The sequence below is a fragment of the Seriola dumerili genome, unplaced genomic scaffold, assembly GCF_002260705.1.
Source record: "Seriola dumerili isolate Sdu_G_001 unplaced genomic scaffold, Sdu_1.0 BDQW01000003.1, whole genome shotgun sequence".
NCBI lineage: Eukaryota > Metazoa > Chordata > Actinopteri > Carangiformes > Carangidae > Seriola > Seriola dumerili.
Window position 1 is genome coordinate 8,651,590 of NW_019174258.1, and position 72,089 is coordinate 8,723,678.

General features: G+C 42.1%; 1 protein-coding gene across 1 annotated transcript; it reads right to left on the minus strand.

Annotated features, from left to right (window-relative positions):
- Window positions 1-40,897: 40,897 nt before the first annotated feature.
- Window positions 40,898-45,813, minus strand: irx5 (iroquois homeobox 5). The gene is made up of 3 exons (XM_022742739.1): window positions 45,161-45,813; window positions 43,727-44,132; window positions 40,898-43,011 (listed from the first exon to the last, which is right to left on the minus strand). Exons 1-3 carry the CDS (start codon window positions 45,401-45,403, stop codon window positions 42,302-42,304), a joined length of 1,359 nt encoding a protein of 452 aa, XP_022598460.1. The 5' UTR covers window positions 45,404-45,813; the 3' UTR covers window positions 40,898-42,301.
- Window positions 45,814-72,089: the final 26,276 nt, after the last annotated feature.

The window sequence follows — 72,089 nt, forward strand, 5'->3', positions numbered from 1 at the left end:
ACAGTAGCCCTTAATCCATACAAATCACTGTCATAGCCACTTCCACTTCACAATGCTCTGGTAAAAATTACAGTACACCTCACCTTTGTGTAAAATCCTGTCCCACTATAACTTTAGTTGTACTGTTACCGAGTAATGACTGAATTAATTTTTCTTTTACTTTACTAACTCTACTTGCTGCTGCAGTATAATCCCAATGACACCAAATTGCATTAAACACAATCAGTTTTGTATTACATAATTATATGCCAGACCTATATTATCCAATGAGCTTGATTCATCTGAAAAATAAACAGTTTTGCTACATGTGGTGACTGAATGTAAATATCACATTCCCAAGTATAGCTCTTCAAGTTCAGTGGCGGCACACGAGGGAGGCGGGGGCCCTCTTCAAACCGAGCCTGCCGAGCGCTGATGAAAGCGTCGCCTCGATGGCACAAGCTGTAACTTTCATTTGTTTAGCAAGAGCGCTGACAGTTCTATCAGTCATAAATATCCTGGATAGAGTGATGGAGGAAGGAGGAGAGTAGAAGAGATGAGGGAAAAACAGAGAGGGAGGAGAGTGAGTCCGTCCGACATTTATAGTTGTGTGTGTGTGTGTGTGTGTGTGTGTGTGTACTTTTCTCGTCATTAAAACAGCACCGCCACTTGTCAGTGCCTGAATCCATCATTGTTTCTCCAGTAGCTGTCAATGAGACGTGGCCTTACGAATGAGTTACACACCCACCCTCACTCATCAAGATTGTCACATAAGATTCATCTCTGCACATACATGTGAGAAAACCTCCCATACACACATAAGGACACAGATGTCCAGATGCCTTCTCCCCTTGCCACACTCCGATGCCAGCTACACCTAGCAGAGTGCTGTAATTTCAGTCGTACACAGCGTCCATAAATCATGCATGATGCTTCGCTCGTCTTGGGAGCAACATATTAATCAATGATGGAAACACAAAAACATTCTTTTGTGCTAATCACCAACACTGTCTGATCTACCTAGAGCTTTAATCTTTTCTTATGTGGACAGAACCGTCCCTGCAGTTGAGCACGAGGAGCATTGTTGTAGGGGCATCACAGCCCTCTTAGCTGTGGACAAGTTTACACTGATTGTTTCATGTATCTAGGCCTGGGCTCCTGACGCCTGCAATGCTTTTGAACCTGGCCTTTTGTGTCCTCCAACAGAGCTTTTGTTCTAGATGAAACAGACTATGTATGGTCAGCACTGAGCTCCTGTACAACCGAGTGTCAGCTCCACCACATGCACATGTACACACACACGCATTTGTGGAGATGAAGGCAAACAGCCTGTAGGCAAGTTGGCATGTAGACCCATATTTGTGTACAACAGCATGTAAAGCCATGCACACGCATATTTATGGAATGTGTGTGTGTCTGCCAGTGTGTGTGTGTGAGGGGGACAAGGGCATCTGTTTTTTCTCAGCAATACAGCATCCTACAAGAGCAATCTCAATTACAAGAGCAGAATTAAAGTTTCATCTTACTGTAACGCCCTGGCCTCTTCTAGGCACATCAGAGTATTGCTGTTTTCTTTTTAACAACAGCAGCATGTTTGCTCTCTCTGAAGGATTAAGTTTACTTTTATTTAAAAAGAAATTTAAAGTAGGGCAGAACTTGCCGAATATACAGTATTTGCAGTTGTCCACACAAACAGACCAGGTCTGTATGTAATGTTGATACTCAAACCCTCTGTTTGCAGAGATAGACAAAGAAAGCTACATTCCATTTTACATTGCAGGTATTTTACCGAGTCTCTCATCCAGAGCGACTTAAAATGAGTGCGACGGTAGACTGAGTTTTAATTTATATATGCAATAGTAAAGTGTGTTAGGGTCAATGCCACAGAACCCAAACGTCACAGTTGTGAGACAACAACATAAAAGCCAGAGAAAAACAAAAAGGAGTTTTTCTTCAGAGGAAAATGGGATATATGCTGTAAAAATTGACATTATGTGATTTTAGTATTGATAAAATTAATAAGTGCTTTAAAAGTAGTTTAAGAGAGTGTGTTATTGTGACACTGCCATGTTAGTGTGCCCCCCCACCATCATTACATACACAGAAGGTATAGTGGAGTGGAGTGGAGTGGAGTTTACTTTGAGATGCACATTTATGTCTAGTGAGCTTATTCTGTGTTTAAAATTTTGTAATATATTATACTTTTAACAACAAATTGAGTGCCTGATCAGAAGAAAATGTTGCTGCAATGATTCTGAAACATTTAATCCACCTGTTTTATACTTTTATACTTAATTTGCACTGAATCAAGAATCCTGAAAACAGAATCACAACTCAAACATTAGACACGGTTTCAAAATTAGCATACTTGTTGCCCTAAAAAATCTGTTTCTTAAAAGCTGCATGTATCACTATAACAATGCAGGCCTTTGGTTGTTTTCTCTTTAGATGTGGCAGAATCTTGGCCGCGCTTGATCTGATGGTAAAAGCTAATACCAGGACTCTTTGTGCTTGGATGCATTTGAAATAAAAGGAAAAAAGGGGGGCAACGAGAGTCTCTCCTCAAATACTAGGGGTGGTGCATGAAAAAGTAAATGAGCATCCTAATATCGGGGTCTCTTAATTTTTCAGCAGATGTGATGAAGTGAGTTTCGACTGATGTTTCCTGAAAGTGGCAACACGTGTCCCTCTTACCCGGCTGGTGCAGTCCTCTCGTCTACAGATGCGTCGCTTGATGTACCCATCGTATGGCACACTGCGACTTAATAAAATATCACTCCTGCTTTGACAGGGAAGCCTTAATTGAGTCCCTTGTCAGTTTTATCAAACTGTGTGTTATCGTCGTTTGAAACTTTTTTCCTCTCTTTCTCCCTCAGTCTATCTCTTGCTCTTATGGAATATGCTAGCAGTTGAATCCTCTGCAACCAAGAGAGAATGGTGGTGGGGGTGAGGAAAAAGAAAAAAGTGAAAGAGAACAACATGGGGATCGAAAGAGAAATAAAGAGCAAGAGTAAAAGTGAGGGAGCGTCAGAAAAGAGAAAGAGGAGGAGAAATAGCCAAGAGAGTTGGTGCGGAGAAAGAGCCTTCGGAGGCTATCTTGTCATTGGATTCATAATTCAGGTTCATGATTTTAATTTCCCTCTGTTCTTATCAAAGGCCGGTGGAGCAGCAGGGGGAAGGCTGGTAGTTAGCTGGATAACTGCATATGAGATGAGCTGCAGCACTCCCGTCACAATGCCTGGACGACATAATAGGGATGGAAATATGCCGAGAAGAACAGAGTATCCAGTCACTCACTGTGACTCCCTCTTTCAACCAGAAAAAAACCCACAAGCATGTGTTGTTTACAAAAACCCTTTTTGACATAATCTCTTTTTTTTCCTCAGAAGCCATAAGCAGTCCCTCGCCCCCCAAAGTGTATTCAATCACACACACAGAAAGACAATATGCTTGTGTAAAGCCTCATGAAAATACTGCAGATAAATAATAAATTCCAACTGTGTTTGGATGAAGTCTTTTGATTTGATAATATTTTCTTGGTTGTCAGTAATAAAAATGCTGTTCTATCAAAGTGGATGTGTTTACTGCAATGTAGGAACACGGTCACAAAATAATACAGCCACTGGGCCAGTACTTCAGGTTGGTCATAGCAGTTTGGGGGGTCCTTAAAGATATCAAACAGGTACTAACGCGACACCACCACTGCATTGTGCACACTAGGGGCTTCGTGCAAACTAGGGGAGTGGGGGTGGGGGGGCTGTAACTGTCCCCATAGAGATATAGAGATGCCTGTTCCCACTGCTCACCTTACTTTTAAGGCACATGCACTCTAAACACACACACCCAATTGAAGACTTTTTTTGTCGGTTTTGTCCTATTTTTTCTTCCTCTCTCATTTTCATATTTCCTACTCTTGTATTCTCCCTCTGATTTCCTTTTGTCTCCTAACCATACCTTCTCTCTATGCATCTCTTTCATTCTCTTTTTTTCTCTGTCTTTATTTCTCTATTTCTCTTTCCCTTTCTCTCTTTCTTTATTTCTTTTGCTTTGGTGCTTACAGGACTCAGTAGTGCCACTGTACTTCTGAGTGAGCTATTTGATCATTAATTTATCACAGTTCCAGCAGTTAGTTTGACAGGTGCGAGTGCTTTCATCTGACTAGCGCTAGGCATTGCTGAATAAACAAGCTAACCCAGACCTATATGTTCAGTAAGCAGGCGAGCTTGGAGTTGAACGCACCAGTAGTTTGAGCAAGTGGGCCAACATGGGCCTACTTGATAACTGGGAAAGTGATTTGGCCAGTAAACCAAGTTGGCAAAGGCCTGACCTGTCATGCAGCATGTTGAACCTAACAGCAGAGAGGGGCATCCTGCAAGTGCTGGTCCTCCACTCACTCCGTAGTAGACTCCTTTAGAACTTAAATGTTTCCAGTCCAGGTGCAGGCAGGATGTAGAAATCTTCTCCTATTGCTGTAGCATCTGCACTTCCAGGAAATACACTACTCAACAATCCCACGGCCCATTACAGCAGCCCCAAGTGGTGTGTGTACCATGTGTCACAGCACAGGTAGTACTGGTAAATTGATTTGTTATTAGGTCAAGTGGATTTTAATTACCACTAAGCCTTACGGCTGTACCAGCTACTATCAAGCCAAACATACTGTAGGATTATTGCCTTGATTGCCAACAAGAAGAAAGGATATGGGCCTTACCTGACTCCTGCTGAGTTGTACCTGCTTTCCACAGTCGCAGAGGAGGGTTATCAGTCATTGCCCATCTCAGTCTCAACCAAAAACTCCCTCCCTCATGTCGCTCTCTGACCTACTCATAATCAGTCCAGCTCTCTTCTTGACAGCTGGCAACCAATCAGAACATGAAAGACAACCTGTGTCTGTGACATATGGGACGGAAAGTAATGGTCCGTATTGTCTCTTCCCATGGGTCAAGTTGGTCGTTGCTACACCCTGATCGCCATGAACTTTACAAAGTGCCTGGAGTCATATGTATAGTGCTGGATTAAGGGAGAAGGGTCTACCGGCAGACCTTACATCTGGGGACCCCAGGTTTGCGAGCCAATGGGAATAGAGTCCTCAGACATTATGGTCTACAGGTAGACCCTCAGTGATCCCTCAGATTTGTTTTGTCTCATTCTTCCTCAGTCTCTCTCTGATTATGTCTTTCTGTCCTACTGTCTCTCTCTCTCTCTCTCCCTCTCCCTCTCCCTCTCTCTTCAGCTGCTCATTAAACAGACCCTCTCCTCTCCAGTATGCAGTATTTCTTCTGCTCTTAAACTCACCATCAATTCTATTATTAAATCTTTCTTTTCATTCAGGTGCTATGGATAAGATTGTTTATGTATTATACAGTAGATATGGTGCATAGTGGATGATCTGAAAGCCTTGGAAGTCAAGGGCCTCAGAGGAGACCAGTGTTGTGTCTCTTAAAAGGGCCTTTCACACCTTTCTTCTCCATTCAGTCATCCAGCGCCAAATCTGTCTTAATATCGTTAAGCAAAATTAGTTTTCTGTTCAGGATTTAGAAGTGTTGCTGGACTGGTTTTCAGTACACTACATTGTGAACAATCATACAAAACCTGTAAATTTTCCCCCTTTCGTTCTTTCCTAGTAATACTCTAGTTCTCCTGTGTTTTCTATCTTTCCCGTCTCTTTCTTTCTTTTCCCTCCCTCTATCCCCTGAATAAAGGTCTGCTGGGGCATTTTTAAGACAGAGGCTTCCTGGACTATTTTGGTATCAAAGCTTTGAGGCACCAAGAGGCATGCTCTCTGAAGTTGACATGTAAGGAGAGGAGGGCCTTCCTCTCTCACTGGTTTGTAGGGGGCATCGGGGCGGAGTGGGGGGGGGGGCACTCAGTAGCCCTGCCAGGAGCGAGTTCTACTGGGGATATGAGCCTCAAACACTCCCCTTCAAGCCCAGAGCCTCCCCAGCCATTGAGGAGGCTTACGCTTCATATGTTTGGCGCCCAGTTGACTGTATGTAGATATATGGTGTTAGGGTGGTTGTGGGTAAATTTATACATGTACGTGTTTGTGAATCTTTTTAATAGCATTAAGTACGGTTGTGGTGGTCCTTTGAGCATTGTACCGCAAAGCGATTGTTTCCCACATTTTACATTTCCGACTGAAATAAAGCTTCACAAAGTAACTTTATACATTAGTGGCTGCAAATGGCGGCAATATGTGACTTTTGGATTGTTTTTTTTTTACAAAATCAAGATGAACATTCATTGATGCTTCTGAATGTGATGGTGATGAAATACAGTCTAAACTACTTTGTTTTGATAGTAGATGATTGCACATGGTGTACATGTGTTTCTCTAGAGTTGTGCTTACCAACTAATAATCAGTACACTTCTGTATTTGAGTCCAGATTTTCCATTTATCACTTCTGTGTGTGAACAATATATTATTGGTGACCCTCCCTGACATTAGAAATTGTTTTGATCCAGTTTTAGGATGATTAGATGTTGTATTTTTAAATAAAAATCTCGTCTGCAGTTTTAATGTGAATCTAACCAGCTCCAGCCCAGTGAGGTAGACTGCTGTCCAGATGACCTCCCCTTTTTTTCTCTCCCATCTGAGGAAGTCCAGCCTAAAGAGGATCTGACTGTGAGTCGGTCTGACCTGGCTAGTCTCTCTACCAAACACACTGCTCCCTGATTCATCTCCTGCCAACCCCTTCAAGTTATTCATCTGGAAGAAATATGCATTCATCATTGTATTTTTAATCACACCAAATAGATAGACAAAGAGAATGCCTTAGGGAGAGGGGGAGCAATCTACAATTCCCAGAGCTCAGATGGTATTCCTGCCCTGCATCGCCAAACATTCCCCAAATTGACTCTGAATGAATTTATTTTTAATGTGTGGAAGATGCTCTACAGAGAATAGAGATGGTGTGTATATGAGTGTGTTTGTGCGCTTGCCTGTCTGCAGTGTAATAGCATGCTTCTGTTTGCATTTGCCAGTGAGCCTGTGTGTTTCTGTATGTGCATGTATCAGTAATGCAATTGCACATTGTGTACACATTTACCTGCATTCGTGTCTGGATGCACGGTGTGTGGTTTAGCCTTTATTTGTGTTTATGTGTACACAATTTTCAAGATTACAGAGGACAAAAGGAACTGGAGAGCAAGACAAGATTGTGACCTAAACAGAGCAATGAACATTTTTTACTTAATATTATATATTATGAAACGACACTCAAATTTCAAAATTGTTACTCTCATAAACCACCAGAAAGATATTAAAATATCCATCGCATTAATCCCTGTTCGACCCATCTCCTTCCCAATCAAAGCCCTGCTATGCAGTGGAACTGTTTGGCCTAGCCAACCCAGAACAAATGAGCGAGCTCATCCCTCTCCATTCTCCATTCCATTGTATTCATTAATAAATTAATTTATCATCTCGTCTTGGTTCCAGCCTAATTGAGTCCCATTGCAGCCTTCTAAGTAGGACACGTACGGATCCGACAAATGGAATGGTATCCGGCCCTTGGTCCTCTGGGCTATGTCTTGGCCCTGTACCCTGGAAAAGGCCCCACACTTTGTTAGCTGCTCCGTGCGTGTGTCTCTTTGTGTGTGTGTTTGAGTGAGGATAGATCTGATACCTCTTTCATCTGCTTTGAGCTATCTGTTGATTATCTCAGTGCAGTGCGGTCATATTATGTGCTAGCTGGGACAGATTGGAAGGTGGGGGGTTGCTCTGGGAAGATAGGAAGAGAGAGAGCGAGGAGCAAAGGGAGGAAGGAGGCTCCCTGTTACCCCATCAGAGATGAGCCCCCACTATATTTTGTCCCTGCATAAACACATACGCAAATGCACAAGTTCGTGCACACACGCACACACACTGCAAACAGATGTGGGCTCGCAGAAAAGGGAGGGTCTTCTATAGCTTAATGCCATTACATTAAATTTTAAATAATGTTATGCAAATCAGAAATGACAGGAGATTATCTCCTTGGGACCTTGAAAGGGATTCGTCAGTTCTTATTCCAATAGCCCTGGAAAATAGCCCAGACGTCCTGAGTGGAGAAGTATGGCAGGGCGTGACGGAGCCTGCCGCTGCTGAAAGAGGAGACCGTGAGAAAAGGCCCCAAGTGTTGGCTATTAAAATCAATTTACCCAGGATGTCAATGAAGAGAAATCCCTTAGTAAAGTCACCTCCCAGGACAGCTCAGGGGTCCTGGAAGAGGAGGATAGAGGGTGCGCATCGCTGCATGCCAAGGTGAAAGTAACACACACACCAGAGGAAGGAGGAAGAGATGGGGGGAGCCAGGGAGGGTGAGGACTGTCTTTCATGTTTTCCCCTCGTGCCTGTTTTATCTCCACAGCCCTGCCATATGTGCAAAATGGTTTTAAAGAGCTTGGCCTGGCGTGGATGCTTCCTGCCTGTAACGTTTCTGACGGTGATGGAGAAATTCTTTGTTGTAAGTGTTAGATGTGGAGGAGAAACAATGGGTTTACAGTCCTGTAAGGGAGTAATGGAGATCTTGTGGTTTGTTGTCCTTCTACCGAGTGCCAGTATGTACTGACATACTGAAAGCACATCATAGTGGGAGACGCAGAGGGAGTCCAGTGCTCATCACATGACTCCTCTATTGTCCTCCACCACCGTCAGCATCCCTCTCCCTCCCCTTTTCCACTCTTACTGCAGGCCAGGAGTGCCGCAGCCGTGCTTGCACAACACCCAGCCTCAATATTGTGTTAGGGACAGAGCCATCCATTACTGAGCAAACAAAGTCTTGTCTGTCTCCAGTGCTTTGGGCCAACAATTAAAGACATCCCACCAGCACAGGGGCACTGAAGGGGTGGGCTGCGGTGGGCTGGTGGGGGACCAGACCTTATCAGAGCCATTCCATCAAATATTGATGAACCTAATTGAGGTTTTTAGGCACTACAAAGCTTCCTGAGGAGTGTATCTGTTTTTGTTGCAAAGTACAGTTGTGGTCTACTGGAACAGACAGCGAGAAGAGTGCAGTCTTGTGTGTAAATTGCATGTTATGTAGACTAACTGCAGGCAATTGCATGTTATTGAGATGGAAGATGAGGTAGAAACTTGTACCAATGAAATTCTTCACCCACAGATGGAAAGTATGTCAACACCAAGTTATTGTAACAGACACTTTCTTATGTTGTATCTCAAAGAGAAATGTATGAGGAACATTTGAAATTATGATCATGTCATGATATTTTTATTCTTCTCTTCTCTTTGAATATTCTTTCCTATTCTGTTTAAAAACAGAAATAGCATCTGGGCTCCCTTTTGGTGTATATGTTTTCCCGTCTCTCTCTCTCTCTCTCTCTCTCTCTCTCTCCCCCTCTCTATCTCTTTCAGTCATTTTGAGATAATGTAGGATTACGTTTCAATCTTTTCTGCTTGAAATATAAAACTTTACTGCTGCAGTTCTTATCCCTCTCTGTCTCTCAGTGCTAGTCCCTGGTGACACCAGCCAGAGAATGGCAGCTTTAATTTGCAGGAAAACAAGTTGAGAATATTGATTTCAAAAAGTGCTCTCTTCTCCCCCTTGGAAAAAAGAAGAAAAAAACTGTCTGCTATGTGAAAATCTGTAGCCTTCAATTAAGTGGGGCTTGTAGGTGTGTGTGTTTTCATTTGGGCACGGTGTTCACTTGAAATGATACATTAAAGGCTGTGTTTTACTTCAATCAGACTGTGAAAATATACACACAGACCTAAGTGTCTCTTGAAGGGCTCCGATGTTGGCACACACACCCCGCCACCATCCAGCACCAGACAGATGGGCGGTATTTATCTTAGAATAAGAACCATGTTCTCCTGCTCCAAGAAGGGAAAACACTGCCTTTCCCACTTCTGAAGACGACACGTGTCCTGGAATTCATGTCAGTTGATGTTCACAGGTCTCAAGTCTCACTTCCCCTCCCTAAGACTTTTTGTAAAGCACAATAATCTTATGCAGCCTTTTTTTTTTTTTTTTTTTTTTTCTCGATGCGCAAAGCAGAAATCAGAGCTTTGCTCCTTGGCTTCATCCCCACGCTGGACTGTTGAACCACTGCGTTTCTATTTATTTCGACTCACAATAAAACCTGCAGCAATTCATTTGATCTCATTTGGTGAATAGTCAGTCCCTGTGGTAAGGCTTATCCCCTTTAATGCAAGGCCTATTTGGGGTTCTGATCTGGTGCTTAGGGCCAGGCAGAGTTGGGTATCAACGCAGGGACTGACTGGAGCTAGTGGTTGTAACACACCATCCCAGAGGCTTTGGAAGTCATCCTGCTAATACAGACATGACTAAAGCTCCCTATCATCCCCCACAGAATGACACGGCACGGCTCCAAGACTTAACTCTTACAAAGAGCTTAAATATCTTAGATGTGTAATGCATAATGGAGGTGTGTTCTGTACTTTGGGTGCAGAGTATTCCCATCGCTATACTAGGCTGTACCACAATAGCATGCTGACTTGTTCATTGTATCACACAGCGATGTCAACAGTGAGAAGTGCATGCGGATGGCTGAATAATGCTCGGATGAAGGCCATAGTGATTATAAAAAAAGATAAGGTGTGTTTCAAAGTATGTCCATGCCCTTTAAAAGAAAAAGAAAGAAAAAAGCGATTTTTGTTGACAGCAACCTCCTCCTGTTGAGTAACACATTCATTTTCCTGTTCTTTTTATTTCTCTTTTTGTCTCCACCAGTGTCCCAGCACATGTGTGTATATATATATATGTGTGTGTGTGTGTGTTCGTGTGTTCGTGTGTTCGTGTGTTCGTGTGTGTGTTCCTCTATGTTTGCATACACTGTACCCAAGTTTGCTGAAAAGGGGGTTGGAAGCTCCCCTAGTGGCTCCTCCAGAGAATTACCTTTGAGAGTACTGCTCTGCTCAGCAGCAAACACACTAATGGCAAGAAAAATAGCAAACACATTACTTTTTTGTCGACATATCAGCAGTCCAACTGTGTACCTTCTATTTTTGTTTGTTTACATATATATGTAGAGGGAAAGGCTTGTTTGTGAAACATAGTGTAAGCTCAAAAAGGGTGTAGGTATTTAGTGTTGGCAATTCAAGTACAATGTTCTCATCAGCTACTACTAAATAAAATAAAAGTGTTAAGGGAGAGAGTTGTTTATTTTCATATACATGATTTCCAACTTGCAAGATGATGTTTTTTTTGCCATCACTACTGCTATGATTCATCCTAATATATTCTGTTTAGTACTGAGGAAAGTAGGCTGCAGGATGGTGCCTTGGAGAGTAGCAAATAATAATATGATCTAGTCTTTTTTAACTTGGATATTAATGTTTCACTGTTTAGACAAAGTATTTTTGGGACGCAAACATACTTGCAGGCCAAACCGAGAAGCAGACACCTACAGACAAACTTAGTAGTTAAATCTTAATTAATGACTTTAGGCTGAAGTGCTGCAAACAGAGTCCCTAGTGGTGTGGGTCAGAAAACAATGAATTGGATTTCCACACATACCTGACAGTGCGTGTGTGTCTGCGTGTGTGCGTGCGTGCCTGTGTGCGTGCATGCGTGCGTGCCTGTGTGCCTGCGTGCCTGTGTGCCTGCATGTGAGTGATGGCAGTAGATAGCCTTCCATTGAGCCTGTAAGCAATCATGCCCTCTGATTAATGAAAAGTAAATGAGATACATGTAAACATACAGGAGGGTATATGCATGCCAGTGTGTGTTTGCATACACAAATGTGTGTACGAACATGATCCTATGGTTGTGTTATGCATCTTAATGGAGCTCTTGGCTAAACACTGAGTGGTCCATCATCTCTCGCATCCACCTCCTGCTATATTACGAGCTGAAAGAAGTGAACAGTCTCCCTTGGCAAGACAAGACTGATAAGGCTACAGTGACTTGTTATTTACACTTCACCTTTCATTTGTTTTAATCTGTAAGTGGACTTTACATCATATGTGTGTCAGTGTGTGAGACAAAGAGAGCAGTGAGGGAGGTGCTGTCCTGATGTGTTTGTTCTAAATTGATTACCTGCCTCCTATTTGTTTCATCATCTTGTTCTCCCCCTTTGCATGTGCTGTGCTGCTGGACAGCTGATTGTATCAGGAAGCGGTCAGCAGCACAGGATATTTCAATTTCATTGGATTTAAAGAGGACTGGGAGGAGGTGTGCACATTAGCGCCTCAATACAATCGCATTTGTCAGCATGATCCTTTTTAAGTGCATTTCAATTAAGCCGTGATTCTTTGATTTTATTATGTCCCGGCCTTGCTGGCAAAATGCTCACTGCTGGTTGAACAAGGCTCTGTCTAATGTACACAATTTAATTTTCTTAATTGAGCTAACGTGCTTTTCATATCGTAATTCCTAGAATAATCTTTGATTCCAGTATCCGCTGCGGCAGGCTTTTAATGAAAGAGGGCAGCCTAAAAACATCTGTTAGACCCATGATTAAATCATCCGCATAACATCTGCATTTATGAGGGTGTTAGCATGCTGCCTGGCCCTTTATCTATTTTGGGCAATTATCTTGTGTGACTGTAGTAATACAAGATATTAATATAGACGTGTTTGTGTGGTTATAACCTTCTCCTTTGCACTGATGACTGTCATCTGGCTTTGTTTCCACAGAGAACTCTGGCTATTGATACAATGTACCAGAAGTCTCCTTTAAACAAAAGGAGGGGGAGAAGCTTTGTTCTTTGTTTGAGCTGTGTGCATAAGCTATTTGTGTAGACTCCTTTTTCTGAAAGGTGGGAGGCATGTTGAGCAAATCCTGTTTCCTCTTTGGCAAGTGGTTAGGTAGTTGATTAAGCTGTTAAATACACACACAGAGACACACACACCATGCTCATGTGCATCCTCGATTGCACTAACACATGGATGTGTTACACAGTGCTTCCATACCTGCTAGCTTCACACAGTGTCGCTGGAGTACCAGTAGAGAGCCTTCTAACCCACTGCAGTGTAAGACAGAGTACCTCTTCTGTCTGTTCCTTTCTCCTCATTCCCTCCCTCAGCACCTTACATCAGGCCCATTCTTATCAAAAATCCCATGGAATAGGGTATCAAATAAAAGCCATTGCTCTATCTCCTTAACCCCATCTATCTTCTCCTTCTCTTCTTCTTCCCTCCCCCAGGTCTGTCCTCCTTCTCCTCCCGTGTCTTCCTGATGGCATGGTCATCTGTCCATTAAAGAGGGGGTGAGTCAGTCACCTGCCGGTTGGCCCCCTTATCGTATGACACACGGTGGCACAGCAAGGCTGTCATCACCTCCACCAAGCCTGGATCAGGTGACTAGATTATCTCCCCTTCGGCTTCCATTTCCCACATTCTCATGTGCTTCACTGAAAACAGATCACACACAATCAGGATAAAACCAACCAAATGACCAACCAGTCAGCCGCCTGCGATTTCCACGACATGTGTCAGAGAAATGCTCAGGTCAAATCTTGTTGACTCAAAGGTCTTGGCGTTAGGTTTAGAGTTTGATGGGCAATGTTCCAAAGTGAGTAATACTACTTGTCAAGCATACACCTCGCAGAAAACCATGTTGTTTGGGGTGTTAGCTTGGCCTGGTGGTTAAAGAGATTGTTGGGTATCTAGAAGAACACAGGTTCAGTCTCAGGCTGCAGCGACCACTGTGACCATCCTGTCCAATTGTCAGTTACCAAGCCACGACAAGCCACTTCTTATTTCATGCATGGTATTCCTGCTTTCTGCAGACCAAATTTTTAAAGCTCAACCTCTACCTTTTGCTCAGTAGGGTTAGGAAGAGGTAACTGAAATGATTCAGAGTTGTACTTGTGACATTGCCTCACAGTGTTGCTGAGTGTACTGTAAAGAGCGTTCTGAAAAAGTCCCTGGCTGACCTTGTAATGTATCATATAATTAATTTGCCAAAGCCTTGAAATGATATACACAAAGAAGCATGGAAGTTTGACACTTATGCAGTATTTATGGCTTTTTGATTGAACAAACTTTGGTGTTCAGCCAGAAAATTAGCAAGCTACTCCCTAGAGTTGGAAAAGCCTGAAAAGCCAACCAGGGTAAATTTGTCAATTTTAACATTCAAAAATGAACACTTGACAATGCATATCACATGAAATTATAATATTATAATCAAAAAGTTTGTTTATTTCAGTTTTGGTTGCACTGTGCTGTTGATTAAAGTCTGCTTTATGACCTATGAAAGGTCAAGAGGTCAACAAAGAGGAAGGGAGTTGTCTAAGTTCAGCCAGATGTTGTTTATTTTATTGTGTCAGAGCAATGCCATTCATTATACGCTTCTGTGGTCGTGGACAGATGAGTGTCTTCAGAGCGTAGCCACACCCAGGGATAAGGCTAATTGCTGTTGCACTGCCATTGTCTTTAAAACCCCATTTTGTGGCTGCCGTGCTAACTGTTGCAGCAACAAGGGACACATGGATGCACATGGGCAGTGACCTTGATGTGGTGGGCACTAGTTTTGTTTCTGATTATGGAACATGATTTTGTTTTTTCCTTCTCTCATCTTGTATTTTTCTTGCTGTCTCTCTTTGTGCCTGGTCTGTTTTAACTGCTTGGGTTTGGCTCTCCATGGGCGGTGCTGTGTCCCCAGTGGCGGCATGGAGGTTGTCTCTGCCTCGCTGGTGCCCACATTAGGGAAAAAAAAAAAAAAAAAAAAACTTTCCCAAACCGCTGAACCCACCCAGAACCTTTCTGCCTCTGACTCGTTTTCCCCTCAGTGACTGACTTTTATTCAGGGAGCGCAGAAAACTTGCAGCCAAATAATAATTGAGGTTGTGAGCTTGAAATTAAACTGTAAGAATAGTACAGCAATATCACCTCAAGGTAGGATGACTGACATGTTTAAACAACAATATATCACTCAAAAGAATTCTCATTAAATGTGCTTGGCTCTGTGTGGTTAGCATTGCAAAAGAAGAATTATCTGCTCCGTCTGGCTGTGTTTGATGGTGCATATTCCCCTAGGGCCAATCCTGTGAGAACTTCTTTTCTAGATACTCCTCACTTTAATGTGTAAATGTTTCTGGCAGATGCTCCAGTAAAAGTCCAGTGCCATCAACTCATTCTCCCTCTTGTGCTCTCCCCATAGACAAGTCTCTGAGCCAGTTTGTGTAGAGAGAGCTCAAATCCTTGACCTGCCCCCTTCCTGTGACCTCTCCTGGTGGAGTGCAGTAATCTGACCGGTGCACTCCTTGCAGACACTGTTGAGTCCCCTCTGTTGTGCTATTATCAGCTGAGTGTTATTACCCGTCTTTGCACAGGAAAATATGCCTTGATTTCCATCGACCCGTCCCTGAATCAATGCTTTTAAAAATCTTAGACACCTTTTACTTAAGAGCAAAAGCATGCATTTTATGTTTTGACATGGTCATATTGATTGGGGTGGTGGGGAGATGGGTGGAGTGGGATGGAAAGGGGGTGTGGTTGTTGGGGGTGGGGGGTGTTGACCTCTCTTTCTCTCTCTCGCTTGTTCTTTCTCTCTGTCCTCCAATCTTCGCGCTTCTCTGTTTTGCGCTCTCAGCCGCTGCCAGTGTCTGGTAACACTGCCGTCCTTAATGGCTTTCCTGTGCTCCATCTACGTCCCCCCCACCACCACCCCGCTCCCACCCCACTTCCCTGCTCAGCCATCTCTCTCTTGCATCCCCTCCACCTCCCCGCCCTTCCTCCCCGTTTCTTCTCTCTGGAGCCCCCCTTGCGCTGTGCACTTTTTTTTTTTTTTTTTTTTTCCCCCTACTAATCAATACTCTGTACTCTCCCCTGTCCACACCCAACGTCACTCACATTTGGCCCCTGATAAATTATGGATGGGGGCCTCTCACATCACATCTAAAATTTCTATTGTGTTTGTCAATGGATGATCGATACTTCACCTCGCCTCATCCTCAAAGCTCCTCATGCTTCTGCTCTCTGTCCACTTTCATCCCCTGTCTCGTCTACCATTTTTTGTTTGTTTATGATTTTGGTTTGCTGGAAGTGCTTCTAGTGTTTGGGTCTCTGGGGCTGTAACTAACAAAAAGGTAATCATCAAATAAATGCATCCGCCCCTGCACTCTCTCCACGCTTTCTCACTCTGCCACTTTCATCCCTTACCTTGCCTTTTCTCCCACTCTCCTTTTTTTTTTTCCAAAATGTCGTTAACATGTGTCAGCACCGGGTTCAGACGAAACACCAAAGTTTTGAAATCTGGGGCTTGATGCCAGTTTGTGGATGAGCACTTGTGTTTGACAAAACCACATAGGCCTCCATCTTCCATTCTCATTGGCAGCCTTTATCCACCCCCACACACTGAGAGTTGTGAAGGCAAATCAACACTTGGGTGGATGTTTGAAGTGAAAGAGAATTTGAAGAATGAGAGGGGCTATAAACAGACAAACATGCCCTAAGCTGTCGTTCCTGGCTGGACTTTATTTAGCTGTTAGTGTTTTCTCTTGAGTGTATATACAGTATATAGACCCTCATATAACCTTCACCATTAAAAGAAAAAAAAAGAACCCACGCACCCACACTCATTCACACGCACTCACTTACATCCACATGTTTCAGCTTTTGTTTCTCACACTTATACCCTCAACTCTCTCTCGCACACATACAAACCATGCAGGGTCAAAGTGGTGCTGGGGGTGTAATTTAAGTGGCATTGGGCTTATCACAGCCTAAGGTTCAGCTGTGATCTGTAGCCCTGAGCAGCACCTGCTCCTCACACCAGATCTCACCTCCCACCTGCTGACGAGAGAAACTATGCTGCCTAATAACTCCAGCGGCGGCTCTCTGCCTCCTTTTCCATGACCACTTAACCCCTGACACGGCCTTTTAAGTGAAGGTCTGGTATGCGTCTGCCAGCTTGGCAGCCGAGCCTTTGTGCCATTACCTTAAGTAACATGCAATCACCGGCCAGGCAAGAAACTACTTTAAACTACTACACTTGAGAGAAGTAGTTGGACATTTTCCACATTTTTGTCCCTGGTGATTTGATGGTATGGCTTAGTAATGGTCAATTTCATTTTCACATTTGATTTTCTGGCCTCTGCTTTTACTTATTTGGACATCAGGGAAGTTACAGCTTCAATGATGGCAAGCAATATGAGAAGAAAATGGAGTGATAGCCAAACGTGCAGCAGACAAATTCCATTCAGAAAAACTAGGTGAACCCTACCGTTGCTTTTCTTAGTTTGTTCGCGATTGCATAAAGATAGAAAAAAAACAAAGTTGCATATTATGATTTTAAATCTTTGACGGTTTATCCATATAATTATTTGTATTAGGTAGCTCAAGTTCATAGTAGCTCAGTGCTCACAGGGAGCGTCAAAAAGGGCTGAGGCTGTTTGGGCTTGGGCTCTCAGAGACTGATCTGCTTCCCGTCTGTCTGCACCTCAGCACCCTCTGCATCAGTAGCAAGGCTACAGCCCCACTCCACATGCACACAGTTGTCCATTCCCATAGCCCTGCCATGCCCCACCCCCCAACACCCCTTTCCAAACCAGGCAAGGTGAAAATCTTCAAGACCAACTTCCATCTTCAGACTGCCTGAGACATGCCTTACTGGCTTACACAAGGAACCCAAGCTTACCCTTGCTACATAGATAGACACACTCAGGCACACACAAATGATCCTATACAGACTTGTGCACACACACACACACACACACACACACACACACACACACACACACACACACACACACACACACACACACGCATGCACAGCCCCACTGACAGACAAGCCACAGAGCAGCTCAGCATGCCAGGCAGGAAGAAAATCTCCTCCTGAGCAGAGGTCAATGGCTTTTATCGTTAGTATGTCTGACCTTAGCGTGCGTCTTATTCAGCTGACAGTCTCACATGCATGAGAGTAGCTGCTAGTAAACGGTGAATCATGGGTATCTATTTCTGTCTGTGAAGATCAGTGTAGCAGATTTGTACAATATGTTCTGTAACATTGTAAAAAAAAAGGCAGGAGGGTGAGTTGGGATTAAAAAGATTACAGTGTAACTAATATATTTGGTCAGACTGATCCCCAAAAGCCGTAGGTCAATTATCAGCCCTTATGCTCATGTCAAAGTTTCTTTGAGTGTGACTCGAAAGTCCTGCTGTTCACTCAGTGTTCTCTAAGTCACCCTGAATAACAGCATCAGAAACAGTCATTCCAAAAATGTAGAAATGTTTGTCCAGAGATAATATTCCAGTTAATATTGTATAGTATTTATGAATTCCAGTTCAGGAAAGAACTGTTGACACTATGTGAAGTGAACATTGGTATGTATTTTGTACCCACTTGTGTATCTTGTCTATTCAGCCACGATTGGGCCATTTACTTGGCGAACATTTACATTTTTTCGACCTTTTTAAGAGGCTGACATTGCTCTATTTAATTCTTACCCCCCCTCCCCCCTCCATTCTGTTTTCCATCTTATGCACTCACAGACACACACAAGCTTCCTCTGTCACTTTCTCGCCAAGTGCTTCGTTCTCAGGCTCGAGTTCTGTGGAAAAGGTGGTGTCATCCTCCGCTCTCAGCCGTCGGTTCAGATTTTTCTCCACGCGCAGCGAGACTTCCTGATTTGTGTGACAAACACAAATGCCTTTAAATTCCCACAGCCTTGGCTCCTTACCAGCTTCATACCTTGTAATGCATTATTCACATCCTCTCTTGCACCCCCACTCCCACCAACTCCACCTCCAACCCTCTCGCATCAGGAGAGGGACAGCCACACACGACTTCCCTGGCAGAAAATCCATACGGCCCTGACGTCTTTGCTTCATGTGGGCAATTAATAGAACCGCAAGCTGAATCTATTTTTTCCCTCATAATTGTAGATAAAGATGAGGACGTAATGATGCCATTCAATGTCAATGTTAATTTTTTTGTGAAGAAGACTATAATCGTGGATGCACGTCACAGTGATTGTACAGAGTCGGTTACAGCCTCTTGAGGCTGGTAGTTATGAGTTGCCAAAACTAATAGAGAGAATATTTATACCAGACAGTGATAGAATACCCACCATGTCCTTAGGGTTTGCAATTTAAACCGGTTGAGACATATTACATATCATGGCATTGGTAGCTGTGAACTCCAGGCTACTCTGCTGAATGCTTGACATGCACTCACTATTTCTCATAAATGTCTACTAGGGTTACAATTACTTGTATTGCTTCTATTTCTCCTACTACTCTCCCTAATGGCTCAAATGAACAAAAAAAGTGATGCTCACTTTGCTTTTTGTAACTTTTTCTCTGATTTAACTTCCGCTGTCAAAATGCTGTTCTTGTTGACCAAGCGTAGGTTCAGCCGTTTGTGTTCGGTTTCGTTAAAATGGTAAATTTCTTAGCATCACCCTTGTGTCGTGCCGGCACATAAGCGAGCTAAGCACCACACACTGCGGCCGCGGCCTTCGCAGTCTAACCTGTCTTCCTGCCGACTCGCTCCCATGTGCTGACACCCTGCCGCAGCTGAGCGCAGGCCCGTCTGCTTCTTAATGGTGAAAAACGAGAGCTGTCATGTCGTAATCGTGTAATAACCGTGCATGGTGTCACTTTCAGCAATTAATGGAGACGCTGTGACTGGGCTGCGTAAATCCTGGCTAAGTCGGCTGTGGCAGGGTACAGCACTGGAGCAGAGTCGGAGAGGCTTATATTAGGGTGTGTTAGTTTATTTTGTCGCTGCATGTGGGAGAGGTAAAGATTTGCATGTGTCTGTGCATTTTTCTGTGATTCTACATATGATTGCAAGAAAAAGAGGGATTTAGTGTGTGTCAGTGAATATTAGGTGATTAGTTGCATCCATCTGGTGGCTTACATGTTTGTGTGGGTGTATAGAAATGTGTCAGTGACTGAAAGAAGAAAGAAAGCTGAACAATAGTGAAATCAGTGGGGGACCGGGCCATAGTGATGACTTGGCAGACTTTTCCCTGCTGCCCACTCTGCCCTTGATGTCTTGTCAGTCTTTGTTGTGTACTGCATTAAAGATCAACAAAGCCATAAAATATGATCTTAAGTTGAAGGTCACAGTGGAGACAGATGTAAAGAGGTGTAAAGGTTAGGTATTTTTACTCTTATATTATTATCCTAGGGATACATGTATATTGGTTGCTCTACTGCCGTGGGATTGTGATTTTAGTTCTTGAGCTCTTTACTATTGGTGGCTTGGGCTTTTTGTCATTTAAACTTACTCTGGTGCTGTTGGGGCCTGTTGTAAACCCAAGGTCCTGGGATAAATAGGCCAGCACTTAAAAAAAAAAAAAAAGATAAGAAATCATAACTAAACTTGTGCCTTATATATGACTAATATATTTAGCATGATGATAGGTTTTATTGTCAGATCTGAGATATCTTATTTGTGTATGAGAGACACTATAAAATCTTATGCTAGGTTTGTGATGTAGTGAAAGTTTTAGTGTAAAAATTACTTTTAAAAAGTGTGTCAGAGTCCAACACCAGTCATAGTGGTTCGGAATAAAAGTATCCACACCATGCCTAAATTGTCAGAAGAGGGTCAGGGGGCCATATGAGTGTCTGAGGAAGGGTGTGAGAAGGGGTTGGGGGCTCTGAGCCAGCCCATAAGGCTGGTCTTTATAGAGGAGAGACAGATGAGGTGAGCAGGGCAAGCTGTCACTGAGACCAGAGTAATGACTAGAGCAGTCTGCTCCTGCCAAGCCCTCTGATTGTTTTAAATTTGTTTGGGTGTGGGCAGTCTCCGACTTTATGAGGTGTTGGGATAGCAGTGAGTTTGTGGATGTGTGTGTGCGCAAGTGTGCAGATTCCTGTGTGTGTGTGTGTGTGAGTGTGTGTGTGTGTCTGTAGCTACACCTTAACCTCTGCAAAGAGATCTAGATTTTTTTTTTCAATACACATATACTGACACATAATGTATGTTCACTCAGTAAATAGAATAAAATAGTCTGTGTGCCTGTCTGTACTCTGGCAATCGTACTCACTGGTCTTATTAACCTGTATTTGGCTCTCTCTCCCTGCACTTGACACTTTAGGATCTATTAGAATCTTTTCTCTCCCTCTGTCTCTGTAACACACACACACACACACACACACACACACACACAGACATATGCCAAATCTCTCTATGGCATACGTGATACCCTTCTTGAGACTTATCACGATTTCACTTTCTCCCCTTGGCTCATCAGTTTACTTACAAAATAGATTTTGTCAGACTTATTGATGTATAATGCATTGGCACCAGTGAGCTTATTTTCACTTTAATAATACTGAAATCTTTTTTAATATTAAGTGATTTCGCATAGCTCTTTGTGACAGAATGAAAGCGGCACGGAGATGATCAAACAGCCACTTGTTTCAGGTCAGGTCTCCTCCGTCTATCTGTCAAAGCCACTCCAGAGAGGGTTAGGGAATGAGAGAGCACCATGACTGGGGGGAATTTCTCCAAAACAACGCCAAATCAGTTTGCCTGCTCTTCCCCCTCCACCACGTAGATGTGTCAGAAACCAACGTCTGTCACAGTATCCCAAGGCGGCCTCTAGATCCAACAACGAACTGGCGCCTCCTGTCTTGTCACCTGTTATCTTTACCAGACTTGGAGTTCTGCGTTGGATCACTCACAGCTTTCTTTAAAAAATGCAGAGTGGGAGTTTTTACAACATGGAACGTGCCGTGGCATCTATTCAGGTCTATTAAAGCTGATGACACATAATGGCTGGAAACGAGTTAAATAGGAATAAGTCACTCAGAAATTATACGTCTCTATAATCTCGCCAAGCTGCTGGTTTAGAGTGTGCATCTTAATTTAACAACTGGATGTAAACCAACTACTTACAAGGAATGACAGATGACACAACTTTTATAATTAGCAAAACAACAATGTCCCCTAGAAACATTTAAGTGATGGGAGGACAGCAATAGATGATGCTATGTTGCGACAGCCAGTTACATTCAACATTAACTGCCAATGCAGAAAGCAGTGTGATGTCCATGTAGCAGAGAGAAATAGCAAAGGGCCGAGATCAGGTAGATAGACAGATGGATTTCATTTCAACATCAGTCATCTATGTATGAACCAAGCACGGAAACTTGCAAACTCACTGAGAGCTGCTCTCATCCTACTAAAAACTTAGTGTTTCCACATGTTTCATTTGCCACAATTGATATGGAATGACAAATGTGATGCAATTTACATAGTTATTACCTCATCATATAAACATGTTGTATGGACATGGGACAGATTCTAACTGTTGTCATGAAAACACTACTTACTAGAAAGCTGTTTTATCAAGTTCTAGGAGTGGTGGCTCATTTTCAAACTGGCACAAGTGCATTCTTGGACACCACTCTTTTTTTTTAATTTAAAGTAAAGTGGCATTAATCATTTTTTGGCCCCTGGGGGACAGAAAAACAACAAAACAAGCTAACAAATACACATTCACCACCTATCAGCAGCACATGAAGTTGTTATGGATACTTGGACATCCAGCAAGCACAGAGCAACATTAGCATTCATGTGGCGTAGAGTTTCTGATCAAATGAGGTATACATGTGGATTATTTATGCATTTTTTTGGACTCCACCAGCTCCTGACTAAATGTTCAAATTGCTGTTGAAAGCTTGTTTGCTTACCACTAAGTGCTGGGTAGGTAGTGTACAATAGGTTTATCAGAACTTCTGTTTTTTTTTTTCTTTTTTGCAAATGGCTCAGAGGGTTGTGAGAGCAACAGAGATGTGGTTTATGAAACCAAAACCGTAAAGAGGCAAAAAAAGCTCTGTGGACTTCCATAGTTGAGTGATCTCAATGTTAATGTCAAAAATACTGATAAGTGCACATTTAACAAAAATGAAGAGTAAAAGTTTAAAAGAGTTATTCGAAAATTTTGCCCAAGTTGTTTCTACTCACATGTTCTGGAGTTGAAAAGCGGAGATGCTGTCAGAGTTTCCTGCAGGGAAGGAGACATCTTTGTCTGAGGAGTTTGTCGATGACTCCCCCGTGCGGCTTCCTCTTTTGGCATCCCCTCTGACAGGCAGATTACATTTGCTGTACAAAATCGTTGTAGGTACAAGCATAGAGTATGTACTTTGGATTAATAGGGAGTGATATATGTGTAAAGAGTAGTGTACCTCCTAAACCCCGAGAAGTCCTGTGGTGAGTGCATGGTGCTCAAGGTAAGGATTAGCAGAGAGCTTGTGGCAACATAACATCTCCTACAGGTGTTGTGTAGCTGAGTTGTGTATGTGGCTGTGTGACACTTAAGTATTATAAATTACTCTAAATAGCAATAATCATGAAATAATAAGCTATTTAAATTATTATACGATTAAAATGTATTTTAATTTTTTGTCTGTGTGTACGTGCAGAGTCCGTCACACTGTCAGCATTTGTCTCAGGGTTTTATACAATGTCACATTCCTAAAGTTGTCATATTGAGTCCACTGAGGTACGCAGTAAAAAACCCACAGGCATACCAGTGAGCTTAGAGACACCACAAATATCCACCCTGAGATATGACACAGCCCTAAAGTCAGGAAATAAAATGTCTACTGAGTGATACGATTTTGTTTCTTTGTTTGCCTCTTTGTCTCGTTTGTTTTTCTTTCTTTCTTGCTTGCTTGCTTTCTTTTTTTCCCACCTCCCTCTTTCAGTGTTCATGCAGATTCCCCTGCTGTCGGCTCTCGTCACATTCCCCAATCTGTTAGCCTTCTGATACCGGGGCCAGACTTGAAAGGAAGTCTTAAGGACGAGAGCTTATACACTGTGCCAGATTTTGTTAAATAACTACGAGATGTTGGTGCCAATTCATCGGTAATTGTCCCTTCTGGCACAGTCTGTTGAAAGTCCTGGAGAAGCCTAAGCTCAAGATCACTGCAAGTGTTAATCTTCTTATACTTAAGGTATCAGGTTTTCTTTTGATGTCGCTAAACATGTTGACTCCTATCTCAGCGCAGAAGGCAATCCAGACATAGCTATGAGCGAGATGGGGGTTTGTCTGCCTTCTTCTTCCAAAAATCTCATGGTTTATGTGTTCCTCTCCTAGAATTCATTATGGTGCTAAAATAAAGCAACAACTAAATGAGAGGAAAAAAAGAAACAGGAAGAAAGGGATTGATTCTGTGCTAATTGTCCTTTCCTTAGCGCAATTTGGCTTACTCTTGTATGGCGTAAAATGGCCTGATTTATTTTTAATGAGGCACAATCCTATTTCTCAGTCTTGTCTAGCCAAAGGTTATTTCTAAGACTTGGTTCGTCAGTGGGCTCCTTTCAAGATCAGAAAACAAAAGAGACATTTGTCTCAAAGTATAAATGATTTAGTATCAAATTAATTTGCCCAACCCCAGGGTGAACTGTATATGCTTTAGGTTAGTATGATGTAGTCATTGGTAGATTGTGTAGATACACTTAGCAACGGCGATGACCACACAGATCTATTTGCTGTGGAATCTGCCCCAGGGTGTCAGGTGGCCAGGCCCAGGAAAGGTGCACTCTCTTGGGGCCCGCAGTCCTTGGCACGCTGGGCCTCCCTCAGGTGCTCAGGTGAGCCGCGGTGATCAATCACTGATGCTTTTTTTTTTTTTTCTCCCAGGTGAGATTCTCCCATCAGTCAGTCATTCAGACAGGGCCTCAGGTGGTGGGTGATAGTGCAGAGGCTGTGGGATCAGGGCGAGCTCCCACATGTGCAACAACACTGATCCCACACACAGGTGGAGATTTGTCATGGGCTGGTAGGAGCTCATCTGTGATTGAATATGGTGTTTGAATGTGACGCGCACATACACACACACACACACTCATACACACACAGCACGTGCAGAGGGTAGTCGTTTATGTGTGTGTCTGTTTGTCTTTAATAATCTGTGATAGTTACATATGAGCTGAGTCTACATTTGTCTGTGCATGTTTGTATCTATGTCAACTTATAAACATGTATGGATATAAATACATATGACATTTTAAATACAAACTCAAAAAGCCAGACACAAACCTCCTTCTTTCTTCTTCATGCTGCAATCAAAAGCAAATGTCTGCCTGCCTGGAGGGACTCTTTAAACATGAGTCCTGGAAGATTTATTGCAGAGTTTAGAACTTAATTGTGCGGGTTTGTTATTGGAAAAAGACAGGTGGAGACTGAGCCGAGACATGTTTTATCAATTTAGTTATGTGTCTTTCAATGTATCTTAACGTACTGGCATAATACAACCCGTGTTTTACTGTAATTCCACTTCTGATTTAGAGGTGTCTGTCTCTGGCAGGCAATGCGGTGAATGCTCCTTCTGTAACGACTGACTGTGGAGAAAGTGGCTGGAGGTGATTGGGTGTTACTGTGTGCTGGTGTGAATCCCGTGTCAGAGACGTGTCACCGAGCGTGGTCAACAAGTTCATCAGCGAAAGAAAAAAGGTGAGAGCGAGACTGTGATCAGCTTTCACATACTGAAACTGTTTAGTAAGTGTATCTCATTATGTGTTGTGTTCGCTTGGTTTAAATCCAGAAGGATTGTCCAATTTTTTGTTTGTTTTATGTAGCGTTTTGATCATTTGGTAAATACATGGAAGGTTTTGTCTGGTAGCAGGAGAAGCGGCATTTAGCACACACACACACAGACACACAGACACACACACACACACACACACACACTCTCACACACACACTCTCACACACACACACACACACACACACACACACACACACACACACACACACACACGTGAAGGCCCTTATACCCTAAGCCAATCTAGGCCAAACTGAGCTGGACAAAACCCATTACACAGCTCAAATGACGCTTGGTGGGTAGACTGGCATCAGTCAAACCCACAGGCTGCCCCGGGGTCACACCAAAGCTGGCACTTAGAGTTTTAACACACAGACAGCACACACATTATCCAGCTAATGATGGAATTACAGCACTGACTCACCATGTAGCTACATGTAAGCGATGGGAGGACGGCAATAGATTATCGCCTGAAAAAAGAGGAACGTTCCCAGGAAAAGCAGCTGTCAGTGAGAAAGAAAGAAAGCAAGAAAGAATGAGAGACAGAAAGAAAGAAAGAAAGAGAGAGTGACAGAGAAAAAAAGAAAGAAAGAATAAAAAGGTGGAGATAAACTCCCGAGAATTGAGGTTTAGATGATTGTAATTATGACTCTTTATAAAACGCTCAATACTGTCATTATCATTGAGTCATATGTCCATGCAAGAGAAAGGGATGTTTAAAGGGATGTGTCATTGGTGTCTGAGGTTGAAATGAGTAGGAGAGGTTTACACTGGGACGAAATGAGATATACGGACTGTCCTTTAAAACTGGCACAGTCAATAAACAAGTATATCCAAAGGGACGTAATGGATTACGGTGACACTGTGTGGGTGTGTTTTTTTTTCCCTGTGTGCAGATATGTGTATGTTTTCATTTGTTCCTCAAATGGACACATGTGGATATGTTTAAATGTTTATATGCTTGTATGAATGTGTACTCATGCTGTGGGTAGATGTGTATAAGTGTGTGTGTGTGCGGAGAGCCCAAAGTGTCTGCGCCTTAATACCAAGAAGCTGTAAGTGCGAGTGCAGTGACTATAGGCCTCTATGTTGTGGTGACTCTGTATAAACGCTGTGGTTGCTCTGTTTTCTTACTTTGGTTTCAGAGCGAATGTCTGAAAAGTTCATATTTTCAATGGCAACTCTGAAGGAACCATAAATTCACAGGGTGCTGTATTTTTATCCTCTTCGCATAATGAAAGTTCCAGAGGACAAAACAGTCCCAGTGAGGGTGGGGTGGGTTGTGAGAAAGCAGTGTGGGGGTTGATTGTGGTTTTGGGGACATAAGAGAAGGGTGCAACTCTACTGGACATGTAGCCGTTTGGGAAAAGCGACTCTGAGAAGTGTTCCCCAGCCTTTGCTCCCCGCTCAAAAAAATAAACCTTTGAACAAACAGTGTGCGGGATGTCTGTCGGCTTTTCCAAGTGAAATCCAATCGAGCTGGGTCTGAATATTCTCAAGCAAAATGGCTCCAAGTTCAATTACACATTACAAGCCGCATGACAGTTTCCATTGTGTAATACTCAATCTAACAAGACTGCGCTAAATCAGCCAGGCACCCCTGTTCACACTGGAGTCAGTGTGCCGAGACAGGAGGGAAGGGCCCTCGACAAGAGGCCCTCTTAACTACTCTATTATGGTAATATATACCTGTAGAGAAGTGGACACCTGAGACCCAGAGCCAAGCAGCTAGAGGCAACTACCTAACACTGGTTGCACCCTCTTGTACTTGACTGTTGTCAAACTGTTATGGTGCTTGTGCTTTTGTGTTGATTGTGGGAGCCTGAGTCATGAGCAGATTATCTGGTGGCCCTATAGCCTTGGGCTTAGCTCTTGTAATATATACAGAAAGGCCTTTCCTTCAGTTACTGCTTAGAGGACAGAGTTTGGCTATTCTGTACACAGATGATACAATGCTCATCTTGATAAATATCATTTAATCATCAGTGACACTTGACAGGTCCTTCAAGCTGGCTTGCTTAGTCTGTTCCAGGATGTAATTCACAGCTCATCCATGTAACCTCCTTTCCCTTTGGTGGCGGAGAGAGGAAAAGACAAGCCCCTCTTCTGGTTAGATCACTGTGGTGGTGGGAATGCTGGAACCAACCCTGTTAAAACTTGAAAACATTCCCTCTTCAAACCACCATGACTGAGTAGATTAGGCTCCCATCCGCAGGAAAACAATCTTATTTCCTGAAGATATTTGGGGCGTTTAATTCCGAAACAATGCTGGCTGGCGCACTGAGCCCCTTTGTTGCATGTTTTTTTTTATTGCCATTCTAGAAGTTATTCAAATAAACCAAATGAGTGGTTCATTGAAATGTGTTAAGATGCACACCAAATACATTGATGTCAGGCTTAATTATCCCCCCAGATGAGTCTTTTCTTGTGTCTACACCCATTAAAGTCAAGGGAATAGAATCAGAGAAACACGCGTTGCTGTGTACGCGGTTCAGCCTTTGTAGAAGCCATGTCATTGATGACACACGGCTATATACATATTTCATTGAGACATGCATATTTTACAGTGTAATCCTTGGCACACCACTGCTTTGTTCACAGTACGTGGAGAGGCCTGAGGAGTGGGAGATTTTCTTTGTGTGGGTCGTGTTGTATCAGTCAGAGATGATTTAGAAAAATCTAAATGTGTTCTGACAGTGTTCTTTCAGCGTTACTGTGAAGTCTTTGATTATCACACAGGAGTCTGCAGGTAAAAAAAAAAAGTGCTCTTGAGTGCAGATCCTTAATTATTGTCCTACTGGTCTTTGTAATTAATTGTTTTTAACAACTCGATACTGACTCTTTTTTTTTTTTTTTACCAACAAACAAGAAAGAATGGAAAATTAATTTTGTAATGTGTATTTCACATGTTATTTTATAGCCTTGTAATAGTTTGATACTATTGACATTACTGAAAAGAACATTTCAATAATTCAGTTTACCGTCACTGCACTTGCATGTGGGCTGAAGTGAAATGGCATCTTACACACAACCCAACACAAAGTGAGAGGCTGCGGCAGACTATACAGGAGCCGAGCGAAGCCAAATGTGCTTGTGCAGCAAACATGATTGCATGTGGTAATTTCCTGTGCTCTGTCTGCATGGCGTTGTGGTTGGAGGAGTGATTATACTGTGCCAGAGAAATGCTAATGTATGTGTTCACAAGAGACATAACATCCAGACACAATTAAAAGCACAAACAAGTGTCAGCCAGCGTTTGCGTTAATAACCAGGTTCGGTGGAGAGGGAGTGAGAGGGTGAGAGAGGGACAGAGAGAGAGAGTGAGAGTGTGGTCACGAACACGTGTTGCCCGCACTCAATGAAGGAAAGAATGGCAGCACTTATAAGTGGAATCCAACTGGAAACAAGGAGGGGAGTTGTGTGGCCGCTGGGATAAATATCGACTGTTAGGTCATACTCCCCCCCCCCAACACACACACACAAACACACACCCCTAGCTCAAGTGGTTCCCCCCAAGAATTCCTTCCCCCCAAACAGTACCAAGCGTTGAGTCACAGCAAAGTTCAGAGGAGTAACTTCAACCGTATCATTCACAACTAATAGCCCTGTGTACTCTGGCTACTCATTCTACCAGCATTTGATCATTGTGTTGTGTTAGGTGCCTCTGGTCCTGCCTCTCTCAGACTTAGCTTAGGCTCACCCGTACAGACAGCGAAGGCAGAATTCAGTAAAACTTTACCCCAACCGCTGGTCAGAAAGTGCCTGCGGTCAGGGTCGGCTTGGGTGGAAACAGGAGATTCAGGACAAGCTGTTACAAGAATAACGCTACACTGGATAGCATATGTGACTGACAGGGAGATTAGAGAGACTGAAATGATTTCTGAATGATCTTCATTACCACTTAAAAGTAAAGTATTTGATGTTTACATATCCCCAGCATGTTTCAAAGTGTTCATATTACTTTGCAAACGTGTGTATTGTTGTAAAATACACAAGCGCGTGTTTGCAGACACATGTAGACGTGCACACAGGAGATTTGAGAGAGCGAGAGATCTTTATCAACAACTGATTGACCAGTGTCAGGGTTTGCTAATACTAATGAGGCTGGGAGTTCTTCTGCTCTGATGTTTTCTTTATTGATCGTAGGCTAGTACATCTTAATTGGCCAAGTTCTTCAGAACCTGAGTTGACCTATCAGTGTTTAATGTATTCACACATGCCTATGCATGCACTGACATACATTTCTAACTGTGGAAAGATATATCGTAGCCAGATAAGAGGGATGACATACCGACCTGAAATATGTTTGAGTGATCCAGCTATTTACCTGTGGTAAAGGTGTTTCGGATTTTTCTGAGTGTCATGTATTATCTTTCAGTGACATTTTTGTTGGACTTGGTGGTGATCACGCCAGATGTTGGTGTCTGATCGCCTACGGTAAAAACATGACACAACACGATTCAAAAACAGATCCCTCTCTCTTAAAACACTATTGCTCATTCATTCAGGGGGAGATCACATATCGTGTTCGTCTGTTGCCAAAACACAAAGTGTCTCAAACTATTCCAAGATTACAGCCTGAGATAGCTCTGCTTATCCATCTGTCACCATACAGAGAGTTATCTTCTCTTGTTTAAGTCACTCAAGCTCAACGTCTAATCTGAAGCGCGTGTGTGTATGTGTGTTTGTGTCACTTCCATACATGGCGTAGCACTCTAAACAGGCTTTATGTTGAGAAAGAATGTGTGGGAGAGAAGCCCAGTCAAAGCCTCAAATATTTCCCCCTCACCCTTCCTTCTTCGTGCATGCTTTTAATTTAATATCACTGAATAGCAACTATTGCAAAAACTAGACTTATATTTATGTGAGCATATTATATCTTCTTTTTTAAAGTAGCATACTGATCAGGTGTGTGTTTCCCCATCTGTGTCTACAGAGTGTACCTGTGTTTGCAGTCTCTCTCCTTTGTCCTCTAGCATCAGTGTGCCCTTTGATAGTCTCAAGAACAAGGAGCTCTTCCTCACAAGGTCGAACACTTAACTATCAGGCTGTGCTATCGATGGCTGGTGACTTACAAATCATAAGTATTGATCATGGCAGGGATCATTTTCAGTGTAGGGCAGACAGTAAAATCATATCCACTTAGGCTTAATGGCCCACATTAAAGCAATTATGCACACAAACTAGGACTGTCTAACTGTACGCATATTATGCTGGTCCATATATCTTTTTTTTTTTTTTCTTTTTACTTTGAATTTTTTATCCATGCAATTTTGATAATGAATCACGGTTTTACTTGCTATTGACTGCCTCAGGTGGAACAGTTGTAATTGGTTGAGTGACCCCTCATCAGCTCCACACCCTGTAGCCTTGTAGGTAAAACCGCTCAAGTCGATGACATAATGTGTGTAAGGTTTTTATATGTGTGTGTCAATACTCATGTATTTACTAATGACAGTGCGAGCACCGACTGGTGACCTGCTAATGAAGTCGGTGCATTTGTGAGTCAGTCAACAGGTCAAGGACTGGAGGAGATATCATAGTCGTCCTCTGCTAGTGTGCCAGTGCAGGGGAAAGCAGTTGAACCATTTTTAAGTTCATTTCAGGTAACACAGTGTATGTGCTCAAACTGTTGAATCAGGAAAACTTGAATATGTTCCCTACTGTATGGTTGTTTTCACAACTCACCCAGAGAAACTGATTACCTTTTGTTCACAAAGCCCATCTTAATCCACTACAAACTCAAAATTGTATTAGGTCGGCCTGTGTAATACACACACACTCAAATTCAATGCAACTGTACTTCAAATTCATTGTTTTTGGTCTCAGATGTGTACTGTTTACTGCACCAGGTTGTGTTAGGTGAGTTGTCAGTCAAAAAAAAGTATGCTTATTGTGATTCAATAAGCATTCTGGCAAACCACTAATCATCCTATGCGGCAAACTTGACTCATCCAGCACCTGTTAAGTAAAAAAAAACAAAAACATGACAAACATTTGCAGATACTGCCTGAACAAGGTCTGCTCCACAAGCATTCACTCCATCCAGAGAGACTGAAGCATCATTCATTAAAATTCCAGGATTCCCACAGACGACAGACGGTGTGATTATAACTTATTGGTGATATATGCAAGTGAACCTGCTGACCGTTGGCTCAGTGCGTTTCCGAAAAAGGATAAAAAAATAAATAAAATGTTTGTAACTTGATGACATGTTTAAGATTACACCCTATAAATACTACCACACTGCATAATAGGAGGTTTAACTCTTCCCACTTAGCATACTGTATGCAGTACAATACCATATGCATACTTGTCAGAGAATTGAGACAGCTTGTGAAGCAAAGCGCCCACTTAGAAACTTCATTCTTCACGCCATTTTTCACTCTGTTGATTCCATCTTTTGTTTAATAACTACTTTCCCCTTCTTCCTTTTTATCTGCTTTAGGATGAAACATGCTCATGAAAAATTTATCGCTGTGATCTGCATATGCCGATTCCCCTGATTGGGTTGCCGTCTCTTGTTTTGAGGAAAAGGAGTGAAAGCAATATCAGGCAGCACTGAGTGAATCTCAATTTCTCCTTTTGACAAATGAATTTTATCTCCGCCATGCCAGCGGAAGAGGTTATCAGAGCCAGAGTGGCCTATACCTAGGCCGCTCCATCCACTCTGTCAAACAGAAAAAGGGAGAGAGCAAGGGAGGGTAATGCATATTTAAAGAACTTTAACTTGTAACATTTAATGTTAAACACACGAGTGGCACCACGGGCTTCTCGCTATACTTGCAAAGACTTTATATAGCCTCTAATTTTAACTACAAATTCCGGGGTTATGATATATGGCCAAATTACATGCACGTTGTTAGAGGGGGAAACTGTGGCATGTGCTATTTTGCACACACAGAACAAACCAACATCAGTGGAAGAGTATGCGCACTAGAAAGAGACAGAAAGTGAGCTTTCTCAGAAAACTTATGTCATCAAACTCTTTCATTATCTAACGTTTGCACCCAAGAGATCCACATTGCCTAGAAGATATGGGGTTATAATTGCTTTTATTGGTTTATTGTGTGAGCGAAGGAGCTCTTTGATGTATTTAAGGGACCAACCTAATGAATCAGTGAATCCAGAAACAGCCTATCCAGGGAGCTGTTCTCAAAGGGGGCAATGGTGGGGGTGGGGATTCGTATGCATCTGTGTGTGTGTGTGTGTGTGTGTGTGTGTGTGTGTGTGTGTGTGTGTGTGTGTGTGTGTGTGTGTGTGAGTGAGATGCTTGTGGTGTTGTTGAGGGTGGGTTGGAGGGGGGTTGCAACAATACGTTCTTTAGTTGCCAGCAATGGTGAACAAGCAAGGACTTAATAAAGCACAGTTGGCCAAAGAGCAGGGGATAGGAAGGCATGGGGTGTAATCAAGTGTAAACATCCTATACAATGTTGAACGGAGAGATGCGTGACCCCAGAGTTATGGGAGCGGGCTGGATGGGAGGGGGTGGGCTTATTTAGCAAATATGCAGAAGTGCTTTTGACCCCATAGTGACCGCTTCACAAGCACACCACCACAGACACACACAAACACACACACACTCCCTCGCTGCCCTGTCAATCGTTAATCATCATTTGTGATGAGAGCGGGCCTTGTTTGAACAGAAGAATAGTATATGCGAACAACCTCGCTTTCATCTTTCAACATGTTCAGCGCTTCCCATGTAGATTGTCTATTTTTGTTGACTCATAAGACTTCGTAAAGGCTTCTATGCTTTTTTTTCCTCTTGCTCCCTTTGAGGCTGGTGCACAAGGGGTCCGTGAAGGGGGTTGTTGTGGCGGTGGTAGTGGAGGGGAGAAGAAGCCACGTGGATCTGGTTACCCCCGGCTTTTCCCACAAAAAATGATCAGAGACTGAAAGTTGAGAGCGTTTGTCCCTCGCAGCAGATTTACCTGCATTTCCAGTTTAACCTTTTATTAAACTGCCCATTGTGCTCCCACTCTGCCGCAGACCCTCGGCTGCATTCTCATGCCCATCAGGTCAGCCAGGTTAACAGCCGAAGGGAGGTATCGGGGAGGAGGGCGACACTATGTCATCTCTGCCCCTCTGTCGCTCTGGAGCCTGCGCAACACATTGGCAGAAAGGGAGAGAAGTATATACTACAACCGTTTGATGAGCAGCAGGGCAATAAATTCATTAATCATCATTATATGCCTCATCAAACTCTTTGCCAGCCTCTCCATGGGAGTTACACAAATTAGCCAGTGAAAAAAGCAGTAATTTTAGAGGAGCTAGGTAAGTGCTTTTTGATTGCTTTCTTGAACAATGCTTCCCCTGACAAGCTAATAAATCAGATCTTTCTATACTTTAAGTGCAGCTACTGTGAAGCCAATCTGAGCTCCCCAAACAAAAAAAAAGGGAGGCTGTGTGGGACAAGGGGTTTTACTACAGCCAAAGCTCTTTCACAGATTTGTTTTGGATTCCTCCTCTTTATTCTGCAACAAAGAGGCCCGGGTACAAAGCTTTTGATAACTGAATGAACTGCTGTTATGTCTCCAGATGCAACCAGGGATTTTCTCATACAGGATCAAAATAACCTCATGTTTGACTTGAGATGAAAAAAACCTGAGCCAATAGTGACCATATGGTGCAAAATTCAATTAGCTCTTCTTTCTTCCCCCCCTTTCTTTTTTTTTAAGCTAGTCTGGTTTTAAACATATTAGCTCAAGCGGGATACATAGACAGACGCATTGCTGCAGCTTGCGAGCTTTAGCCTATACAGAGAATCCTAGCTGGCAGGTGATGCATACCTACTACAGTGATCATATCCTTCCATCCAGATGGCTATTCCATGCAAGACCAACAAATCATCCATCAGACTGGAAACGGCTCCTTTATTGAAAATGAGGTCAATAGATGATTTGAGCCTGGTTTGTGGCTGGCCACGTTAGCCTGCTTCAGGTATTAGCAGCTCTCAGTTAGTGTGTTAGATGGGAGGTCTCATGCGGGAAGGGAGGCAGTTGGAGGGGTTGGCGAGGGGGGGGTAGTTAGGGGTGGTCTTTATCTGTTTAAAGCCCCTCTCTGATGAGATTACCTATTGGAGTTGGCTGTAAACCACCCTGTTAATCAGGGTGCAGCAGCCAACACACTCCCACTGGCATGCAGCCACGGCTTGATTTTTTCTTTTTTTTTTTTTTTTTTTTTTTTTTTTTTTGGATGGTGGTGGCAAAAAAGAAACTACCAAACATATTTCATCTGTAATCATCTGCTAATGTCTGGGACATTCAGGTGTCAAGTGTAATGTGAGCAAACACGTACATCTACTAAACTGATTTATTTTCCTCCATGTTTATATTTAGATTCGGCTGCCATCTAATTTGTCCGTTGAATGACAAAACCCAACAGATACCTGCGTGTACCAAAACCAGAGCTGCCAGTGTGCTGCTTCTTGATTGGACAGTTTACGAGTTGCATCACTCGTAGGCACTTTACTAAATTGGCACTGAGACACCGTCACACATGGGGCCTGTGCAGCTTCCTTTCCCTCATTGTGTGGCAGTGAGGGCCAGTCTGGAGCAGAGAGTTCTGAATGAGTCCAGCAGTGGCAGCGTCTCCTCGCCCCTCCTCATTAACGTTCTCTTCACACACCGCTGAACTGAGCAGGGCTCAAAATAACTTGGGGAGGGGGATAAAAAAAAAAAAAAAAAGGCAGTGCCCCGTTTATCTCCATCTTGGGAACTGATCCAATTAAGTAAGTGCCCATTTGCATCCATCAAACTACACCAAACTGGGAGGAAAAGTGGAAAGCTCAGAGCAAAACAAAAAGGGCCGGCAGTGAGAGAAGGTCCATTTGTTGTGCAAGGTGGTTTGGAGAGGGTAAAGTGTCCCAGGTGAGCGGTGGATAATGGTAATGTTACAGGCAGTGTATGTGTGAGTGCTCATGTTGGAGCAAGTGTGTGAGCACAGGCATTATAGCGGTCATTAGGACAGATATCTGTGTGGTAATGTGGAGCAGATGTTGAGAAGAAAGGGATCATTTAAAAAGGGCAAATGTAAATAAACAGTCAGGCAGCTTAGTTCCCCTCCTCCCTCCTGGACCCTGTGAAGTCACTGAAAGAAAACAGTTCATCAATCTTCATCACAACCATTCATTCTGTAATATTAGAGGTTCCTTATTGTACATAGATTGATGTTCTTTTTTTTTTAACGTTTCCTTACAAACCACATCTACTATATTATGACCTTTAAACAAATTTACAAGTCACATTTACAGAGACACTGACCCTGGTGTAGCCCAGTAGGATGAGATCAATACTTTTAGTACGCATGTGTGATTGAGAACTCCTGAAGAGGATGCTGCATTGTGTGAGGTAGCAGGGTTGTGTCACAAAACACAGGCATTAGTCAGTGTTTCAGAAGTGGGTGTGCTGAACTTGCTCACCTTGTGACCAGAGTGAGGGAGGAGCCAGGCGAGGATACAGGCAGGACCTGTACAGAGTCACAGGAGGAAGAATCTACCGGTGTCTCCACCTCCAGACTGGATGCACACACTTACTGCTCTGTGGCTGTGCATACCTGAGGGGCTTTGGCGTGGAATAGTAGTCCCTCCTGCATGTGTGTGTGTGTGTGTGTGTGTGTGTGTGTGTGTGTGTGTGTATATGTGTGTGTGTATATATGTGTGCACATCACCTCCTCCAGGGCAGGGCAGAAACCCCCAGTGTGAGCACCAGTAAGCCCTTACATGGCCACTGAACACAGACCCTTTGCAGTCACAGGGTCAGAAGCTCACGCCATACTGCTGTCAGAGCAGATTGGTCAATGAGCAGCCCTTTTCAAGGAGTCAAGGTGCTTTCAGAGAAGGGCTGTGTGTGCCTGCATGCGTGTGTTTGTGTGTGTCATGTTATTTATACATTGAAATTAGAGAATTAGTTTGCACAGTTGAAACATTTTGGAGAATTCAGGATGATTATATAATTATCCAACCCTGAATGTAAACGATCACCTTTAAAAAAAAAAAAAAAAAAAAAAAAAAAAAATCTGTTATATTTTTATTTCAAGTAATGAACACATTTTAACAACCCATCTATACCTAAATAGACTTATTATTATTATTTGCCACTGTAACTCAATCCCTCAATTTTCCTAACCAGCCCCTGGCCTCCTAGGACTTCATAGTTCATCACTCTCCCTTAATGTTTTTTTTCCCCCTTCTTCATAGAAATGTTTTATTTATGTTGGGGGGAGGTCACTTAAAACATCTCACAGCTGAAAATTACACGTGTAATCTCTCCCAGAGGAGCTCTATGGAGAAATAGAAAAACAGTCAGTGAAGTGCAAAAAAATAGTGGTAAATCACTCTCTGCCACCTTATCTGGGCCGCTTTACAGTCTGCTCAAGACCGTTTTATAACTCCACTTAACATGAACGTTGGAGGTGTCAAAGGCTTGAGACTCACTCATTTTTTTTTTTTTTTTTTTTTTTACCATGGTTCCAGGAGTGGGTGGATATACACACATTTTATAAGTCAATTGTTTGATTTGAAGTGGGATAAAAACTGAATTCGTTTTACAAGTTGTTTTTACCCGAACACGGCGCAGATCCTGTCGACTGCGGTCTCAAGTCTCATGTCTCGCCAGAAGACTAAAGCTGAAGCATTGTGTCCTTAATTAGCCTTCTCATTTAGCAAATGATGATGATTAAATAGCCGTGAGCAGTTACTGAACTCTTCACTGAGCCTCACTGAAGGAGAGTCACTCACTCCTTTACGGTTTTACACTTAATGAAAGAAAGAAGTGAGTGTGGCACATTATGCAAGGGTTGCAGAAAAAAAAAATAAATCAGAGCAAAAAAAAAAAGAAAAAAAAGAAAGAAAAGAAGCAAGCAGCCAAACAAAACAACAACGTATAAGAATATAGCAGCATATCATAAGATATAGGGTTTAGGGGGAAATGTGTGCCTGCCTGCCACAGACACACAGCTGGTCCCTGTAAAACATTGCAGTGATTTTTTATTTTTTTTGGTTTGCTTTTGAAGTTGAAGGCTATTTTTGAAGAGGAAACGTGAAAATCCAGGGAAAACAAGTATCTCGACAGCCGAGTTCGTTCCAGTCACAGATATGAACGACCTCCTTTTCTGAAAAAGCCGCCCTCCTTTTATTTCAGACCTCTCTCTATCTCTCTCTTTTTTTTTTTTCTTTTTTTTTTATCGCATTTGGCAACACTTGTGTTGCTGCTCATGCCCCCCTGCGAATAAACTGCGCAGGTCAAGTACAGCGGGTGTCTATTTACACATTTGAGCTGAATTTGACCCCAGCTAGTATGTGTTGTATCGTGTAGACGGACGTTTTATCAGCGGGCTGTTTATACGGTGTACCGTCTGGTCCGCTGAGTAATAGTGCGCTGATATTGGGAGTGTGTGTATCAACAGGTTTTGGTTTCACCTTGTGGTCTGACATACAGTAGCATTTGAGAGGCGTCCACTGTCCGGTGGCAGGTGTCTAATCTGTTTGGTCCACAGCTCCAAGTTTCCTCACAAGTCTGCCCCTGCAGCACATCTCCTGGCAAACTCCTGATATTTCAGCCTTGTATTTTGCAGCAGGTCCGTTTTGTGTGAGGTCAAATAAAAGATGGCGATTTCCAGTACATTAAATGGGATTTCATATAAACAATTAAATTGCACATTTGAAAATGTCTTCGTATGCTTTAATTTAGCCGGTGCTATGAATTTTCAATATTTATACCAGCATGAAAAGAAGCGTAAACTCCTTTAAGAGGAAAAGGGGCTTTTAGGTGGGTTAATCTGACACCATTAAGCTTTTGTTGTCTAAATATCCCATGCACTTACACAGTGGACAACCAAATTGAGTGGTAGACAAATTTTGGATTAGGTGGCTTTACCTGTGATAAACCTGCACACTGGGCTGCACAGATGATTACAATAATAAAGGGATTATACGGGGCCACAAATGCCAGACTTAACTTTACTTCATTAAATCCTGTAGTTCCCAAAAGTCTCGAAAACAAACAAGAAACCACGGTTTACTCTTGTTATTCATTAGTCTTATATTAGCACTATTTTCAGTCACCACTGAAAGTCTCCCTCGTGACACCAACACACTGAAGTAGGCACGTAAATGTCGTATCTACTTTTAGAGTAAATCTGCATAAATAAGGTGTGATCATCCACAGAGTAGCCCGCAAAGAATCTGTCGCTGTCTTTTCTGTATGTGTCAAAAAATCCGACAGTTGTATCGTCAGTTTTTTAATTTTTTAAAATTTTATATCAGGATATTCTTATTATTATTAATTTGGATTTGGAAAGGCCTACTCGGAGCAGTACACGCGGTAGGTTTACTATTTACGCATGGATTCGATTATAGACAGGTGGACAAAAAAATTGGATTTTATTTTTTCAGGCCTGAGCAGGATATATAAAATTTAATTCAGTAAATTGTAATGAAGCGTTAAATCGCGGCCTTCAGACTTCATGTAGCCAGTGGCCTTTTAGTTTAAAAAAAACATCGTTTAATTGATATGACGACAGTAAGAAGAAACTTTTTTTTTTTTTTTCAAACATCCCGGAATCTGCTTGTGAAGGCTGAACAGTAACAAAGTCGGAGTGAAGGGTACAGACCTTATCCTCCTCTTTTCTCTTCTGCTTCTTCTCCTGTCGGATTATTTCCCCCATTTTCACACGTGGGAACGGTTTCACCCCTACTTAGTATTCTCACACTGTAGCAATCCCAACAATGAGCCGACACGCCATTCAAGTGGAGGGGAAGCCAGAGACCGAGTTGTATAAAGTTGCAGAGAGGATCTCCCCTGTAGGCTATCGTGCCTCTGATGAAGGGTTGCAAATTCTCTCTCTCCGCTTCCTCAAGTAATCTGGGGTTAATGGACTGTCTTTTTTTATCAGGCCCAGAAATAGAACAAGTATAATCAACGATCAAATATATATATTTTTTAATTGGTGAAAGGATTTTTTTTTATACGCAGCCCTATAGTGAACATGAAGAGCTGAAATACAGTGACATCAAAGCTGTCGCGCCCCCCCCCCCTCCCCCCCATATACCTCTGCTGTTAATGAAAATATAATATATCTATTTAAAATACTTTGACCTCTAACATTTTTCCAAAGGGACACAGTAATAATAATAATAATAATAATAATAATAATAATAATAATAATAATAATAATAAATAGGCTATATAATCAATTACAGTGCAAAGGATTAATGCAGACTCGACAGGAGCATCAAAGACCTCTTGTGTTTTCTCTCCCACTGGGTGTGATGTGATCAACAACAGTGGGGGGAGACAAAGCTGAATGGTGAATTTGAACATCATTAGGGGAAAAAAAAACACCACAAAATAATCTCTATCGTAAAACAGCACTGTACAAAAAGTGTTGAAATAAGCCATTTCAGCAGTCAGACATGTTTTATCACGCCTGCCCCCTGGTCGCTGTCTCAGTTTAGATGATCATCCTCTCAACGTGTCCCGTCTATTTTTATACTGAGAAAGTTAATTGGAATAACATCATCAAGCGGCTGTGCGCTTGACTCGCAGCGCTGTAACACCACATCCTCCCGCACACACACAAAAACATGACAAACCTATTTGACACATAAACGTCACAGTATTTACCTGGCCTCACACAGATGATTTGCACCCCAGAAATCGTGTGTATATGTTGTCCCTGTGAAACATGACTTCTTCAATCAATTCTGAGAAAACAACGCAATTTCTAATAAAACTCTAATACTCTCTTAGGGGACATTGCATCGAACAGCTCAATCCCCCGGGGATCAGCAAAGAAAAACATAATTATGCTATTTAGCCGGCTGATGTGTCGCAATCACTGCTCCAGCACACTCTGTCAGATTAAAATAGAGGGCCCGAATAGAGGACATTAAGGCTGAGGGAATTTTATAAACCCCAGGGGAGATTTCAAACTGGAGAAGGGGAAAGTAAACTATAGAGATTAATGGCAGCCATAAACAAGAGCATGCTGTCCCACTTCAGTGGAGGTCAACAATAACAGCACCAATAATAACAATTAAAATAATAATAATAATAATAATTAATAATAATAATAATAATAATATAAAAAAACTATGTAATTGAAATAGCAATAGTTATTTAAAATGTACTGTTAAACAAATAAAAAAAATAAATTAAAATAAATATTAGCATAGCCATAAATATAGCATTTTTTATTTAATATTATATATATATATATATATATATATAATATATATATATATAGTTATATACTATATATATATATATATTTACACACACACTCACACAAACATACACGCATATAGCCTAAGTCGCATTTTAAACATTTCAAAAAGAAATTGAGGCCTATGCTACTAAGGCTTAGTGGCCTCTTTGCAATACTGATGAGGCTTCAAAATAATTATGATACTGATGGTAATAAAATGATAATAATCTGATGATAATAATAATGATAATAATAATAATAATAATTAATAATAATAACGTGTTTGATACGACAATCACTTTTTCTGTTTTTGAATGTATAATTCCAACCTCAATAAACCATCAGGAAAAAAAAATCCACCTTTCTTATCTGCAGTGGGAAATAGCCTTATGTTTTTTGTTCTGCATGTCGGTCAAATATGTAATTCGTGCCTTTTTTTATCCACTTGTCAAAGTTGCTATAATCCTCATAATAACTGTGATCATTGTGTGTGCCCCATTGGCTCCACTTCTTTTTAACCAGGCCATTTGATCAGGGATGGGTTTCCGTGACGGATTAACAAAGAGTCCCCCTGAAATTAGGAGCAAGTGTGACACCTACCTGCAGAAGTTGGAAGAGTTAGAGGACAGTGCCTGGCTACCGGCTTCACAGTGCATGTGTCTGTCTCTGCTGTGTGCATCACAGCTTTCTCCCTTTTCTCCAAACAGCTATGTTTCACATCTAACGCGCCATTAAAGAGACTCTCCATTAATGATATATAATAGGGCAGTATGTTCTAAATGCATGGTCGCGTCCCTCTTAACAGCTTTGCCACGCCTTGGAAAATAGTAATGAGGTCTAAATTTGGCATAAAATCGAGCTCATTACCGGAGTTCACCACCTGATTGCTCTGCATAAAACACGATAGGTAATTGGGTTAAATGACTGCGCCTCGGTGTTGTTATTATATCAATATCCACTTTTAGAAACGTGCTTAAGTTAAAGAAAAAAAAAAAAAAGGAGGCCCTGGATGTATTTTAAGGATAAATATAAACTGTTGATAAGCCATAGACCAAAATGCACGTCCGTGTTGTTTTCAGCATTTTCATACACACACAAAAAAATAAATAAAAAATAAAAATAAAATAAAAAAAATCCTCTGAATGTTTGCACCAACCAAAACGAAACTGAGCCCATCACTTGTTTAGATATCCCAACATCCTTTTGCTGAATGTAGGCCTTTTCTTTTTACCATGTCCTCTCTCACTACCATGATATTTCGAAATGATAATTACCATTGAAACATCTGTCACTGTGCGAAATTGTAATAATATTTTGTATAGATCAACTGGCCTTAAAACACTTCAGACACATATCAGGTCATTCCAACTGCTCCCCCAAATAATCGCTGCACAAGTATGTATTTTTTCCATAATTTACTTCAAAGATAGTGTGTTGTCCATTTTAAATACAAAAATGCTACATTAAATATACATGTTAGTCTTTAATACAAATAGACTCAGGCGGCTGCAGCGATTAAGACCATTCTTGTTACATTTTAGGATTAACCATTCAGAAACTAAAAATTTGAGGATAAGCATTTACTCAGAAAATAACTGTTCTTAGAATTTGCTTCATCATTCTTTTTCTTTTTTTTTAATGCAACCACAAAAAATAAATAAAAGTCCGCGGTGAGTGGAAAATATCAGGTATTAAATGTTTGACATACCTTTCTTTAGTTCATAAGGGGAGTCTTTACAAAGATCTACCTGCGTTTGGCCTCTGACTTTCTGGCTCTCTCTTACCAAAGCCTCTGCTCTATTTAACACAGTCTGGTTTAATCCATTGAAATGTGCCGTGGAGCCCGTGGTTACCGAGCCGTGGTTACTGTGAAGGTGTCCAAAGCTGCCACCATAGTTCGTGTAGCCGGGGTAGAAAGGGGAGGTGTAGTACAGAGGCCTGGATAGGACCGTGCTGTTGGGGAGCGGGCACTGAGGGGAGGACCGTGATGGAGACGCGTTGGTGCCCATTACTGCGCTCTGACCCAAACCGGGACAAGCCTGTGGCGCCTCGCCGCTGCCCTTACACCTGTCTGAGGACGTGGCGATCTCCGCAAGGGACCACAGTTTTGGTTTAGGGGCCGAGGGGGGCGAGTGGATAACAGAGGTCACGTTGCTGGTCACCGTACCCGGTGCATGGCTCAAATCTGACGGCTTGTCTTGTTGCGCAACGGTCTGGTTCCCCCGGGGCACCGCCGAGGGAGACGAAGTGGTTGGTTTTGAGGAATCCGGCAGCAAGTCTGTAGTCCGCTCCTCCTGGTCTTTTAACTCCGAGTCGCTCAGAAGGGGATCCGTGTCTTTGCCATGGCTCTCCTCTTTAAATCTGTCGCAGCCTATGTCCCCTGGGTTCAGCAGTTTATGATCTAAAGCACAAATAAAGAACAGAATTACTGCCAAATAAGCCCAACATTAAAACGCTGCTAACATATGGTTTAGGTAATCGTGAGGCAAGTGAACACCAATGCAAAATGAAATCGGATCTATAAAAATAATTGGGCTGCTTATGCAGGTTTTCCTGAAAAACAGTTATTGTGTGTGCCATAAATTGACCTCATAAAGATGTGTGCCAGCCTGGAAAGGTGAATGAAATCCTCTCCACAATTATGAAAGAGCATAAACAGTGTTGCACAAGCAAGAACAAATGTGGTACAAATTAAAGTCTGAACATACATTATGCTGACTATTTTCATTAAAAATATATTTTCGGAATAAAATGTAATTTCATATCAGTAGTTATGATAATAAGCGTTAAACAATGGTTAAAAACTGGGATATAATTATCATACAATGGCAGTGATTTTTAACCAAATACCCGGCGCAGTAGAGCAGCTGTATCCTTATTATGCAGTTAAAGATAAATTGACTGCTAAACACTCTGCGTCACCAGCAATTTCAGCCCCTGAGAAGTCAAACGAGGGGAGTTCAAGGTGATTATTATTTAAAGCAATTGTCCCATTATAAATAATATACCACCATTAACCAGCAATCAATTTTGCACCCTGAGTGGAAACGACTGCGATGAAAAATTGATGATTTTTTTTTTTTTTTGCCTTTTTTTTTCCCTCCTGCACCACCGACCTGCTTCTGTGTCTGTGGAGTCTCCCTTGTCTGTGGGCTTGTTTGGCTCGTCGTCGTCATTTTTCTCCAAATCAATATTCTCGTCCTCCTCCTCGTCCTCGCTCCGGTTCCGGGGGGTCCAGGTCATCTTGTTCTCCTTCTTTAGCCTCCTCCTGGCGTTGGCGAACCAGGTGGACACCTGGGTGAGGGTCATTTTGGTGATGATGGCCAGCATGATCTTCTCGCCCTTAGTGGGGTAGGGGTTTTTGCGGTGCTCATTGAGCCAGGCCTTCAGGGTGGCAGTGGCGTCCCGGGTTGCGTTTTTACGGTATGCTGGGTCACCATAAGGGTAGGTGCCCAAGGGTGCTGCGTAAGGGTGGTATCCTATTGAGCCCGCCATACCCGTAGTGTGGTCATAGGGAGAACTCTGTAATAAAAATAAAAACGTAAAAGTGTGTAAAAGCTCAGTCACATTCCCTTTTTTTTCTTAACTGCTTCAGAATAGTTAAAAAGACAAACATGAACACACACATACGTGCACACGCACAGACACACATGCACCACACACACACACACACACACACACACACACACACACAAACACACACACACACACACACAACACACACACACACACACACACACACACACACACACACACACACACACACACACAATTACACTGGCTTTAATCCAGTAGCTCAAGTTTGGGATTATTGTTTATCAAGTTAGTTTGAACTTGATTTGAAATATGATCTTGTGTTTGTATGTATTTTTTATTAATATTTGCATGATATCAGTCCACAGCTGCATTTATTTTCGCCATTAAAATAGTATAATTTGCAGTTATGCTGACGTGTTGACATTATGCATGAAGGGCCTAACATTCTGTTTCTTTGCCTGTTCTAATGGGATCAGTCTTTGTGGTAACTATAGGCCTACAGAAGCAGTCTGTATGAATTACTTGTGTTGCCATGAGATCAATCACTGAGAATACAACATAGAAAATCAAAAAAAATTCTCTGTCTATTTTTCAAAAGTTGAAATATTTAACTTTCACAACGCGCATAACTAAAAGAAAGAAAAGAAACAAATACGGTGACCTAAATTGCCTTCAGACCGCGCGTTGTAGTCAGTTATGAGCGTGGAAGCTCCGGCAAAGCATTTCCCACTCTTTCGTATAAAAAAAACAACAGTTAACTTAAAGACCACGTAATTGCACAGTACTCAGTAAAATTAGTTCTGTTCGCTCAACAACACGTTTTCTGGACCTGCCATCCTGTCTTTGTATATCCATGCGCTCATCAGTGACGCACATTTCTTCCTAATCGCTGGACTCACAGCGGACTCACAGCGGACTCACAGCGGACACTGAAATCTTCTATAACGAGCTAATATCCTCGCTTCTTTTTTTTGCTTCCTATTACAATGAATAATCACCTTTAGTTTACTCACCACGTACGAGGTGAATGTGGCAGCTGCCGCCGCGTCTGCACTGTATGGTAAGTGGGAGTTGTAGCCTGGCGAGGCGCTGGTGAACGCAGTAGATCCGGCATAGGGCGCAAAAGCAGATCCCGAAGAGGATCTCCCAAGTTCCTCGGTTCTGGGTCCGGATATAACGCTGGTGCTGTACGCAGGGCATGAATACAGGGCTAAAGAAGCGGACGGCTGGTACAAGTAGCCCTGAGGATACGCCATGCTGGAGCCCGGAGAGTATAAGCCACTTAACTTGCGCACTTTCCCCCCTTTATTTTCTCATGCGCTGCTGTCGGAGCGCATAGAGCCGTGTGTCTGCAGACCCGCTGTCTGTCCCCCCTTCTAAATGACAGTGGTGAAGACAAAAAAAAGTAAGAGTGACTAAATAAAAAATCGGCTTAGATACTGAATGGATTGTTTTGGTCGCTGCCAGTCAGCCGCTGCCCGTCGGATGTTTTGTCTCGTTTTGTTTTTCTGTTGCTCCCTTATCTGAGTTGCACCGTCGCTCTCATGCCCGTGCAGAAGTTTTTTTTTTTACCCGTCGGACGGGGGCTTTGCTTGGGAAAATGTCCTGCCAAGATGCTAAGTTGGAAATTGAGGATCCTGACGCCTACTACGCTGCACACTATGCTCCTCCTCTCGGGGTGTAGTCACCGAAGGAAAAGGCAAGCTTATGTTGGGTAACCACAGCCCTGCCCAAATCCATGCTCTCTCTCTCGCTCTCTCTCTCTCTCTGTCTCTCTCTCTCCCTCTCTCTCTCTCTCTCTCTCTCTCTCTCTCTCCCCCTCTCTCCCTCTCTCTTCCTCACCCCATCCTTTCTCTCGCGTTAACTAACAATCCTTCTCATTCTGTATTTCTCTATTTTTTTTTCCTCTTTAACAAGGCTCGTTGCAGTAAGTCTCAAGTGCGTCTGGCAGCCCCCCCTTTGGATGGCGACATCATGCGAGTCTGTCAACTCCCAACTTTCTTCTTTTTTTTTCCCAAATACGAAGCCGTCACTTTCACACTTGATCAATAACAAATCGGCTGTTGTGTGCCAGGATATGGGCTTGCAAGATACCGGCAGGAATTAAAAAGGCGCTCCACTGCTGTGCTCTCTTTTTGTTATTCTTTCTTTGTGCGTAAAAAAAGTCGTCATTTTAAATATGTGCGTTATATCAACAGACTGGTGCTCCGTGATCTCCGTGCGCCTTGTGTTAAAATCCGCAGTGGGAGTTTCAGATGGATTACTGCTATTGTGCATTGTCGACTTTCTAACGCCAGACGCATATTGCATTGGTAAGATATATGACAGCTGAAAAGTGCAAGTAAGATGGCGCAAACAGCACTCGACCGAACGGCTCTATCAGAACGGTTATTGTATGCCAACAAACTTTTCCTCGCTGCCATTTGTGTGTTGTGGTGGTAGAAGTAGCTATGTTTAGTCTGCGCCGCCACTTGTGTTTGAACGATTTACTGTGGCGACGGTTAAATAGTTTTTGTAATAGATCCTGGAATAAACCAGTCAGACACACACACTCAGAAAGTCATAAACCCTCAAGCCAGGGCAGATTAGTGCCAACTACACCAAATCCGCCTGGACCAGTGGATGTAATCTCATTTGATCACTGCAGATATATTTCTTTGCTGAAATATTGGATAGGCCATTTAATATGTTACCGTTATCGGCAACTACTTTTTTATATTTAATGGGCATTAGACATCTGCCAAATGTCTGTTATGCAATGATACATAAAATAAAAATTTAAAAATTAATTATTAAATTATGATTTTGTATTAATATTATTGTCGTCATTATTATTATCATTATTATTATTATTGTTGTTTTATTATTATTATTAGTAGTAGTAGCAGTAGTATTTCTAATAAATATTATATTTTATAAGGCATTCAAAAATAGCTTTACCTGTTTAATGGGTTGCGGATAACTAACGTGGCGTCAAGAAATATTACTGGGCTATACTAATTATTTTTAACTGTGTTTCAAATAGGCTATCTAAGAGCTGCTCATTCTGGTGATTGACTTTCCAGTTCAAGTCTCAGATAAGCCGAAAGGGATCGCTGTAGGCGCTGCTAAAGAGTGTGTGCACACACTCACGTGTTTTTTTTTACGCTCTGAAAACCTCTAGAGAGCAGAGAACGATGACGCTGGTACAGTGGGAGCCGACGCAGACTTAGGAACACACACACACACACACACACACACACACACACACACACACACACACACACACGAGTGGAGAGAGGGAGAGAGAGAGAGAGAGGAAGGAGAACAGAAAGAAGAATGGATACACAAAGCGACCCTACAGTACAGCCTAATCAGATGACAGTGATACTATGAGACCCAGTTTCACAGCCTTTAGACAGTCAACTAATTACTGCAACTTTTTTTTTTTTTTTTTTTTTTTTTTCATAAGAGCAGCCACAACAGCGACAAGAGCCGGCAGAGACAGTGTGATGTTATGTTGTGAAAATGGCATAATATAGCCTCATTAGTAGACACAGGTATATTCTTCTTATAGCGACATTAACGTCCGTCATCCCGTGATATAAAAGAAAATTTCCACATTTTATAATGCTTTGTGCCGCTGGGAGCTGTTGCAAAGTGGCATGCAGGATCAGTGACATTATGCATTGCATTTATTTATTGCTTAAAAGATACCGGCAAAGTTTAGAGACGAGAGAGAGCCTCGGTTGAAGGGTCTGTGTCATGTGCCCTCCTTAATGCGTTTCTGTTGAGAGTTGCTCTCTGAAGTAGGAGGAGGACCCATAATTTGAGATCACGGAGCCTATAATAGGAGTAGGTTATGGCAACTGCTACCACCTCTCAGCACTGCACTGGTAGAGGAAGAGGTGTAGGTGAGTATAGTTTTGTTCATTTGCGGGTTTTTTTTTTTTTTTTTTTTTTTTTTTTTTCAATGTCGAAAACTGCATTTGTGTTTGTAGGTGCGTAAAAGTGGGTTGCCTTCATGCAATATGCTGATCCGAATCTAAATCTCGATGTGTGGTGTTTTGACAGCTTCTAACTTTGTCGCTTCCTCTTCGTTATCGCTTATCCTTTTTTTTTTTTTTCCCTGAGAGGACGACCTCGGTTTTGACGCATGAAAACGGCTTTACGTGGCAAAGAAGAAGTGAATGAAAGATGGTGCATGCCACTTAAAATGCCTTAGGGAGCAAGTGTAATCTAAATTGGATATAGAGGCTATTATTACACAACATTATGCGTTGTGGCGGACTAATTGCGTGGCTGGGTGAGTTAAACAGTCAGTTAATGTCGTGGCGGACAGGTTTCTGGAGCGCACAAGGTCAGCTGTGCTGCTCCCAAGCCTTTAGTGGTATACAGAAAAATGCTTGAAGTGTTCATGGGATTTTTAACCATTCTAAATCTGTGTCCTAAACCGATTAGTTGACACCAATTTTTCTTTGATGTATTAGCTGAGGGCTTTTGCCACTTGGAAGCCAATTGAAATTCAAAACAGTTTTCGCTCCAAATGCTTTGGGGAGATTTGCTGCAAATAATGGATGTAATTTATTTTTGACCTTGCATTTTTTTTTTTTTTTTTGAAGAGGGGGGTTATTAAATGATTAAACATATGTGCCGTATGCTACTTGACTAAACAACTGGAATCCCATACAGCCATGATTAGCCATTATAATTAAAGTAATTATTATTACAGCAGTAATTTTACCCGTTTTATTTATGTATTTTAAAATGTGATAGCCATTACATCAGCTGTTGCTGCACTTTTTGTGTTTTTTATAGCGGTAATGTTGCTGGTATAACGTTGTTTATTACCCAAATGTATTAAAAATAATAACTGACTGTTTGTCTATGTTTTGAATTTGTTCAGATCCATGTTGAGGAAGTCTTCTTATGTCACCAAGCAGTCCGTGAAATGCACCACTCAACCCACCCAACACACAGGCATGCAGACACACACACACACACACACACACACACACACACACACACACACACACACACACACACTTGCAGATAAAACTTAACTGTGCCACCAATTAAATTCACTTTATTCACTTGTGGAAGTGATAATTATTGCACAAGCACATGCATGTATGTTCTGATACAACACTCAGTCAGTTTTAAATCATTTGATTTATATGATTAATGTTTTACCTGATAAATATCACAACTGCTGCTCACATGATACACAATTCAGACTTGATGATTTTATTTAAGTTTGAAAATCACACAGTTCAGATGAAGCACAATGAGCCAATTTGGCTTTCAGGAGAGATAATCTATTTTCTGATCTCTTCTCTGTTCTTGCGATCTCTTTTTCTTTTATTGACTCGAATGAAGATGTATGGAGAGAGTGTGTGCGTGCGTGCGTGTGTGTGTGTTCAGTTTACTCCTGATGGGGCCCGTCCCCCCTCCCCCTACTCACCAAGATCCCCGCAAGGCTGAATGGCAGGGCTCTGGATTGGCTAAGTGATGAAATGATGACCCTATTATGAGAAGCGATTCCAAAATGAGAGGTATCAGACAAAGATTGCACCCTTCTCTCACTGCCACGCCGTCCTCCTGCACCACACTGCCAGCTGTGCAGATTATGATTGATTCACTCGAGATGGATCACAGGAAGCACCCATTGATTTTTCAGTGTTTTATCAAAAATATTTATTTGCAGTTGTATCCATAGAGCAAATCCAGACTCGCCCCATACCCCCTTTTCCAAATGGGGGGGATGGTATAAAAGGGATAATTCTCCGTACTCCATGACAAGACAAATGACCTGTAATATTATTTCAGAAATGAGTCAATAGGCTCAGTGACTAAACGAATATTGATTGGATATAATGAAGCCTGAGTGTGAATATGAGCTCTTTCAGGGGCCCTGCCGCAGACTCCACTGTCAGCATTTATACAGTGATGCCAGACCTCTCCATCTGAGTGTTTTACACACAATACAGATCTGCGACTGCAGCTGGGACAAAATAAACCTCATGTTAGTGAATATCACAGATGGTGAATCCACATACTTAACATTCCCTTATTCCTCTCACTGGTGTGTACCTGTATATTCTGATTCATGATCTGAGGGCTTCCGTGCCTGACTGTTGTCTAACCAGACCCACGGCTAGGCTAAAAAGCGTGTTTGTTTTGATGGTGCTATAGGTGCCATATGGTAATCATCTAAATCCCATACTACTTTAAAGCTCTTGAGGCATGTAGGAGGTACTCCTGCAATGCCTTCATGAAGGTAAAGTGATACAACGTACAAATCAAATGACTACCAGAATGCTAAAACCACAGTGTGGGAGCTGTGCTCTAGATATTTGCACTGACTTAATCCAATTGAAATAGTATGAGTGAGTTGCAGGGGCTCCCAGGTCTGTTGCTTGCTTATGTATGTGATGCATAATAGAAGTTGACGAGGTTGGTGATAGATCACAGCCCAGGTAATGTAAACACATTAATCCCTTAGGGTTCATGTGCATGTTCTTTCTCTTTTTCTTTTTCTCATCCTCTTTTTCCTTCTCTCTCTCTCTCTCTCTCTCTCTCTCTCTGTCTCTCTGAGCCCCCCCTCTTCGCTCCATGTTCATCATCTTCGCTAAATGCGTTAGTGGAGCACAAACCAGAAGCAGCCTTAATCTGTCAACATGCCCTTTAATTGGAGGGAGAAAACAACACGTGCTTCTGGTTGTGCCATTCCTAAGTGCACATGCCAAAGAAACACAGAGTTCATGGAAGAAATGATCCCGGGAGAGCAGGGCATAATTAAAAGTATCTTTTAATAGGCTTGTAATGCTGAGCCTGACTCTTGTTGCCTTAAGTAGAGGGCGAACTCTGTGGCTGGAGACGGACATGCGAGGGGCTTCTGCTGAGGGAGCCTGTAAACGATACGTTGCCTTCGCCGTCATCAGACATGCAGTCTCTGCCTCAGTCACCACACTTGGGACAACAACCACTTTTCACCCCTGCCGCGGACACCTCGGCTCACCCATTCCCATGTTCTTTTGTTCCCCAAATGAGGGATTCTCCTCCACAACATCACCTCTCCTCCTTTACTCCCTGGCCACTTTGGCAAGTCGTGTTCTGCCTCCTACTCGCAGCACCAGTGGGGAGTGAGAAATGGGACTAAGGGGTTGATTTGGGGCCTGCTACACTGTAATCAAATGAGACTGCTTAGGGGAGAGGAGAAGGAGGAGGTGGGGTATTATGTTCTGTCGTGCATTCCACTGCAGCATTGTTGCTTTTTTGTTTTTGTCAGGGCAGACTTTGATGCTGTATCCCCTTACCTTTGTAGTCCCGGCAGCCATGTTTCATAAACACAGAATGGGAAACATCCTCAGCATTAGAAATTTAGATTGCCGCTTTCCTCCTGCCACTCTGCATTCCGCACGTGCCCAGTCGCATTCTCCATCTCCCAGTGCTGAGGTATTAAGTTTCCTCTCCCATGCCTCTGATACATTTAAACATCTTACAATCAGCCCTTTTTATTCGGTGTGTCATGTATAATCTGTGGCAACAACAATGCCAGCATGGCTCTATGTTCCTTCCTCTCTCTGGGTACTGAAGTATTCCGCTGCCACTGTTTTGTTTCAGGACAATTGCACATGCAAAATGCTTACATGCTTGAAATTGAGAAGGTGCCAGGTGTTCAGTTTAGACCTTGTCTTTATGATTGAGAGGATAATGTTAATATTAAGCTAAGCATTCTATAGTGTACTCCTTGCTTTGTATTATCACACGGGGAATAGGCAGTGCTCAGTTGTCTTTGTAGTTAACTGAAAATCTCAATGGGGTACAGTGTAATGTTATTCTAAATCTATCTTAACTCATTAAAACCCAAAGTGTTCAGCTCTGCTTCCCGTATTTTATTGTCTTACTGCAGCCTTCTCAATGTACTGTAATCTCGGTAGACTAATTTTACATGTAATTGAATATTTAAATGTCAAACATTGATGAGAGTCGTGGCAAAATAATGAAATTACCCCCACAAAAGGGCATTTTTATTAGACATGGTACAGATTCTAGTTTTGCCATCAGAAATTTTCTTTGCTGTACTGTGCTGAGCCCCAGGTCTTCCTCCTCCTCCTCCTCCTTCTCCTCTATGTCTTCTTCTTCTTCTTCGAGAGTATCCGTTTTGTCCAACATCTGACACACTGCCCTGGGTGATTGAGCCAGACGTGGAAAGCCAAAGCGGAGATGCTCTCCTTAATGCCTGACACCTGGTGCAGATTTGGAGGGGATTGCACTACAGGTACTGTCTTACCTCTTTCCCAATCCTTGAAAGTCCCTGAGGTATTTCCTTTTCTGTTCGCGGCTGTGTTTGTTTCTACTCTGCTTTGCCACCCAACTCTCCAGCCTGTGTGAAAGTCGGCCCCTGTGTTGGGATTAGTGTGAGAAGGTGTGTACCTATCATTCCTTTGATACAGACTATTCTCATTTGTTAAGGTATTTTTTAGGCCCCAAAAGATATCAGTAGGATTAAAATCGAGTGTATCTCAGGTTTTCAAAGGGACAGAGCTCAGTAAAGAACTTATGTCAACCACCAGAGCTTTTTTTTTTTATGAAAAAAAGTCAATTGTGCACAGTTAATGTCTGTTTAGAACACCAGAACAGAACAATTAACTGAGTCACCCAATTAGACGTGTTTCAATTCAACAAAGAAACGAATTCATTTTGCTAGAATGAATATTGATATCAAAATATTTCCATTGCTAGCATCATTCATTTCCTAATCCCTCGTGTCTTCTACCTTGTATCCGTCTGTTCCTGTTGTTCACGCCCCCTCCTGCCTCCGCCACACCCTCTGTCATTACAACTGGACACGTTACTCAGGAGCGTTGCTGCTCACCTTACAGCTTGCAGGCACATCTGCAGGCTGTGTTGGGACAGCATGGCCAGCCAACATAAACACAGCAAGGACATCAAAGGCTGGCAGTCCCGGCCGCACCACCTGAGCACGTTGATTGCAATGCGCCACAATGTCACCTGACCTGGGAGGGGAGAGGATTTTGTTGTGCCAGGAGGGGCCATAGTATCTATTATATGCTAGATTGACTTGCTATCATAATATACGGTATAAATAATACATCTTGAAAGCATATACTAATAATATAATAATATTTTATTACGATATCAGTAATATGTATATGTTATTGTTTGTTTCAGAAGATGTTCAGAGCATACATTTTTGACGAAGTATAAATTCAACAGTTTTGGTTTAATGCAAAATAATAATATGATACTTGCTAACTCGAGCGATGCCTTGACAAAATCGTGATAGACAAGTTGTGAAATATGTGCCATCATCTTTGCTGGATATTGGAGTGAAATATATTTTGAGCATCAGTGAAACACATGCAAGTGCACAGTTGGTGAGCCTCACAGGTGCACTGTTTATGTTGACACATGCAACTCTCTTCCTGATGCAAATGCAATCTAAACATTAGGCAAAGGGAAGGCAAGCGTAGCCCATAAAGGCTGTGAGCTCCAAACACTTTGAACAGACAACTATCACTAATCACTCCCAGAGCAGTGCGGCGTGTAATTACTCTGCCAAACGTTTGCCTTTCACAGCTTAGCACTGGGAGCCCTGACCCCGCGCTTCCCTGTCTTTCCTCACCACTCTGCATGTGGAAGGGGAGGACACCCCCCTCCTCTCCTACTTCCCCTTCTCTTTACCGAGGGGGTAGGCAAGCTGAGCTCCCTCTCAATATTTAGAGAAAGAGTGGAGGAGGAAAGAGAGAGAGGGAGAAAGACAGGGAGGGAGAGGACTGAGGTTGGTGCTTCCGGCTTTGTGGGAGCCCATTTAAACAGGCTTTGAAACCCTAGCCATCCGGAGATCAGAAATAGCCTTATTGACTGCATGGGCCCAGAAGTGACTGAGCACACAGGGTTCTTAGAGTTCACCCTTCCTCGCCACTCGGAACAGCGGGGGGGGGGGGGCATCACATGCTAGGGCCATCTACAAAGAATCTGGACATTAATTTTACATCAGGAGAAAAATAATATTGTTCCGGCTATTTTTAGCGTCACAATGTTGTGCCATTGTATAATTTCTTTGTGTTTTTTTTTTTTTTTTTATATTGCAGAGTACAGGACGTCTAATTCTCCTCACTCTCCTCTCTCCTCTCCCTCAGTCCTATTTACTGATACTAGTGATCTGGCTGTCAGTCTGCCGTGTGATCTGTCCTCTGTCTGGGTGAATGCTGATAAGATGACACAATGCAAATATGAAGTGTGAGGGAGCTGCCTTGGCAAGCAGGTAGGATGTGCAGGCACCGGGATCCCGTAATGACTATTAGCTGGATTTCACAGCCTGCTTCTGATCCCTCGCAGTGACAGGGGCCTTTTATAAGAGGATGGGTGTGCCACTACCCCTCCTAATAAGTCAAGTCAAGTCAATTTATTTATAATAACTCTCACACATGCACCCAAAGGCACCCACACAATAGAGGGTAATAGATGAGATTCTGTATTATATGAAGTTTGATACTATATACCATTTAACTGCAGTTTTTCCTTCAAATTTGCCCACATTTTTTATCACAAAAATGTGATTAGATTTCCTCCTATTATTTCTCTTTCTTTTTTTCCCGCTGATTAAGTTATGAATAAATGGAAGCAGGGGTGTTTTATATTTTAAGCTGGCCCACTGGCACAATGGAAACACAGAACTTTAAAGCAGAAATGATCATTTCAGCATATTATAGATGCATAATGTATCCTTATCTTAATTTCACTACTAGTCATCTTCACCATATTGTCATGCACTTTTACCACTGTTGTACAAGTTCATTTAGACTTGCAGTAGCTTAAAGAGCTCTCTTGGTTGCTGCATGATCTTGTAAAGGCTTTTCAGAGAGCCCCATTTTTATCACTGATGTAGTAATTTCACTTCATCAGTCAGTTGTGACTAAAAATACATCAGGGATTAGCTTCATGGCCAGACTATCTCACACAGCTTTGATAACATAATGGGGGCTGGTTGCTCGTGGTTACAGTCATCTGATATGTAGGTTCATAACACTCCAAACTACACTTACAATACTACAGGGTTTTTGAAAAAAAGAATGAGAGAGTGTGATCTTTTTAAACTCTCATGAAAATGATGTGTCTTCCCCTTTAATTCCTTTGTAGGAGCATTTTGCGAAGATGAAAACAGCGCCCACCCCCACCCCTTCCCCTTTCCCTTTTCTATTCTACACAAATTAGCTATGGTCCTGGAGGGCAAAATGACAAGAGGTTACTGGAAGACTATGTGTTTAATTAATTGAAAAATGCTTAAATTGCTTTTACAGTTGTTATGTGGAGTGAAAAAAGGGAATCCGTGTTGCCAGTACTCAACCATAATTAGCACCCATGGGAATTAAATATTTAGCATTAGCTGTGTTGCAGCACTTAGGACACAAATTTCTATTTTAACTATGAAAGCGAGCCTGTCTTAAGTGCATGAGTCTGTGTGGACAGCTGTGCAAAGGGGAACAGCACAGGATATTTCAGCGAGACACCCCAGTGGCATTCTGGGTCCTTCCACATCACATGTGTAAGAGATATGGCAGTTGTATTCCCTGGGGTTAGGCATTACTCAGAGTATTTAGTTTTCTAATTAGGCTGAGGGCCTTCGTCCATGCCTGCCACCACCATGGGAGCCAATGAGAATTTCCTCTCTTATGTGTCAACTCTCTCTCTCTGAGACACAGAGAGAAAAAGAGAAATGGAGAGAGGGAGAGAAAGAGAAAGCATGTGTGAAAATGAGAGAGAGATACACACATGGTTGAGGGAGAAATAAAAGACCTGGGGAAAAGCCTTTGTTTATTCCAACTTTAATTACACATTGCCTTTAATGACTCCACTGGTGTGTTTGAGGCTAGAGAGAGAGAGAGAGGCTGTGGAGCCTTAATGATCTGTAGCAGTGGATGTCAGCCGAGCCGTTGGAGACTTAAAGCCCATTTTTAACAGTCCCTTTTGGTTTGGGCCTAGAGGCAACAGCGCAAATGGGGTTCATGCTAAGCCACACTAGACTAGACTCTGGGACTACTTCAGCGTCTGGTCAGCCTGTTTCGCAGAGGGGCCGGGCCATTTGGAGGCATCAGCAGCTGACCACAGCAACTGTTGGACATGTCAGTGTGCATTAGGTTACCCACTAATGAGAAGTAATATGGGTTATCCCAACTTTATCAGACTTTGATCTTTGCACACGGTGGGATTTTGACAGAGAGTTGGAGAAGGTAGATTTGTGGAGAGGGTCACTGTGGCCAAACATGGCTTCTGTCAAAATGTAATATACCATAACAGGCCGCTGCAGATGTGATTTATCTCTCCAAACTTGGATCGTGCTCTGGGAAAGATACATTAGTACAGTAAAGTCAAAACAGATGACTTTACTGGATTAAATCACTGAGTCACGTTCAATTAACACAGCGAGAACATGTAGCCCTCTGAAAAGCTGTGTTATTTGTTTTGACACACAGTTCTCTAAATATTAACCACCTCAGCTTCAGCACAGAACGTTGAAACCCCTTGTTCTGTAAAACAAATTCTCCGGATTATTCAAAGCTCCGAGAATTAGGATGGAAAAATCCATGCGTAAAATTACCGTCCATTCAACTTCAGGCAATATTTTCCTCTAGAGGCAAATATGTTAATTGGGCTTCCTAAAGTAGCTCAATCCTCAGGTTATTTAATTTCCCCAAAAGCCTTAGCTGTGCTGAATTCAGAAGGAATATGGGTGTAAAACTCTTCACACCAGCAAGATGGCCATCAAGGGAAAAATAGTAGCATCAGGGAGAAATGGAAAAGAGAATAATGGTGAAGCTTAGAAAAAAGAAATCTGTGGTGCAATGAAAGCTTTTATGTAAGACATGGCAGATTATATTTCTTAAAAAACAAAAAAACAAAAAAGAACAAAAAAGAACAAAAGTTATTTCAATCTTTCATTATGTGGTGCAATCATTTCTCAAGTATGTTAATTTAGCAGCAAACCACTAAATCACACGAGATCGTGCCGAAAGCAGTCGTGAATAAAACTGAACTGAGCTCGATCTGCCAAAGACTCATCATCTTCATGACTGTCATGTCATCTAATTGCTTCTGTGTGTTTTTCCCAGAGACTGTGTGCAGCTCGGTCGCTGGCCCTTAGTGCTCCAGCAGCCTGGTCAAAAAGACATGCTGGCAGGGTCCCAGGGTGGATGCATCGCCCACGCACACTGCCCTCGCCAGCTCCCAGAAGTCTTTGTGGTGAACCACTGACCGTGCTGCTCCCAATTTTCCTCCAGCCCAGCAAATAATGTGTCAGAAAAAGATTATTGATAGCCCATAAAAGAAGAGCCAGAAAAGTTGTTGCCTCTCTGCTCCAACTTTAAAGAACAATACAAGTGCTAAACCATCAGTTTGAATGCTGCACTGCCCCTGAAAGAGCACAGCATTTATTTTTTTTCCCTCATTGTTGTTGTGTAGTTTGAATAAAACGAGTTACAACTGCAACATGAACAGACAACAATAACTGTTTGTTTAAAATGCTGCTTCATTTTCCTTTACATTTGAAAACCTTGTAGTAAGGTTGGCAACCTCGTACCGTGTCTTTTCAAAAGAAAAATGAAATTTCTCTAAAGGAACATTCAAATTTCCTCCCTGCTCCGTTGAGTCATTCACAGTTTCGCCCAGTTTACCAGACGCTGGCAAAGCTGTTGCTCATCTGGCCTAAATGTGGCCTGAGTGGGTGATTCTCAGACACATGAGGGAAGCTATATTTACAGAATTAACGACACACTCCATCCGCCACACAACAGCTGCCTGCTACACTTAGCTGATTGAGACCGAAAGGCCCGCTCCCATTTGCAGGGCACCGTGATTGAACAGTCGGGGCAGGTTTATGTGTGTTTTGCTCTCCTGATGCTAGAAATCAACACTGACACTCCCATGCAAAAGCGACCTCTTGTTCAGGCCGACTGACTGCGTGTAGCGACTGTTTGCGAGGAAGTCCACCTTTTTTTTTTTTTTTTTTTTTTTTTTTTGTTCAGTGTTTCACTTTTAATGTTGATCGGCCATCTTACCCACATGTTCGCTAGCTGGGAGGCAGCGTTAGATGTGTTGCAGAGATGCAGCAAGGTTCGGCTCAGCAGTGATGCTCTTAAATGATAGACGGAGTGAATGATTCAAGTCACTGCTTATACACAACTCTGTGTTTTGCTGTAAAATCTGTGTTTATGTTCACTGCAGGCATAATTCACAGTGTGTGTTAAAGGGCTCCAGGCTACGACTGGAAAGATATTTCTACACATTGTGAGAACAAGAACAAAAAAATAAATAAATAAACAGAGAAATAAAACATACTTCTAGATGCTATGTATTAAACCTGAAAATGTTAAAAAATCTTCGTGTCATGGCTCGATTTTATTTCACACTCCAAATTACGCGTGTTGCTATATTCTCAGTCAGATCCAGATGTCAGTAACTTATACAAAGCCAGACATAAGCAGGGTATCATAATGTATAATAGGAATAATGGCCCTTTGATTTTTGGATTTCCTATTGGAACACCTGTCACTTTTTGGCAAGGGCACACCCCAGCACCAGGTCTCCTTTGGTAGCGCTGGGGGAGGAGTATGTTTGTGTGTGTGTGTGTGCGTGTGTGTGTGTGTGTGTGTGTGTGTGTGTGTGTGTGTGAATTTGAGTGTGTGAGAGAGTGGAAGATGAAACAGCCGCCGAGGAGGCAGTGATCACACAGACAGACGGGGTGAGTGACAGACAATACCTGCTGTAAAATTCCCTCACATCTTCCCTGATCTGTATTCATAGATCTCGGCTGCTACGCACTGCAAACTGTAGCCCACACCAACGGGCTCTTTTGGCGCACCGCCCCGCTCAGTTTCACTCTTGCAACTCACTACACAGACCCCCTTTTTTCACTCCTTCCCAAAATATTTGCCATCTTTTGTTCTTTGTCTAAATGATGCCTCTGATCACGAGGTGAAAGCTGAAAGGAGCTCTGTGACAAATATGGACTTTTTCCCATCTCTTCTAATCGCACCTAATTCTGCACCTTCAAATGTAGGGCTCCCCTTTTGAGTGTGTTCTTACACTCCAAAACCTTAGAGATGAGTACTTTTTTGGTGACATTTTTTTTCTTTTTTTTCTTTTTTTTTTTTAGCAAAGGACTGCTCTCCTTGCTCAGCATGATGAGTGAAAACCCTCATATTAAATGTTTATTTTACTTCTTCCACCTGCTCGCTGCTCACATCACTTTCTAGTAACTCCTTAAGGCTTTTTCCTACACTGTTTATACTCAGTGAAAGTCCTTCAAAAGGGTTAACACATGACCACTATCAGTGCTATCAGAGCCCCTGTTTTTGCGCTGTCACATCCCCCCATCGATGACTGACTCCAGGCCTAAAACTTCCTGAAACCTAAGCTATGTTGCAAGAGAAACACACACACTCCGAGGACACCACAACACAGGGGCTGCTCAAACTGGATTAGGTTTGTTGTGGCAGATCTAGGTTTCAGGTTTGACTTGAGTAATGTGTCGTTTAATTTCTTCGGGAATTGTTTTGACAAAACAAGTTAGCGTAAAGTCGGAAATGTCGTCTAAAACAAAAAGGTGTGTGTGTGTAGTGTGTATGTTTTTTTTTGGGGGGGGGGTTTGTTTTTTTTTTTCTTCATGCTCATGTGAAGCATATGTCAGTCATCAGCGAAGTGTTACAGTGGAAGTGACATCAGAACCCTGGAGGGCTTGCACTGCGAGAGAGGCTTTTTGATATGATTTCTGAGAACAGAGAGTTTAGCAGAAAGAAAGGAGTTGCTTGCGTCTCTGTTGTTGGAAAAAAAAAAAAAAATCTTTCTATATACAAACAGTGGAGATGAACTGGAAGGTGCCGTGCCACGCTTTTACTGAATCTTTATCATTGTAGCTGTCAGCAGAGGTAAATGCCATGATTTGTGTTGCTAAATTACACATTTAGTGTGACAAGGGTAATTATTGTGACGTTAGCACACACAGATGGAGAAATGTTTGTCACCCATGATTATAATTACAATCATTCTGTGATACTGAAACTGATTAGTGTTGTGTTTGATTGACCTGCATGTTCAAACCAATTTACTATGTTGCTATGGGTTTCTTCACAGTGATAGGTATTGCAGGCTCATGCACGATCTGTGAAGAAAGTAACTGGAACTTTGAAGGTGCAATCTTTTCTCTGACCACGAGTGAACACTTAGGACAAAGCTACCGATTGGCCGGAGCCTGGTGAGCTGATCTTTATCCTGGCTTGTCTCAGGCTGGAGGTGATGATGCCCACAGCAGCCAGAGATTGATGGGGGGCCAACACAAGCGGCGAGAATGAGCTCTGGCCTTTGAAGTCGTCCACATGGAGGGAAATTGATATATCAGTTTAAGCCCTGGACCCTATTAAAGGAGCCCCCGTCAGGTTAATGTGATAGCCTCCATGTTACCCCCAGACCCATTCAGGTCAGCCCTAATTCCTGCCCCCGCTCTCTGCAATCTCATTTTAGTTTCCCATCAGTAATGTTCTTCCCATCAGAGGAGCTCTGCTAGGGAGTATATCACACAGTCAAACACTGGGCCATCTCTCTCCCAGAGTGATTTAAACCTCCAGCCAGCAACGTTAATCACCAGCCAGAGATTTCCATGGTTATTTGTACAGGTTGGACAGACTTTATAGTGGGGTCTGTGGAGGTATACACCTCCCTAGACAGCACCCCTTTTTCCCCAAACTCCCCTTCTTGTGGCTCCCCTTCCTTCTAGTCCGGGCTTTCTGAGGTCTTAGCCCCTTGTCCCCATGGTCTAACAGCTGAGCAGGGGCCCCAGGTCCACGGAGGTGAACCCTGTGATCATTCATTTTTAATTGCATGCAGAAATACATTTACATTAAAAATGTAGACCGGTGTCTTTTTAATTCAGACACGCTGTATTTATTATTAAACCTTTGTCTTGGAGGTCAGCTCACTAGGAATCATCTGTCCATCAGATTCAGGTCGTTGTATGCACCTTGGTCTTCCAGATCATCCCCACATTTTAAACATGTCTGTTATTCACTTTGATTTCCTTCCTCTGTCATAAGTCATCAGGCTGGTCCGAACTAAAGCATCAGAAAGAAATGTCGTATCACCAGAATTAAACATGAATAAGACTAATGGCAAAAATCTATGTTTTAAAAGGGCAGGTGACAGTGGTCAAAAAGCTGCAGGTAATTAAAAATTCAATTGATGATAACTAATGTGATCTCAATCCAGTTCACATCAAGAAGTGAACTTTGGCTCTCGCTACAGTCCTGTAACCGTCCACTGCGGTTTCGTCTTCTTAAGGAAGTGAAGGAAACCACCTCACAAACTTGCCACAATGCCAGTGTGTTGCTGCTGTGTGCTGTGTGGCATGTTTTAACCCTGCAAGTTGTGTATCCTTTACATTACAGCTGTACATTTTTCTTAACTTTACCGCATCGTTTTCAGTTGCTGAATGTGTTTTTCCTACCTTCAGGACACTAGTATGTATTCATAAAAATATGTAAATCAACTTTCAGAAACGTATTAGTAAATAAATACAATATTATAGATATATATTTTTAATGTAATGGTAGGCTGACAAGCTTAAAGTGTCTCTAGCTATCTAAAGGTAATTACCTGTGGATTACAACAGCTCCATGATTTGTTTTTAAAAAAAAATAAAATTCATACATATGTCTCAACTAAAATAAATGTGGCAGGGAAATTAACATCTATTCAGTAATTAATAGTTGATGTTGTCGTCAGTCAATACTAGTGACAACCCTAGAAACTGCTGATACTTATAATATTACCAATAAACTACATCCATTTCTCTGAGTTGTTGTCAGAACGTAGACTTTTTGGTTCATACTGTATAATTCCACCATGGTATATTAATTATGTAACACCAGATGTCTGATATTAGGGGCATTGTCTTGAATACACCATCATCTCAGTTTCACTGTGGCCCTCACACATACAGCTGCTTGTGATTTCAATCACTGTTAACGGTTTGGGGAAAATGCAACATTGCCTTTGGTAGATGATCAAATGATTACTACCCCAGTGCTTTAAAATTAGTTCAAATAATTCACAAGCAGTCCACTGTTAGTGTTTCAAGTGAGGGATATACGTACTGTGTGTAGCAGGTGGACACAATAATAGAAACACCTCTACATTATGATGTAATTCTGCACTAAAAGTTCAACTTGTGGAGCTTGTGATGTTAGTTGTTGTGGCGATGTGATGGGTTTACATTTTAATGTTAGGAATATTACCTTGTACACCCACTTTGTGTGTGTGTGTGTGTGTGTGCAAAATTTACAAACGCCTTTCCCGATCAGCTTGCTCAGGGTCATGTTGTTTAAATGTTCAAACTTTATCTCCTCATCTCAGTAAATCACATTCTTCGCCATATAACAGATTGTGAATCTTTTGGTACTGCTTGTTTCTTTATATCTTTGCACAGCATCCTGCATCCCGAGCTTCATTGTATAAAGAAAGAAAAAAGAGAAAACTCTCAAACAAATTTGTTTATAACAGCGTCTTTTTAGATCTTTGCGCCCATGCATATTTTGTCTCGTCTGAGTCGAGAGTGTTGAGATTAATCCCATGTTGTTCCTATTATTGGCCTCTCCTGAGACATTGTGATGTGAATGACTGTCTAAGCGCCATCAGATCCATCAATTGGATTCAAAGAAATGTTATCCATTACTCTCTCCAACCCGGCAGATGTTGAGGTTTTTGTAAGTCGAATTCCTTTATTATGTTAATACCACTGTTTTGTCACATGCACCATTTCCATTTGAGTGGGGTGGAAAAATCATCAGATGGATTTGGCTCCCTCAATAAGAGATGTTTGACATTCAGTGAGATGAGAAACATGAAATACACATTTCAATGGCAAGTGGCATATGACAATCACAACAAGATGGCCCTTTGAATGAACAGATGATCACAATATAATTGTGGCACCATGTTGTGTTTTTAAGACACTGTCTTGTATAGATTTTGCCTTGATTATGTTGTTTTGAAATGTATACTCTGTGGCAACAATGGCTGTTTTTGTTTTTTTTTTTGCTTTTGGCTCGACTTTGTCTCATCTTAAAAGCTGACAGCAAACATACAACCATATGGACATGTAGCATTGAGGACACAGGAGTGCAAAATATACCATTGCTGTCCTCTATTGTTCAACACATTAAATTAAATGGCACACTCATACCTGTTCTTAGACACATTCTGTCTTGTTTGCACACCAGGGTGTGGCAGGGAGTGTGTGTAAGTGTACAAATGTGCAGTGTGTGCAAAAGCAATGAATTCACAGATATATTTGAAAGTTTATTCTTGTATCCAGCCTGAGATATTAAATTCTAATTGACTTGAAGCTTCCAGTAAATGATTAGAAGAAATCATAAACCTAATTTAGTTTTACAAGTGGATTTTATTTTGGTGGGAGACACATTTACTATGTGAATAATATATGTTTGTGTTTATGTCTGTCTGGGCGTTGAGTGCATCTGTGAAAGTGTGTATGTACATGTACTATGTGTCTGGATGTCTGCATATCTGCAAGTGTGTGTGTGTCTGTGCGTGTGTGTTAGTTGTAGGCTCAGAGGCATAGCGTGGGTCTGCATGAGGGAGTGTGGTGGCAGAGCACTACTCTGATAGGCCAGATCCAGGGTGCACTGAAGCCTTTCGCATATATATGGAATTTTTGAATATCTAAACCATTATTTAGCATCCAAATCAGTTCTGCTTGTCTGACTGATGGACAATTTCAGTGTGACCCCGGTCTTTTTGCATGTGACCTATACTGTCGGGATTCTTGCATATTGTTTGGATGTTCACGTTGACTCCTCTCCCGTTTTTCTCTTTGATCCTTTTAGCATGCTCTTTGTGTCGGAATCCATGAAATATTCATAGCTGGACTGTGGCTTTTCCATATCTTTATGTACAATTATTGGCAGCCGTCCTGTTATGTCGAGCCATCTTAATAGTAGGTATTGGGCTCGGTTAAGTGTGACTTCAGATTTTTCTGACAGTTTAGCTGGTCTGTGTTATGAATTGATAAGGTGGGGCATTATATTTGCAGATTGTGCAGCGTGGTTGCCTTTTTAGCCTACCATTAATATTGATAAACGCAAATAATGTGTCTCACATGAAAGAAAAAAGATCAACTCTGGAATATGAAATATGGAAAATTCATGATCAGGACGATGATGATTATTATTATTATTTACATTATTCACATTTTTCACATTATTATTATTATTATCATTTTCATCATCATTAGGGTTATTATTATTATTATTATGTGACACATTTGAAAACATTGCTAAAAGAAAAAACAGATATATCATATATTTTACTAATAATTTCTGAAGTCCTCCTTTGGTTTCTCTAATAATCACCCTTATCATCACCTTAATAGAGTCCTGATTTGAGGTATGCTGCCTGTGTCGATAATGCTAACAGGGTTAATAGTGTGTTCCTCTCCATCATGACCAGTGGTATTGGCAGCAGGAGTAATTGGACAGAGGATGTTATTATCATGCCCCCGTGTGCAGCCGAGGATTTGCAGGACCACAGAGGCCCACGGTGTGGCCCTCGTCAAACACACTGATTTCCTCGGGAGTTTCACATGTAAATACTGTCTATTCTCCCAGCATTTAATAAATGTTTCTGGAGGTTTATTAATGTGCAAATGGGTGAAAGCGCTGCTCCCCCTGTGCCAGCACAACGTGTGCGCAGAGGCACAGAGCTGTTTAAGGAGAAGAGATTCACAAATCAGCCGGTGTGGAGCTAAGCCTGTGGCTCTCTTCACTGGGGAACCACTAGGAGTATTTAATTCTCTCTCTTCCCCTCTCCCCCCCCCCCTCTCTCTCTCTCTCTGTATGTGTGGATGAGACCTCTGTGTGTGTGCATGAGAGTCCATTACCTGCCCAAGAGTCTCCATGTTTACTCATTTGTACCATTCTGCAATAAGTTCTCCCACTGCCTCTCCAGCCAGTGAATGGTAGTGGTTGCGCGAGTGAAATTGGGCTGAAAGATGTGAGAGACATCCAGATACTGGTATCGTGCATAGAGTTCCTGCACTCACAGGGGCATACAAATGGGCAAATCTAAGGATAAAGGCTCCCAGGATCCAGCTATAGTCATATGAATGCAAATAGGATTAAAGTGCCAGCTTTAGAGGCTGATATACAATTCACAGTTCTTATAGGAGTCTGGCTGCAGCCAGACCCCGCACACCATCCTCTGCTCCTGGAAAATGAGGATGTGTTTATGAAGATGGCTTTTTTTTGCCCCCCCCCCCCGTGCTTGAAATGAGGCTCACTGTGATTAGCAGCTAGGAAGGCCCCTCTCATTAGCATTCACTGTCTCATCTTTCAGGTGTTTTTCAGTCAATATTAGTTTGATCTTTGTCTGGGGGATAAATGATTGGCTTGATGTAGCGTGCATTTGTTTTTACAAACCCAACAGAGTGAACTACAAAGGGCTTTTCATTCAGGTTTAGACAGCACTCGAAAGGCTTTTTTTTTCTCCTCTCTTTTTTTTTTTTTTTGTTTTTTTTTACTTGGCTGATTTAACAAGCGTTTAAACTGACTGATCTCAAAAAAAAAGAAAAAAAGAAAAAATGTGTTTCATGCTGCGGCTGGCTCTGTCTGTTTCACAAAATAGTTAGTGAGTGCAGTCAGGACCTCTGTGTCCATAACCTCTCAATGACTGTTGATCGCAATAAATATTACTTGACGTTTGGCTGCCGTTTTTCTTGTCGGGGGAGAGAATAACAAGGGCCATTCTGCTTCATATATTTTCACTCATTAGGTTCTCTTTGAGAAACTAAGCCTCGTCTTCCTCTCTCTCTGTCTTACTTTCCTTCTCTCCGCTCCCCCTCCCTGTGCTCTTAGTGGGGTTCTGTCAAAACCAAGGCCTGCTTTATCTCCATCCATGAAGTTAAGAAAGCTGGCAAAGCTGTAAATTTGGACGCCCTTCGTTAGAGGAGCTCCCCCGGCTGTAATTCATCTCAATCCTCAGCGGTCTTTAGTTCCCTTTCAGAGGCTGTAAAGTACTGCCTAACACTCACTAGCAGTTGGGGGAGACGGGGGTACAGAGCGCCCAGGGGTTACCAGAGAAGGCCTCGTGTTTGAGGGGACAGTCCCGGGTCTGTGACACATGGGGGTCAGGTGACAGACCTGGAGATGATATATAGTCGCTAGTGTGACGCAGTGCTAACAAGACTGGCTTTTACAATGGGTCTCGTTTTCTCTTCCTCCCTGCTTTGCCCTCCTTTTTTCCCTCACTTTCCAAGTCTTGTTTTCTCTATGTCTCTCCTTCAGTTTCAATCATCGCTTACTAGGATGCTGAATCCTTTTAAAACCTTCAGCTATGACAGTTGTTAGATCAGTGGGAAGAAGAAAAAAGGATTACAGTGTAAAAATGATCTGGAGAAGTTAGTTTGTAAAATCTTAGTAAAGAGTAAATAGTAAAAAAAACAAATTAAAATCAAAAAAATCACAGTGTAAAACAAATCCAAGAGATTGCTTCAAAATTCAAAGTATTAATTCTAAATCTCACATTTAAAGTGTGAAAAGAAATGCTCTCTTCATTATGCTGGAAGGATCTAATAATGAAATATTTTTTATTGGTTACTTTTTCTAACTTTTTCTTGTATTTAAAGATCTGTAGTATTTCATAATGCTTTGTAATAGGGGCGTTGCAGTACATCGGTATTGATGATTAAAAAATTAAATATTACCATGTTAATAAAACACACATTATCATGATGGCAGATGTTAGGCCTTGTGGATCTTTTGTTTATGAGTTCATCTAGTTGCCTTTTCACTATCCATTAAGTGTAATTACAGATATGGTTACAGACTCTCTCTTCACCTTCCTACGCTCGTATTTGAGTCTAATTCATTCACCAAAAAAAGAGACAAAACATACAATGAGCCAAGTTAAAAATTTAATTGATTGATTTTATATATATTGCAATCGTATCGTTATCGTAAATTATTTTATTTTATAAGAGAAGGTGCCATCTTTTTTTTCTAAACTGTAGAATTAAATGTTTCTTAAAAAAATCTGACTGTACTGAAAGTGCCATATGGAACATGACCGGAAGGATGTGACAGGGTCAGAGGGGTTAAACACCAGTCGTATATGAAATCCTGGATCAGTCATGAATCACAGTATAAATCGTTCCAGTTTCATGTTTCACATACCCTATAAATGATAATATAAAGCCAAGCTCCTCCTTTCCTTCTTATCTTGCATGTAAAGGTCAAGTAAGCGCATACAGGTGCCTGCGGTGTGTTTTCAAACAGCAGCTATAAGCTAATTTACTTTATGAGGAGATGCTCAGGCTTGTATGTGTGTATGACTAGAGTGTGAACTTTGTGTAACTATGTTCTCTATTTTTGTAGGCTGAGGATGAACATCCAGTAAAACCCACATTGGCTTGATGGCAGCCAGGCTTTATTTCGGGACGTACCCCTTGAGAAGGAATAGAGCGAGCTGTGTCCATGAGGGGGCAGTTTGTTTGAGGACTCATCTGATGGGGAGTCAAGGAAACAGGTGGGGGGTTAGTGTTTGTGTGTGTGTGAGTGTGTGAGTGTGTGTGTGTGTGTGTGTGTGTGTGTGTGTGTGTGTGTGTGCGTGCGCGCGTGCGTGCGTGCGTGCGTGCGTGTGTGTGTGTGTGTGTGTGTGTGTGTTCCTGGGCGTAGGGGGTTTAGAAATAGCACTCGGGGCTACGTCCTTATGTCCCAACTATCCACCCACCACTAGTCAGCCAGCCAGCCACCCAGCCAGCAAGGCAGGAAGAGAGGCCTGTGCCTGCCCTCCTCCTGCCCACATTCCAGCTCAGATCTGATTGCAAGGCAAACATGGCATCTCTCCCCAGATCCCTTGGTAAACATTTTCTAAAGCAGGGGGAAGTAGAAATAGATAGGCTGTGAACGTCTTATGAGTTAATTATGACAATACACAAAACAGTCGGCTGAACAGAGTTCAGTCAAGTTGGTCACAGTACAGACAGGTACCATTCTTGGTGTCATTTTCTCTTCAGTGTTAGTCTTGCAGAGTTGCTTTTCTTATATTGTACTGTCTATTTTTGTGTAAATGAGCCAATAAACTGTCACTTCGATTTGTAGATTTGTCACTGTCACCTATCAGAGCAAGTCAGAGACTGAATCATTAAACGTACACATTGGTTAGATGGCTCCATATTTTTATTGTTCCGGCAACATCTGGGTCCACATTTGTGATGTTAAAAGAAAGGGTTGCTGCTTTAGGTCAAAACCTAAAAATAGACCCAGTCTTCAGAAGCTGTGCCACAGGCAGTCAGGAAATGCTTTGATTTCTCTTCCCCCTTTTTTGATTTTATAAGAATATTCAATAAAGCCTCTGGATCTGGCGAACAGGTGGTAGAGCTTAGGTTCCCCCCACAGTGCTAAAGCAAACTTCTCCTACATATTTTAGCATCACAAAGCCCTGTAACACATGCAGAATATTGCTCTTCTGTTACTTCCTGTATAGTAAAAACTCTGCATTCAGTTTTTGCTCTGATCAAGTTCGGAAATGTGGTCAAAGTAAGAGCATCCATATTAATAATGAAAAAACTATATTTGTTACTTATTAGGTTTAATAAACTATTAGCAAAGTGTCTGTGGTTTTGAAATAGCCTAAAGTAAATGAATCAGGGTTTCTGCTGTTTCAGTGTGTGCATTAATGTGTGTGTTTGTGACGCACATTGTGGCTCGTCTAAGTAACCTGAAGCCTGGCTTAAGGGCCCACCTGTCTCTAGTTGCGGACAGACGAGTTCTGGCTGCCAGGCGCTCCATTCATCTCTATGGCTAATGCTAATACTAATGCTAACATTAGTGCTAACATTAGCTACTGTTCTTGTTTCACTCTGTCAGCCTCATGCCATTCCCCCGGCCTGAGCCAAAAGGGAGACTGATAGCCTACTTATACTGATGGCCTTGCTCTGCATTCATTATATTAGGACGTAGGAATAAATAAAATAAAAGATGTATGTATATATTAAGTGATGAATTTTTAATAGTTCGTAAGCTTGTTAAGTTATACTTTATTAATCCCAGTGGGGAAATTCATTTCTGCATTTGACCCTCCTTAACTATTTAGGAGCATAGTGTTGTGCCAAGGGACAAACTTCAGTCCCCTGCTTTGGACAAGGGCAAGGGCAGATGTATTCTAAAACCTGTGGTGACACGCGCGTGTTTGGGAAAACCCACATGAACATGGTGAGAACATGTCAGTATACTCCAGGCCCCAGATGGCCATGGTGGGTTTTTTTTTTGGTTACGATCAACCTACCTACTGTTGCAAGAGAGAGAGAGAGTTTCCTGGTGTACCAGAAATGATGTGAATAGCATTACAGCAGTAATGTGGATAATGGCATGACCACAAAATAGCTCCTTTTTTCCTTTACGAGTAAGATGCACACATTATGATTGTAGCATTTCAACCTTTTTCCCACTAATGTTTACATTCACAGTACTCCTGCTATTCCTATAGTAGTTAACATATTAATACTTGGTTTTGGTTTTACTTGTTTTCTAGTGGTTGTGGTTCCCAGCCTACATTACAGATTTGAGTAGATTTGTTGGAAACGTGTTGAAAGGTAATGAAAAGTGCAGCAATACTGCCTAACTAATTTGGTTTTAGGGTATGACCTCATTAAAAAAAAAAAGATAAAATAAACAACGTAAAAATCTCTCTCCCTCCAAATGTTAAGTTCAACTTAACTGGGGTTAAAAACTTAAGGTCTCATCTGTTTATAGGGGAATTTGCCAAATTAAGTGTTCAGTGCAACAACATATGCTTTAATTTGCCTGGAAAATGGGTTGCATAGTGAGATCCATGGTTATGTCTAAGAGTGTTACTTTAGCTTGTTCTGTTTTTTCCCTGTGTAATTACAGCGTGTTTTCTTTTGGCAACATGCATCCTAGAATTAGCAAATGAATGTTTTACCTTGTTTAACCCTGGTGAGCTTCCACAGTGTTTTATGCACTCCCCTCCCCATTACATTGCATGTCTTTGGAAATGAAAACAGCCGCTAATGACCTTTAGCATCGCTGGCAGGTTTTAAGTGTGATCAGTGGGTATATGTTTAAACGTGTTGTCCTGTGCCTCAGGAGATTACAGTAACGATACCAATTAGCCCAATCTCATTAGCCAGCGAGACTCCACTGAGTCACACAAATTAAGGACCCACTCTAATCTGACAGGTCTAGAAGTAGGCCTGTGCCCTCTGTGTGTGTGTGTGTGAGTGTGTGTCTGTGTGTGTATGAGAATGTAAAAGAGACAAAGAGCGCGGTCTTTCATTTTTCTAACTGTGGGTTTATGTATGACCTGTTAAGTCTGAATGTGTGTGTCCATGAGGGACTAACTGTAAGTGTGGGGGTGTGTGTGCATGCAAGTGTGTAAAACTATAAGCTTAATTACCAGTCAAGGATCAGACACAGCTTCTATATGTACTCCCTCCCTTTATGCACACACGCACACACACACACACACACACACAAGAGCAGCATCTAACTTTCATGTGTTTGTTTGGACATTTTCACCGCCTGGTGATTAATTTATGAGTTCTTGAAAGATGGAGGCTGCGCTCAATCTCAGGTTTAAAAGCTTCATCTTTTGCTCTCCTTCTCTCTGCCGCACACACACACACACATACTCTCTCTCTCTCTCTCTCTCTTGCTGTATATCTGTTTTTGTCAGTTTAAAAAATTTCAGGGGTTTGTGAATAGATTTGTTTTTTTTTTCAAATATATCCATCACATTACTTTGATTATAATATGTGAAGATGTTAAATTAGGTTAATTCAAATGTCTTCTCTACTGTAAACTTCGATGAAAGTATAAGGATGCACAATAAACAAATCTCTCTCTCTCTCTCTCTCTCTCCTCCTCTCTCCTCCCTCCCTCTCCCTCTTCTCCCTCTCTCTCTCTCCTCTCCCTCTCCCTCTCTCCCTCTCTCTCTCTCTCTCTCTCTCGCTCGCTCTCTCTCTCTCTCTCTCCAGGCCCACATCTGATTAGTGTCTATTAAAGATCAGAGGGGTGAGGAGGAAGTGCCGTGGTGATCTGGGTGCTGAGTGGTGTGTTATGTTCGGCTGCCCTGCTGGCACACCACTGCACCTTATTACCCTTAAAAACCAGGTTGCTTTTTAACTGAAGCAACATGGGAAATCTACTCTTGGGAGGGGTGGGGGGATTACTTTATATGGATGATTAAATTGCAAATAAATAAGGTAATTCCAGAATTTGAGATCTGTAATATGATCATGTTACTTTGATCACTTTTGCATGGTGGTGTAACAAGTTAATGAAATCAGTTCTTTAAAAACAAGTATGAATATGCTTTGTGTTCTTCAAGTTCAACAAGACTTGCAATAACACTCCTGTTTAGAATATTTTCACAAGTACGGATTAAAATTTAAGAAGCTAACTTAACTAAAGAAGCTTTTTCTAGAGCTGATAAGAAGCTGTGTGTTCATTGGTGTTTCACAAACATTTCAGATCTTCAAACTTCAAGCTTTAAACAAGACAAGACGTAGCATTTAATGGTTCTGCTGAGAGTATGCACTCACACAAAAAGCCTCATAAGCAGCAGTAAGAATAACATGGAATTTTTACCCCAAACTCTGACTCGTAGCCAGTGCTTTCTCGTGGGATTGGTAGACCCATAACCTCGACTATGACCCAAACCTAACCTTAACCATCTGTAGGTAACCTGTATGTGGACATAAGACTTTGATTTGCTGGATGTCATACACAACACAGCGTGGTAGGAAGCTGTAGGGTGAGCGCATTAATGTTAATTCTGTTAGTCTACATCTGCAAAACGTTGCAAAGATGAATTCATTTGATATTATATATGTACCATATTTTATAT

Excerpts from the sequence above, each read along its gene's own strand:
- irx5 (XM_022742739.1), bottom strand. The coding sequence starts at position 45,403 with ATGGCGTATCCTCAGGGCTACTTGTACCAGCCGTCCGCTTCTTTAGCC. Across the intron at positions 44,133-45,160 it reads CCACATTCACCTCGTACGTG|AGTTCTCCCTATGACCACAC; the intron begins GTGAGTAAACTA and ends TTTTTATTACAG. Across the intron at positions 43,012-43,726 it reads CTCCACAGACACAGAAGCAG|ATCATAAACTGCTGAACCCA; the intron begins GTCGGTGGTGCA and ends TTTGTGCTTTAG.